This window comes from Bos indicus x Bos taurus, chromosome 28 (genome assembly GCF_003369695.1).
Source record: "Bos indicus x Bos taurus breed Angus x Brahman F1 hybrid chromosome 28, Bos_hybrid_MaternalHap_v2.0, whole genome shotgun sequence".
Classification (NCBI taxonomy): domain Eukaryota; kingdom Metazoa; phylum Chordata; class Mammalia; order Artiodactyla; family Bovidae; genus Bos; species Bos indicus x Bos taurus.
In genome coordinates, this window is record NC_040103.1 from 18,405,890 (window position 1) to 18,477,978 (window position 72,089).

The window sequence follows — 72,089 nt, forward strand, 5'->3', positions numbered from 1 at the left end:
TGGGGTTGCAAAGAGTCGGACAGGACTGAGCAACTGATCTGATCTGATGAAAAGCCTGAGTGAACTTTTTGGCCAACCCAATATTTATAATTCCCCAACACTGGAAACGAAAAAACTCCTTGAGGGAAGCTAAATATTTAAATAAATTTAGAAATAAACATTTCAGAAAGCTTTTAACATTCAGAAATCTCAATATTGTAAAGATGTCAATTTTTCCCAAATAAATCTATAAATTAATACTACTCCAATCAAAATTCTAACAGGATTTTTGGAAAAGCTGACAAAGCTGATTCTAAAATTCATATGGAAATGCAAAGGGCCAAGAATACCTAAGGCAACTGAAGAAGAAGAGCAAAGCTGAAGATTCATTCTACCTGAGAACAAAACCAATCATAAAGCTATAGTTAATGAGGACCTCATGGGATTGACTTATTTTAAAGTTATATAAACTAACCAGTGAACTAGATTAGAGGTCTATACATGAATAGTCATCTGATTCATGATAAAGGTAACAATGTAATGGGTGAAAGAAGAGTATTCTCAATAAATGTTGCTGGATTAACAGGATATGTTAAAAATACAAACACACACACACACACACACACATATATATATATGTACCTCTTCCTATACCATTACTCAAAAATTAATTCCAGATGGATTGCCAATCTAACTGTGAAAATACAACAATAAAGCTTTTAGAGGAGAACACAGGAAGACATCCTTCTGATCTTGGAGTAAGTAGATTTCTTAAACAAGACATAAAGTGCATTAACACAGAGAATAACATCCCTATATATATATATATACACACATATATATACACACACACATATATATCTAACAAAGGAGTAATATCTAGAATGTGTACAAACTTTTATTAATCAGTAAGACAGATGACCCAAGAGAAAACCGAAAAAAAAAAAAAATCTGGACACATCATGAGAGGATATCCAAGTATCCTAAAATCGTGTAAAAAGGTACTTCAATCCCATGAGCCATCAGTTCAGTTCAGTCGCTCAGTCGTGTCTAACTCTTTGTGACCCCATGGACAGCAGCACGCCAGGCCTCCCTGTCCATCACCAGATCCCGGAGTTTACCCAAACTCGTGTCCATTGAGTCAGTGATGCCATCCAACCATCTCATCCTCTGTCATCCTCTTCTCCTCCCGCCTTCAATCTTTCCCAGCATCAGGGTCTTTTCAAATGAGTCAGTTCTTCGCATCAGGTGGCCAAAGTATTGGAGTTTCAGCCTCAGCTTCAGCTTCAGTTTCAGCTTCAGGAATATTCATTCCTTCCAATGAATATTCGGGACGGATTTCCTTTAGGATTGACTGGTTGGATCTCCTTGCTGTCCAAGGGACTCTCAAGAGTCTTCTCCAACACCACAGTTCAAAAGCATCCATTCTTTGGCACTCAGCTTTCTTTACAGTCCAACTCTCACATCCATACATGACTACTGGAAAAACCATTGCTTTGACTAGATGGACCTTTGTTGGCAAAGTAATGCTTTTTAATATGCTGTCTAGTTTAGTCATAACTTTTCTTCCAAGGAAAAAGTGTCTTTTAATGTCATGGCTGCAGTCACCATTTGCAGTGAGTTTGGAGCCCCCCAAAACAAAGTCTGTCATTGTTTCCATGGTTCCCCATCTATTTGCCATGAAATGATGGGACCAGATGCCATGATCTTAGTTTTCTGAATGTTGAGTGTTAAGCCAACTTTTTCACTCTCCTCTTTCACTTTCATCAAGAGGCTCTAGTTCCTCTTCACTTTCTGCCAATAAGTGTGGTATCACCTGCATATCTGAGGTTATTGATACTTCTCCCAGCAATCTTGATTCCAGCTTGTGCATCATCCAGCCCAGCATTTCACATGATGTACTCTGCATATAAGTTAAATAAGCAGGGTGACAATATACAGCCTTGACATACTCCTTTCACGATTTGGCACCATTCTGTTGTTCCACATCCAGTTCTAACTGTTGCTTTTTGACCTGCATAGAGATTTCTCAAGAGGCAGGTCAGGTGGTCTGGTATTCCCATATCTTGAAGAATTTCCAGTTTGTTGTGATCTTCACAGTCAAAGGCTTTGGCATAGTCAATAAAGCAGAAGTAGATGTTTTTCTGAAACTCTCTTGCTTTTTCGATGATCCAACTGCTGCTGCTGCTAAGTCGCTTCAGTCGTGTCCGACTCTGTGCGACCCCATAGACGGCAGCCCACCAGGCTCCCCCGTCCCTGGGATTCTCCAGGCAAGAACACTGGAGCGGGTTGCCATTTCCTTCTCCAATGCATGAAAGTGAAAAGTGAAAGTGAAGTCGCTCAGTCGTGTCTGACTCTCAGCGACCCCATAGACTGCAGCCTTCCAGGCTCCTCCGTCCATGGGATTTTCCAGGCAAGAGTACTGGAGTGGGGTGCCATTGTCTTCTCCAATGCATGAAAGTGAAAAGTGAAAGTGAAGCCGCTCAGTCATATCTGACTCTTAGTGACCCCATGGACTGCAGTCTACCAGGCTCCTCCATCCATGGGATTTTTCAGGCAAGAGTACTGGAGTGGGGTGCCATTGCCTTCTCCGATGATCCAACAGATGTTGGCAATTTGATCTCTGTTTCCTCTCTGCCTTTTCTAAATCCAGTTTGAACATCTGGAAGATCATGTTTCACGTACTGTTGAAGTCTGGCTTGGAGAATTTTGAGCATTACTTTGCTAGCGTGTGAGATGAGTGCAATTGCATGGTAGTTGGAGCATTCTTTAGCATTCTTCAGTATTCTTGTCTTGAGGACCCCATGAACAGTATGGAAAGGCCATCAGGAACTTCTAAATTAAACCACAGCTTGAGATTACTACTACACACTCACCAGAATGGCTAAAGTCAGAAAATGCCAAGAGTTGAAAGGGATGTGTAGGTACCATTTGGAACTCTCATACATTGTTAGGAGGTTTGTAAACTGGTACATTTTTGACTACTATTAGGCAGTATCTACTAAAACCAAAAAGGGTCCATACAATAGGATTTTATTTACATGAAGCACACAGAGGCAAGCCTAAGCCCCTCTGTGATACAAGTCAGGACGATGGTTACACTAATGGAGGAGGGTACAAGTGTTTAATAGGAATACCAAGGAGTGTTGTGAGAAGCAGGAAATCACCCTGTTTCCTGATCTAGATGTTGGTCACAGGAATGTATCTGGTTGTGAAATTCGTTAGGATTTACACTTACCATATGAAAAACTATTATATGTATACTTGTCTCCAATAAAAAGTTCAAAATACACTAACAACTCATTTTTAGAGAGGAATTAAACTAGAAGGTCAAGACTGATGTACATCATTAATTTCACCTTACAATAATAATGTTCCAAAGAAGTTATCTTTTTAATTCACCTTATGATCTTAGTTCTGAGCCACCTGATAAAATACCTCTCTCTTAACCCTAGAAAATCACTCCTGTACTGCCGTGGAAGGCTGAGATGGGGCAGGTGGGGGGAATTCTTCTTCCCAATCAGAAGATTTATTTCTATAGCCTATATGTTATTCTCAAGTTCAGTTCTCCATGCCTATACTTATAAGTGCCCACTTCCCCCCTCTTGCTTTTAGAAACAAATATAACTTTCAACTAAAACAGAAGAAAATGGCCTAGGTGTAGGTCCTAGAAAATAGGCCCTATTTTGACAAAACATCAGTTGCATAATTCATTTTTCACGTAATCCAAACTCATTACCTAACAATACTTGTATTTTAACTGTATCTTTTTCTGTATATTTTATTCCATAGCAATATGTTTTCTACCCGCCCCCAACCATTTTCTTAGGGGAGACGTCTCAAAGGTTTATTTTCATATTATAAACTACTAAGAAAGGAACACCGGGCTTTGAAGTTTTGTGAATAATACTCACTGAGAATCTTCTAACATAGCAGTCATGCATTGCACATTCAACAGTTAGTTTTTGAGGACCCTTGGGGGGTCAGGCAATGATCTGAGCACTAGGGGTACAATGGAATAATGGTCAAGCATAGGTTCTGAATTTAGGTAGTCTGTGTTTAAATTGGAGAAGGCAATGGCACCCCATTCCTGTCCTCTTGCCTGGAAAATCCCATGGGCGGAGGAGCCTGGTGGGCTGCAGTCCATGGGGTTGCTAAGAGTCAGACATGACTGAGCAACTTCACTTTCACTTCTCACTTTCACGCGTTGGAGAAGGCAATGGCAACCTACTCCAGTGTTCTTGCCTGGAGAATCCCAGGGACAGGGGAGCCTGGTGGGCTGCTGTCTTTGGGATCACACGTGACTGAAGAGACTTAGCAGCAGCAGCAGCAGCAGTGTTTAAATTCCAACTAAATAATTTACCACTAGCGGCACCTGGGAAGCCCAAATAATTTACTACTTGTGTAAATATGATCTATTAATTATATTATTTTTATGACTCAGCTTACTCATTTATGGGGCTTCCCTGATGGCTCAAATGGTAAAGAATCCACTTGCAGTGCAGGAGACCCATGTTTGATCCCTGGGTTGGGAAGATCCCCTAGAGAATGGAATGGCAACCCACTCCAGTATTCTTGCCTGGAGAATTCCATGGACAGAGGAGGTCTGTCAGGATGCCAAGAGTTGGACATGACTCAGCAACTAAGCATGTATGCTTGCACACTCACACACTCATACACACACTCTCACTTATGAAATAGGGACACCAGTAATTTCTCTCTTGGCCCAGTTAGGAAGGTTAAATGGCATATTATGTGAAAATCACTTAGAACCTTCCTTAGCATGTGGTAAACATGCCATATGTCAGCTGTTATTACCAGAGATGACCTCATTTTTGCCAAATCGCCTGTTGACAAATGACAAACTGTATCACCACCACACCTGCCTGCCATGCCCTCTTTGCTAGACACCCCATCCATACTAGCAAGGAAATGACAAACACATTAACTGAACTAGCAACTAAGATTGTAGCACTGGAGAGCCCTTGGTCCATTCCAGGCCCTGCCTTTTATAAGTAATGGCACTAAAGCCCAGAGATGTTGCCCCTCTTGGACTGAATCTCACACAGCTAATGAGGGAGTGAAACTGGTGTTAGACCTTGAGTCTGCACATTTCCAGTCCAGGTGTTGGGGTGAAGAAACCTGTAAACTGGAAAATTTGAGCACTCTCTCAATTGGCTCATGTTTGATCCCACCAAAGTGTTAGTTGCTCAGTTGTGTCCGACTCTTTGTGACCCCATGGACTGTAGTCCAAGTTCCTCTGTCCATGGTATTCTTCAGACAAGAATACTGCGTTGCCATTTCCTCCTTCAGGGGATCTTCCGGACACAGGGATCAAACTCAAGTCTTCTGCATTGCAGGTGGATTCTTTACTTCTGAGCCACCAGGGAAGACTTGACTCCACTAAAGGGAGCAAGTAAGTTGCACTCCTCCTAGTGGGGAAGGGGAAACCTCCCTGTAAATTGCCTATTTTTAGCCTCCGTATACTCTGTGCTCTTTCACTCACTCTGGCTAACAGACTGCTGTGGGATTTAAGGCACTTTCCATGGTGTTGCTTGGTGGTTGCCATGCCAACGAAATTTAACAGAAATAGAGTGCTCTAGTAGATTATTCTGGTGAAGGCTAAAAAGCCAGATTACAGCTCTGACTCTGAAGCTTAAATGATGCAAGTGATTAACTGATGCAAGTGATGCAAGTACTGGCACATAGTAGGTACACCATTACACTGGTGGAAAAACAAAACATGAATGCAATTAGTTGCATTAGGGAGATGAAGACCTAGCAGCAGATGCTACTTAAATCAATCCTCAGTCAGCCTGAAACAAGTTCACTCATAATCACCCTGGATTTTCGTAATTACCTGACAGTGTGTGAAATGCTTTGTCTGATTCCAAAGGACTGTCTCTGCTCTTCAGGTCACTTACTTCTGCAACCCAGGGGACTCTGCATACACATGCCTGTTGCAGACATGCAGAAGGAACAGTAATCTGACCTGCATTCCCTTCACAGGAGCTTTATACAAACAGGGGGCCCTGTTCAGTTCTTCTAAGGTCAATTTCTGGTAAATGTAATCACCATATTTACTATAAAACACATTTGAATTCCAGAACTAGGATTTGAATCAAGCCTAACTCCAGAGCCTGGACTCTTAATTACATTGATGTGATAATTCATTTGCACCCCTCCCCCAAATCTGAGATAATTACTGAGATATTTACAGTTAAAATCAAGGTTGAAATGAGTAACAGTACCTTCTGAGAATAGAGACACCCTGTGGAGTTAAGATTCATCAGAGTAACTGCAGATGAACAAAATCTCTTTTTGACAAGAAAACCCAATGGTAACTTTTATTCTGGTTTCATTTCAACAGTTAGACTAGGAATATTCCAAAAGAGGTTAAAAAAAAAAAAAGCTGAGTCATCTGTGTCCTTTAGAAAGGAAGAAACCTCTCTTTAGGATGGGAAATCTTCCCTTCTGCTTGGGGGGACAGGGGGAGGGTGTATCTCAGAGATGGGAGTGCGAATGGTAGGGGTCTCATTTCTTTATTCACAACCCATATACTTTTCTAGACTTAGTTCTGCCAGTTAACTCAGCACCAGCATACTCCGCTAGGAAGTATGGACTATCGAGGCTAGTTATTCTGGGATGACAGAATGAAGAGGTCCTAACATAAACACCCGCATCTTCCTGCCGGCAGATTTTCAAAGAAGATGCCCGGCCGTGCTTCATCCTGACGCACACTCTCCCGCTCCCCGATAACTGTAAAGTCCAAACAAACCCTGCCAGGGCCTGCAGAAAGCGCAGCGCTTCAGAGGCTGGCACGCTTTCCCCCTTCCTCCCCCGGAGCGGGGAGAGATCCCGGCACCTCTGCCGGTGATGTCAGTGGAATCCTGAGCCCCATCCCGCTCCGCGGCTGGGAGAGGGCAGACGGTGCTCTCGGCAGCCGGGAAGAGCTGGGGTGTCCCCCGCGGGACCACGGCGGTCCGGGACCCCCGAGGCGAAAGCTCTCTCCGCGCGCGGGGTCCCGGCAACCGCGCACGCCGCCCCAGCTGGCACGCGCCACGCTCCGCCCTGGAAGCCGCTTTGGTCCCGGCGCGGGGGTGCGCGGGGGGTGAGAGCAGGCCCGCTCAGCCTGATTTACGGCTCTGCTGAAAACCGCTTCGTTCCCGCAGCAGTAGCACCGTCGTGGCAGCAGCAGCAGCTGCAGCAACAAGTCGGGTAAGTGGGCATCTGCGCCCGCGGCCCGGCCCAGGGGGCGCGGCAGAGGGGGCCGTCCGGGCTGGGCAGCAGGTCCCGTCCCGCACCACGGCGGGGAGCTAGGCATCTCGGCCCTCGCCTGCGGGCACTCGTGTGCGCACGTATCCACTCTGGCACCGCCGGGCTGGCACGCAGAGGAGCTGGGGTGGGGAGAGCCGGGACCCCTGAGGCACACTCATTTCCAGCCTGCCCCGCTTAAGGCAGAGGAAATTAGGGCTTGTCTGCCAACCCTGTGAACTGGGGCCCCCGCTGGGCCCTTGAAAGCTGGCGCACTCCCGGGGTGCATCAGCACGGGTTTCCCCATCCGGGGATGCCATTCCTTCCCCATTGCTCCCTGGAATTCTGGTACCCCTTCTTTCACGTCTGGCCTGCGTTTTCGGCCAGAGTTGGCCTCCTGTCCCCAGAACACGCGTGTTTAAACAGCTTGCTGTAGCACAGGAAGAGGTTCCCCTCTTTGGGGGCAGAGGCTTATTAACATGGAAGCTTTGTCTACTGTGCGGGGACCACTGGCACCTCTGTTTTCAAAGAGGTTGAGGGCCCAATAATAGTACTTTTTAGCCAAGACCCTTGGCTCCCTCCCTTTGGGGTCCCGTGCTTATTACTTATATTTAAGAAACCATTCCTGGAGGGACTAGATATGCCCTGCTGGCAGAATTGGGCTGCTAACAGTCATCTGTTGCTAGGGTTAAGAAAATAAATTTCTACGAGGAAATAAGAACTTCCCTTTACTAAGAGTTATGCTGTTACCTACATGGTTCAAACTTGGGCCACCCTAGAGGTCGTCATGTTAAAACAGGATCAGAGTCGAGACAAATCCATCCAGAACACTCTGTTTTAGTAAAACCTTATCTGTGGCCCCACTTAGTATTTTGATACATTGGGTTTCCAGATTTCAGTAAATCTGGAGTATTAGGGGAGCAGCATTATTACGATAACACTTTGATTTAAATCATCACAGCAATAATTTTAAAATTAAGGGCAGAAATCTCAGATTGAAAATTTTTCAGCTGATAGTGTGCTTAATGCCACTGCACTAGTTTGAGTGATACTTTTCCTATATTTGAGAAAGGTTGCTGAGTTTGCTGTCTTAGGACCTGTTTTGACAATTCATATGAGTTTCTCTCTCTCTCTCTCTCTTTTTTTTTTCATGTTTATCAGGGTCCTCAGTAAAATAGTGTGTGTTTTTGCAGTGACTGTACTAAATTCAGGAGGGCAGGAAAGTTGAATTCCGTGTGGGAATCTGACACTTCCTTTTGGCCTTGGATTAATTGCTTTACCTCCTTGCTCCAGTTTCCTCATCTGTGAAAAGGGAGTGATAACCATCTTTTTTATCTTTAAGTAGGGGTTGGCAGACTTTTTCTGTAAAGACCAAGTAGAAAGTATTTTGAATTAGCCTGCTATAGGGCCTCCATCTCAACTATTCACCTCCATCCTTTAGCGCAAAGCAGCAGTAGACAATATGGAAATGAGTGGAATGTTGTTGGATTTGGCCCGTGGATTATACGTTTTAATTTTAATTAGTTATTATATGTAAAAGTAATTTGGAATTTCAAAGCCTCTGTCCCCATGGAGATCAGCTCATTTCAGTAGTATTTTTTTAAACAGACATGCAAACTACTTGTTTTATTCTTCCCTGCCCAGGAACTTTTAGAGTAATGCAACAGAAGGCCTTTGAGGAAAGCAGATACCCCTGGCAGGAGTCCTTTGAGAATGTCGCTGTGTGCCTGCCCTTCCGTTGCCCGAGGTGTGGGGACCATACCAGATTTAGAAGCCTGTCCTCGTTGAGGGCCCATCTGGAATTTAGTCACAGCTACCAGGAGAGAACCCTCTTGACAAAATGCAGCCTCTTTCCATCCCTCAAAGACACAGACCTGGTCACTTCCTCCGAACCCCCAAAACAGGGAAAATTGCAGAGCTGTGGCAACATAGTAAAGCAGAAACCGAGCTATGTTAACTTGTATAGTATTTCGCACGAACACTCCAAGGACAGGAAGCCATTCGAGATGGTGGCAGAGAGGCCTGTGTCGTATGTGCAAACCTACACTACAGTAGACCTACGTGCAGACTCGCCGGATGCCCCGAGGGCCAGTCCAGGCCTTCCTGCCCCAGACACCAAAGCAGCTTTCGAGGCACATGTCAGAGAAAAGTTCAGTCGGATGGTCGAGGCTGTGGACAGGACCATAGAGAAGAGGATTGATAAACTCACCAAAGAACTGGCCCAGAAAACTGCTGAACTGTTGGAAGTTCGGGCGGCATTTGTGCAACTGACGCAGAAGAAGCAGGAAGTTCAGAGACGAGAGCGAGCCCTGAACAGACAGGTGGATGTGGCCGTGGAGATGATCGCAGCCCTGAGGCAACGCCTGACGGAATCCGAAGAGGAGCTTCTCAGGAAAGAAGAGTAAGTGGCGTTGAAAATGGATGCTAACCCCCTTGCTTTAGACACTTCCCACCCACTCCCACGTTACACTCAAGTGTGAAGCATAGTTTGGTTTTAATTGCTTGCAGGTACCTTGCTGCAGTCTCCCATTGATATAGTTGAATGTGGGAGACTCAAGACTTTTAGTACAGTTTACCGTCTCTGCTATGGCCTCCAGCTCAGCAACCTGAAAGTTGAAATATCGTATTCCTTCTCACCTTAGAAACTGTAGACATTACAAATGTCTACTACAAGTGTCCTCTGTCCATGGTGGGATCCATTCCTGGTGTATGTGTGTGTGTGTGTGTGTGTGTGTGAGGGGAGTAGGGGGTGGGGGGATAGGGGTGTTGAGTTGAATGGGAAGGCAGAAAGGGAGTGCTGGGCACCCTGTCTTATTGACAACTCCATGTAATAAAATCAAGAACATGAGATGTTGTCTTATTCAAATATAAAAATATAGTCTGCTGTTGCTGCTAAGTCGCTTCAGTCGTGTCCGACTCTGTGCGACCCCATAGATGGCAGCCTACCAAGCTCCCCCATCCCTGGGATTCTCCAGACAAGAACACTGGAGTGGGTTGCCATTTCCTTCTCCAATATGGTCTAAATATAAATAATTTTTGCTTCTTAGCCATTTTGTATTACCTGTCTGTGTTAATTAAATATTAGTAGCTGAGAATCTATTAATAATAATTTTTATTTCAAAGAAGCAGACATTAGGAAACCCAGAGGAAGCATCTGAGATTGCCATACTTTTATGATTTAAGTTTGAGAATTTTCTTTTTGTAAAATATTAGACTTAGTCATGCCTGCTTGCAGAGTTGACGCTGGTTTTACAAATTACAGGTGATTGGAGAAGCTGTTAGTTTAAAAATTATCATACTTGGAAAAGCATTTCCTTATCAATAAGTATGGATTCATCTCAAACTAGAAAAGTATATGTAACAATGCAGTGTTATATCCCAAATGCAGAATGTTGGGTTTAATTTTAAGTGGAGGCTCAGAATTCATAGAACCAAAGGAAGTAAAAATTGATTGACTGAAACAGCCTAAAAGGAAGGTTTTCAAATAATTTGAGGTGTGCTATACAGATTGACTTAATTTCATGCTTTCTTTGTCCTCTGGCACTCTTCTATCTGGTGTTGTCTCTTAAAATGTAGTAATTAAAGCTTCCTCCACTTGGTAAGAGGCTGAGAAATCCTATGTATTAAAGAGATCATCACTTGCTATTACTAAATGCTTACCGCCTGCCTGGAGAAAAAGCCTGCACTGCTCAACTAGATACTTTTTTTAAATCATGTGGTGAGGACAGATTTGAATCAGCCACTGATTTACTTTACTCCTATGGAAATGATCTCCTTTGAAAAATGTCTCGCTCTTGGCTCTTGGTATTTCCTGGTGGGAAGTTAGTGCCTTGACTTGCTGTAGCACAAGGGTGAGTAACACCGCACCACTGAGGAAACGGCAGATGGCCTTGCTTTACGTGCAGAGAAGAGCGTGGAGCTAAATTTGTGACATTTCTGTTTGGTGGAAGAGCAGTCAGTTTAAAAGGCAACCAAATTAATTGTGTGCATTTATTTATTTGTCATGTTTTATTTATTAAGTACAGAAGTAATAAGGGAGATGGGCTTTGGGGTGGTGGCTGCCTGGAGCATGGGAAACAATACGATGGTAGGGAGGAGCATATGGTTAGATCTGGGTGATTGTCGGAGAAGGCAATGGCACCCCACTCCAGTACTCCTGCCTGGAAAATCCCATGGGCAGAGGAGCCTGGAAGGCTGCAGTCCATGGGGTCGCTGAGGGTTGGACCCGACTGAGCGACTTCACTTTCACTTTTCACTTTCTTTTTTTTTTTTTTTAATTTTATTTTATTTTTAAACTTTACATACTTGTATTAGTTTTGCCAAATATCAAAACACTGGAGAAGGAAATGGCAACCCACTCCAGTGTTCTTGCCTGGAGAATCCCATGGACGGGGGAGCCTGGTGGGCTGCCGTCTATGGGGTCACACAGAGTCGGACACGACTGAAGTGACTTAGCAGCAGCAGGTTATTGTCAAGGATCTAACTTTCATTTTGTGTTCGAGGGTGCTTTATTATTAGAAAAATCACTGGTCAAATAACTTCAATAAAAGTGGGCCACGCATGAATCAGCAGTGATAATATGTTATATATGGTTAATCCAGTGCTGTTACCAGAGGACCAATTAGAAAACTAAATATATTCGTAAAAATAAGATTTAACAGGGCAAAATTGTATGTGTTAAAGTCCTCCCTCCTCTTCAGGTATCCCCCTCCCCATTCTCTGGAGACAGCCACTGTTTAGGTCAGTGGATATCCTTATGGACCTTCCCCGCATGCATACAGTCATAGGTACTTTATGTGCACGTATAGAGTTACTGTGTTTTCCCAGTGGAATCATGACACATACTGTTCTAATCTGTTTGCTACTGAGGAGTACCTGGGTTTTGTTCCATTTTCCTGGTATTAAAAAGTAATGTCTCAGTTAATGTCCGTGTACATATATCTTTGTTCACATTTTGGGGTGTATACCTAAGGATAAATTATGAGTTGAGTTTTAGTATGACATTTTTGGACTACCAGGGGAAAAACAGCAGTGACAAAAACGGAACAAAAACCACTTTAAGTGAAAATGTAGTGAAACTGCCTTAAACTTTTAAACATAAGATAAACAAAGTCTTCATTTTGTTACGCATTCATTTGGCCTGTCCCATTAATTTCTGTATTCATGCCTCAAATAATCACTCTTTCTGTACATAAAATAGGACTGAAAGAGTGTTCTTTCCAGGAAGGACAGTGGAGCCCTTGGTCTGAGAGAGCGACTGTAGCCAGCGGCCTCGGTGGCTAGAGCTAGCCCCACCCCCACCCCAGGGTGGGGAGCAGAGCAGGCCAGCTGTCCATTTGTCATGCCAGGGTGACTGACCAGATGAGCCTGGCTCAGCCACGCTCCTTCCCCCCTCACCACTCCCTCCCAGTGCTGTGGCTTCCACCAGAGAAAAGAGGTGACCTTTCAGGTACGGAAGGCCCTGCCTGCCCAACAAACACATCAGGAGCTGTGCTCTCCTGTTTGTTGTTGTTATTGTTTGTTCACTAAGTCTCCAACTCTCGCAACCTCATGGACTATAGCCTGCCAGGCTCCTCTGTCCATAGGATTTCCCAGCTCAGAATACTGGAGTAGGTTGCCATGTCCTCCTTCAAGGAAATCTTCCCAACCCAGGGATCGAACCCACATCTCCTCAGCTCTCGAGGCTCATTTGTGAGAAAAAGTAGGTTGTTACAGTCCCATTTGAAATTGACTTAAACTCTGGGGACCCTTTAAGATACAGATGGTAGATTTGGTTTAAAAAATAAGCAGACTTCTAGTATTTTGACATTCTCATGAGGTTCTCTTGATTATGGATTTCCCCCTCAACTTTAAAATCCTTTTTGGGACTTACCTGGTAGTCCAGTGGTTAAAACACCGGACTTCCACTGCACAGGGCACAATTCCATCTCTGGTCTGTGTTTGGGAACTAAGATCTCACAAGCCGTGCAGCATGGCTGAAGTAAAAAAAAAAAAAAAATCCTTTTCTTCATACTGAAATAAAAGACTTAAGGGCTGATTCTGCCTTGAGGCCATCTATAGGCTGAACCAGCTTGGATATAGAAGTCATCTATATGCTGTGTAAGAGATTGTTTGAATTGGCAGAGTTTTGTACTTCTGAGCGAGTCTCATTGTACCTCCACAGAGAGGTATCTCTGTTTTTGGAGTGCACATCCAAGAAAGAAACTGCCCACTGTTTTCAGTCTGTGCAATTTTACAAGTCTTATGCAAACAGATACTGTATTTACTTGTCCCAGAATATTTAGAGCTTGTAGGTAGCACTGTCCATGATCAGGTAAATCGACCCTGGCCAGCCTTGCAGTAGGGTATCCCTTAATTAGAAAGATAGACATGGATTGGATTGTAGCTGACTCCTGGCCGATTTGGTTACCTGGGGTTCAGAGGACATCAATGTAGTAGCAGTAATCCTAAATTTACTTGCATACTCAGGTGCTGGCAAGGTTGGAAAGCCCTGCCCGAGCACCTGTGATGTGCCCAGCGCTGTGCTAGGTGTGTGTGTGGTGTGGGGGCGGGGGGAACGCATAACATTCTTGGTCCTTTTCCCTAAGAAGCTTCCACACTACATAGGAAGAATAAGTCATACCCATGTTCAAACTCACTGCTTAAATACAAACCATGGTTTCAAGTTGATGAACATTAGAGAAAGGGTTTTCCCTTGTGTTGAGGCCGCACTGAAGAGTGAGGAGGAAAGGTGGGATTTGCACTGGTAGTCAGAGGACAGTGACATTGAAGGACATCAGAGAGGTGACTATTAGAGATGAACCCCGAGGGCACTGTGTACTTTCCGTTCTGGAAAGAAACCATGTTCATTTTACACATGTCAGAAATAACGCCTGAAACAGTAGAATGACAGGGACAAAAATTTAGTAACAAACCTGAAATGGGAACCCGAATTTCTTGTCTCTTTGCTGAGTGCCTTTTCCATTAATTCACTCAGCCAGACTTTTGAAAATGGGTTATTTGCCCAGAGCATCAAGACTTAGGTAATACCAAATCTGGCCTGTTTTGGAATGGGCTTACTTCTCTGCTGTGTTGAGAGGCCTGGCATGGTGACATCATTTAGCATCAGAAGTGTTGGGAAATGGGGAATGGCGGCATCATCAGTATAGTTATGATATGAAGCTTCTGGAACACCAGCTCAGGACTTCTAGCTTCCAACAAGGGCTGTGAACGTGGCCCTCTAGATGTTCATGCCCAGTCAGGGTGGAGTATGTGCCACTGCCAGCCTTGGATGGCAGTGAGGGGGACTCTTTGTAGTTCCATGTCGTTCCATACTCCTCCCTTGCAAGCTGCCATAGATATGACCTTCACTTTCTTCCTTCATCATTTGTCCTGTTCCCAGGCTGGTGTCAGCCAGAAGACAACTCTTTATTGAGTGCCTACTGAGTGCCAGGTACTGTTCTGGGTTCTGGTCATACAGTGATAACCAAAGGAGTCCAGTTCCTGCTTCTATGACAGGAGTAGATGAGCAGATAAGTCAGACATTAAACATCATGAGGGGTGTGTTAAAAGAGACATCCCAGGGGTGGCTTGAGCTAGGAATGTCCATTTAGGTTTCTATCCAGAGCTGGCTGTCGAATGCTGTCCTTTGAAAGACAAGTTTGACTTGGTAACTTCCTTTGCACAACTGAACCCACTTTCCCATCTTTGATCAACTAAAGCAGTGAGCGGGCAACTTGGTCTCCAGACTGACCCATAGCTAGGAAGCAGGCTTAGAAAATTCACTTTAGATGGAGAGTTCAGTGGAACAGCGAGGTGTCTGCTGCATGTTTTAATGCATTTATTTGAATGGAGTCCTCCCTATGCAGGCTGTGCTCCGTGCAGACTTACAGACTAATGTAGGAAAAAACAGGATGTCAAACATGCCCTCTTAGATCTCTGATAAAATTTGGAGACCCCCCCCCAAAATTTTCAAATTTTGTAAAAGAGATCCCACCTCTATTTCTGTAGTAGGTACCTTTGTTGTAGGTCACTTACTTGTTTTATGCCTCAGTACTTGTCTGGAAAAAGAGACAAAGAAACCTCAGAATCTTTTAGTCAGTTACAGATTTTTGACTAAAGATGGAGTTATTAATAACACATTTCATGCATTCAGCAGAAATTTGTGGAGCCCCTTATGTGTCTCTCTCATGTCCGTCCTCCCTTCCCCTTCCACCCTCTCTGTCTGGACTGAGGGGCTTAGGATGTGGTTTTGATCTATTTAGAGCAAATAAGAATAATTTGATTTTCTTCTTATTTTTTTTTTAAGTCCTTAATTAGAATTGTATTCTTTTTGGTGTGTTCCAGGAGGTCATGAAAGAAAGATGAGGCAAAGGGCTGACCCGAGTGGAAGTGTGATGTGGCTCCTGACGTGTAGCAGGTGTGGATTCCACTTTGTGGGCCCCTCCAGGGACACAGGAGCTGACCCCGAGCTCTGAGTGAGCAGCCAGGCTTCCAGCACTCGGAGGCGGTTGGCTCTAGTTTTAGGATTTGCCTCATGGGTGACATTACAGTCTGTCTGAGGTGCTCTGTGATCAATAGCTAGGCTATTTTTAACCAGGGGTATTTTTACCGTTTCGTATACTCTGAAGAGGTTCATAAATCAGTAATGCAAAATGAAATTTAAATAACGGGGTAGAGCTTTGCCCTTGGGATGGAAGCTGTTAAAGTGTTGTTTAAGAATAGAAAAGAGGCATCAATTTTAGATCCCACCTCTATTTCTGTAGCAGGTACCTTTGTTGTAGGTCACTTACTTGTTTTATGGCCCAATAATTGTCTGGCAAAAGAGACAAACAAACCTCAGAATCTTTTAGTCAGTTCAAGATTTTTGACTAAAGATGGAGTTATTAATAACACATTTCACGCATTCAGCAGAAGTTTGTGGAGACCCTGATGTGTTCTGGTGTCATGCTAGGGGCTGTGGGAGTCGCAGTGAAGAGGCAGGCCAGGACCCCGAAGTCCCTGGTTTTGTGGTTGATGGTGTCGATGGCACACTAGTCCCTGGAGTGTGGTGTGGCAGGCTACCAGGTTCTACAGGAGAACACAGCAGATCGCCTCGCCCACGTCTAGGGGCCGGCCTGTTGGGAGCCTGAGGCTAGAAGGATCATTAAGAGGGGGCTTGTGAAGGGACCCTGGTGGAGGGAACAGCGTGTGCAGAAGTAAGCATCTGGCTTGGAGGCTGAGGGGAGTGAACTAATGCTGGAGCAGAGAGGAGGTGATGTGCCTTGATGAGGCCCGAGGTGAACCGAAGGCTCACAGGATGGCCGTGAAAGCTGGAAGTGGTTTGTTGACAGTAGATTACAGTGGGTGATATGATCAGTGTGCCGTCCCTCAGTAACAATGCACGGTTCACTGCCAGTGTAAAACCGCAGTGAACACCACGGAGCGTTCACATGCATTTCCCTCTGTCTCTCCACCTGCTTCTAGACAGTGTATCTTTGATTTTTCTGAAATTAACCTGTCTGTAACCTACTTCTGACGGAGAAGGCAATGGCACCCCACTCCAGTACTCTTGCCTGGAAAATCCCATGGACGGAGGAGCCTGGAAGGCTGCAGTCTATGGGGTCGCTGAGAGTTGGACACGACTGAGCGACTTCACTTTCACTTTTCATTTTCATGCATTGGAGAAGGCAATGGCAACCCACTCCAGTGTTCTTGCCTGGAGAATCCCAGGGACGGAGGAGCCGGGTGGGCTGCTGTCTATGGGGTCGCACAGAGTTGGACAGGACTAAAGTGACTTAGTAGTAGTAGTAGTAACCTACTTCTGAAGAAGTAACTGAAGGGATTCATTCTGTAATAAAATGAAGTATGACCTATGTTTTAGAGCTTATAGCTATCCTGCAAATGAATGAGTGCATGAGTGAACAGATATTTCTTTCTAAATAAAATTTTGTACTGAAGGGGCTTTTTCCCTTCATGCCTCCTTCTAGACTTTTTCTGTATACCTGTGCATCTCAGGATACTGACAGATTTCTAGGTCTGCAAATCATTCAGCATGATAACGAGCTTCAGGCCAGTTTCTTGTACTGTATACTGGTATCTTTTTCCTTTAGTATCAGATATTGCTTTAAATAAAAGTATTCTCCGCTGAAGCTTAAAACCTTGATTTCAATCATATTTAACCTTTAAAAAAAATAAATAATAAGTCAAAAATAGGGCTGGAAGCAGCTTAGAATCAGTTAATTTTCCCAGAGCTGGTCTGCACCCACACCTGGGTTGAATTTCAGGTTTGCCCTTATCTTCTCATCTGCCTTCCACCTTTGCACTGTATTCTGAGTCAGTATTGAGAACTTAAAACCACACGTCTTTTACTCCGCTTTCTGATAGCATCATGTTGTTACTCTTTTTCTTAGTCACATTCAGCTTTGTAACTTCATGTTTGTTTCTTTTAATGTCTGCGTCCCTACTCTGTGGGGAGTTTGCCTTACCACAGCTGGATCCAGCCCACCACCTGCTTTTGTGGAGCCCCTGTGCTAAGAATAGTTTGGTTTTTTTTTTTTTTGAATGCTTGAAAAAAATTCAAAAGGCAAATAATAATTCATGACATTTGAAAATTATATGAAATTCAAAATTCAGTGTCCATAAATGAAGTTTTATTGTTACACAGCCTCTGTGGCTCTTTTGTGCTAGGCAGACTTGAATACTTGCAACAGAGACCATATGAACTGCAGAGGTTAAAATATTTACTTCCTGGCCCTTTACAGAAAAAGTTGGCTGACCCTTGGGTTAGACAGTAAGCTTCATGAGGACGGCCACTGGTTCATAAGTGCTATTGCACTAATCCCAAACCTGGTAGCATTCAGTAAATGTTTGCTGAGTTACTGAATAGTGGAGTAAATAAATTTAGGGATTCTGGCTGCACTGTACAGGGTTCTAGCCTGTGTTGTCCACCCTCATCTGAGTTCTGAGATTTAGGATCTCTGTGTATATGGTAGGGCTTCCCAGGTGGCTCTAGTAGTAAAGAACCCACCTGCCAATGCAGGAGACGTAAGAGATGCAGGGTCAGTCCCTCGATTGGGAAGGTCTGCTGGAGAAGGAAATGGTAACCCACTCCAGTACTCTTGCCTGGAGAATTCCAGTGGACATAAGAGCCTGGTGGGCTACAGTCCATAGGGTCGCAAAGAGTCGGACACGAGTGAAGTGACTTAGCATGCACTGTACATGGTATTGCCAAATTCAGGCTTAAATTGAAGAAAGCAGGGAAAACCACTAGACCATTCAGGTATGACCTAAAACAAATCCTTAATGATTATACAGTGAAGTGAGAAGTAGATTTAAGGGACTAGATCTGATAGACAGAGTGCCTGATGAACTATGGACAGAGGTTTATGACATTGTACAGGTGACAGGGATCAAGACCATCCCCAAGAAAAAGAAATGCAAAAAGGCAAAATGGTTGTTTGAGGAGGCCTTACAAATAGCTGTGAAAAGAAGAGAAGTGAAAAGCAAAGGAGAAAAGGAAAGATATAAGCATCTGAATGCAGAGTTCCAAAGAATAGCAAGGAGAGATAAGAAACCCTTCCTCAGTGATCAGTGCAGAGAAATAGAAGAAAATGATAGAATGGGAAAGACTAGAGATCTCTTCAAGAAAATTCGAGATAGCAAGAGAATATTTCATGCAAAGATGGGCTCAGTAAAGGACAGAAATGGTATGGACCTAACAGAAGCAGAGGATATTAAGAAGAGGCGGCAAGAACACAGAAGAACTGTACAAAAAAGATCTTCACGACCAAGATAATCACGATGGTGTGATCACTGACCTAGAGCCAGACATCCTGGAATGTGAAGTCAAGTGGGCCTTATGAAGCCTCACTACCAACAAAGCTAGTGGAGGTGATAGAATTCCAGTTGAGCTATTTCAAATCCTAAAAGATAATGCTGTGAAAGTGTTGCACTCAATATGCCAGCAAATTTGGAAAACTCAGCAGTGGCCACAGGACTGGGAAAGGTCAGTTTTCATTCCAATCCCAAAGAAAGGCAATGCCAAAGAATGCTCAAACTACCACACAATTGCACTCATCTCATACACTAGTAAAGTAATGCTCAAAATTCTCCAAGCCAGGCTTCAACAATACGTGAACCATGAACTTCCAGATGTTCAAGCTGGTTTTAGAAAAGGAAGAGAACAGAGATCATATTGCCAACATCTGCTGCATCATGGAAAAAGCAAGAGAGTTCCAGAAAAACATCTATGTCTGCTTTATTGACTATGCCAAAGCCTTTGACTATGTGGATCACAATAAACTGTGGAAAATTCTGAATACCAGACCACCTGACCTGCCTCTTGAGAAATCTGTATGCAGGTCAGGAAGCAACAGTTAGAGCTGGACATGGATCAATGAACTAGTTCCAAATAGGAAAAGGAGTACGTCAAGGCTGTATATTGTCACCCTGCTTATTTAAATTCTATGCAGAGTACATCATGAGAAACGCTGGGCTGGATGAAGCACAAGCTGGAATCAAGATTGCTGGGAGAAATATCAATAACCTCAGATATGCAGATGACACCACCCTTATGGCAGAAAGTGAAGAACTAAAGAGCCTCTTGATGATAGTGAAAGAGGAGGTTGAAAAAGTTGGCTTAAAGCTCAACATTCAGAAAACAAAAATCATGGCATCCAGTCCCATCACTTCATGGCAAATAGATGGATAAACAGTGGAAACAGTGAGACTTTATTTTGGGGGGCTCCAAAATCACTGCAGATGATGACTGCAGCCATGAAATAAAAAGACTGTTACTCCTTGGAAGAAAAGTTATGACCAACCTGGACAGCATATTAAAAAGCAGACACATTACTTTGCCAAGAAAGGTGCATCTAGTCAAAGCAATGGTTTTTCCAGTAGTCATGTATGGATGTGAGAGTTGGGCTATAAAGAAAGCTGAGCACCGAAGAATTGATGCTTTTGAACTGTGGTGTTGGAGAAGACTCTTGAGAGTCCCTTGGACTGCATGGAGATCCAACCAGTCAATCCTAAAGGAAATCCGTCCTGAATATTCATTGGAAGGACTGATGTTGAAGCTGAAACTCCAATACTTTGGCCACATGATGCAAAGAGCTGAGTCTTTTGAAAAGACCCTGATGCTGGGAAAGTTTGAAGGTAGGAGGAGAAGGGGATGACTGAGGATGAGATGGTTGGATGGTATCACTGACTCAATGAACAGGAGTTTGAGTAAACTCCGGGAGTTGGTGACGGACAGGGAGGCCTGGCGTTCTTCAGTCCATGGGGTCGCAAAGAGTCGGATATGACTGAGCGACTGAACTGAACTGAACTGTACATGGTATGGCAGCAGTTCTCAAACTCTTTGGCTTTAGTTCCCCCTACACTCCTAAAAAATCTGAGGACCCCAAGAAACTTTTCTCTGTGGAGGTTTTATCTATCAAGGTTTAGTATATTAAAAATTAAAATTTAGTGAAGTAAAAAGGATAGTTATTAATTCATATAAAAATAACAATATTAAATCCATTACTTGTTTAACACAATGAAAATATTTCAAAAAAGAACAATTTTCCCAAAAACAATTTAGTGAAAAGAATGGTTTTGTTTTCGAAATTTTGGAAATACTTTTAATGTCTGGCTTAACAGGAGGCAGCTGAACTTCCTTAGTTCTGCCTTTAATCTGTTGCAAATTTGTTGTTTTGGTTGAAGTAGCTGAAGGAAATCTAGTCTCACACAGATAGGTAGTAGGAAAGTGGAGAGGTACGTTAATAGCCTTTTAGAGAATGGTGGCTATTCTGCTCTGATACTGTGCCAAAGCTTGACAATTGGTAGTTTCTCAAAGGTTAATTGCAGTGTGGAATCTGAAACCACACCAGTGAACAAACATTTCCTCCTCCCCTCCATTGAAATCCATTGGTCTGCCTTGCACTTTGAATGGATATTTTACTGTTAGGAGTATAATTATTTTAAAAAGCACAAATGCAAAGTAGTTAAAGCTCTTTCTCTTTCATTCAGGAAGTTCACAAGATTCCTTGGGGAAATAGGTGTTTCTGGATATTGTTAATCCAGACTGAACAGGATGTGAAAAGGGGGATGTGAATATGTGCACACATATTATTCCACTGTTAATCACCAGCTTTTATTCCTGTTTTTATCTAATACAGATACCCAAACACAGTCTCAGTATGATGAACTTCTCCAGCCCTTTTCTCGTGTAACTTCTCTTTTAGAATTAAATCATCACTGGTTTTTTTTTTTTTTCTTAGTTGATGTGAAACATCCATAAACTGAAATTAGGTTAGTATTGATGCCAGGTTCTTTGGAAAAAAGGGTATTAATGTCTTAGCTTTAGGGCACAAGATAATTGGATGAGGGAGGTTAGAAAAAGATGCTTCTTTTTTACAACATGACATAACACTACATAATCAACTAGTGGCATTAATGTTTTAAAAACTTTATATGAAATAAAAAAGTTTCATATGGAACCAGTTATAAAACATCACATGATGTAAAAATACAGCCGCAATCATAAGCTGCAGTGCATTCAGATTTGTTTTCTTGCTTTTGAGATGTTGATCCTGTGGGATTAAGCTGTCAAATACTGATGTCTTATACTCTAAACTGTATAGCCTGAGAGCCCAAGAATAGTAAATATGCACAGGAAAAAAAAAAAAAAAAGACTGGAAAAAGTACACCAGAATCTTGACAGTAGTGACCTCTGGGTTATGGGACTATGGGTCACATTTTGTTTCTTCTTTGTCCTTTTTAAACATTGATTACGATAAATATTTATTGAGTATTATGTGTCATGTATTGAATGGTGGAGTTACAGTGAAAAGGTGATTGAGCTTCTGCTCAGTTGGGTCTTCCATAGATCACTTTTTATATTTCTCATAATAAAGTGAAATACTTCTGTAATGAGATAAATATAGTAAATATTTAAACCAAAATAAACTGAAAAAATACACTGGCTCTTTTTTCTACGTTTTTGGTTTTGGTGGGCAAGAGGGTTGTGGGTTTCTGGTTGTTTCTCCTTTAAGTACCAGTGTGGAGATGCTTCAAGAGTCGGTTATCCTGAATATCACTCTCTTTCTAGAGGTCTCTTTATTACGGGCTTGATTCCACATAAATTGAAGCCGTGATTTTGGAAAGAGGAAGGAGTAGCCATTTCCTGGGCTTTGTTTTTGGTGGTGCTTTTGAGCCGTATGAAGATGTTCCATCCAAAGGTTCTCTACTATAACTAAGGACCATGACAGGGCTGCATGTGACACCTGGATGGACCCTCACTGTTTTGCTGCTGGTTATGGGTTTTGTGACTCACCTAGGAGGCAGAGCAAAGGCAAATGACAGCAGAACTTGAAAATTGGCGTCTCTCTGTGGCTTGAACAGCTTTGAAAGTGTACATCTTATATTCAGGGCTCATGGGAAACATCTGGAAATAGAATTGGAACTTAATTACAAAAGAGAACTTTCCAAAAGGACTCTTACTTCTTATATGTGAATACTTCTTAGCTACTGAAAGATAATGGAATTCTTATGGGCTCTGAGTTTATATTTGATCTGGATAGGAAACTAGAACAAGTTTGATGAGCAGTTTTTTGGAGTGAATCATTGTTAGAACCAGTCTCTTTTCTGTTTGTATAAATATATAATTGTGAAAGTTTTGCAGAGATGCTTGACTGTGTAGGAAGTGTCAGAAACTTTTCAGTATGGCAAAATATAATGTAATATATTTGTGAGAGAAAAATCATTACTAATTGTAAAAGTGGCCACCTGACTAGTTGTACAGAATAAAGGAGTTGGAAGTCACCACCAACTTCCTGAGCTGAACATCCATGAAGTTGTACTCTCAAGAAATTATGGAGCTTAGCAGAAAATAAAAATCAAGTAGAGGCCGAGAAGATTCAGAGAAGGAATAGAATTTAATTGACTATCTAGAACAAATGCCTGAGGTTAGATTTAAAAAAAAAATAGGATTTGTTCATCTAAAATGAAAGAGGTTTAGGGGACAATGATCAGATTCTTTAGAATCTTGGTTCTGCGTGAGTAGAACATGGCCAGAAAAATGAGGGACCACTCCTTGAAGGTTGAGAGTTCAAAGACACATAAATATTGTATCCAACAGGTAATGAAATTATTGAAGTCATTTGCTCCAATGGGTGTGACAAAACATACAAAGAGGATGGCCAGAAAGATCATGATTTGTTATTGCGTGAGGCAAATCAAATAAGAGAATTGTGATACTGTGTACCTACTGTTGGTGCTGACTAGTGTGTGTGTGTATTTGTAGAGATGTTTGTGAGGACGATTACCAAATGTAAATGGTGATGGTCTTGGGATAATGGGATTTTAGGTGATATTTTCCTTATATATTTAATGTGTTCGAATTTTTAATAAACAACTTATTTAGTTGTAACTCAGGGAAGTATTATTTTCATACTTGCATTAGAAATAAGATATAAAGTAGTAATACAGTTATTAAAATTTTTCTGGATTTGTGAATCACAATGAATTATGTAGATGAAGGTATTTTGCTCAACTGTTTAGGGAGGGGCAGCCTGCAGGTTGCTTCTCCTATGTCAGCTATAGTAGCTTCCTCAACATACCTTGGATCTACTCAAGATGGCAGTTCTTGGACTGTTTTATTCTTAGCTCAAAATATACTATCAGACATAGACTATTTTATATGTTCTGGTGCTCAGTGTGGCACCTTGCTTCCATACTTCCCTACCTGTAGTCTTTTCTTCCCTAATAGCCAGACTTTTAAAATACAGGACAGAACTTTTCTCAGAAGCGGCCAGTGGTTTCCCGTCTCATAATAAAATCTGGAGTCCTCATGCTGACCTGGGAGACCCTACCTGGTCCCGGCCTCAGCTGATCCGCCCTTCCCCGCTCTGCTCTGTACCTGAGACCATTCTGCATGTTCCCGCCAAGGACCCGGCTTGCTCTTCCCAGCTGTCTTCACGGCTGTGCTTGCTTCCTGGTGTCCATTCAAATGCTGCCCCATCCAAAAGGTGGATGTCTTTGCTGTCTACAGTATCACTTACTCCTTTCCTTCCTCTGTCAGTCTTTGTCCCCTTACACCCAGTTTCCATTTCCTCCTTAGCACTAATCACCAACTGACACATATGTTTATTTTATAGTGACTATCTTCTACTAAAATGTAACCTCTCAATGCAATCACTAAAATGTAATTTTATGTCTTTTATCATGGCTATGGCCATACCATGTAGGGCAGTGCCTGACACATAGTAGGCTCTCAGTAAATATGAGTTGAATGAATGAATTCACAACCCACTCCAGTATTCTTGCTGAAAAAATCCCATAGACAGGGGGGCCTGACGGGCTGTGGTCCATGGGGTCGCAAAGAGTCAGACACAGCTGAAGTGACTGAGCACAACACACACGGCCATACTACATAGGGCGGTGCCTGACAGGGTAGGCTCTCGGTAAATATTCACTGAATGAATGAATTCCTGTCTCAGTTCTCCATTTTGTGTTCTGACATTTTTGCCTTGCAGAGAGGTGGTTACGTTCAACCATTTCCTGGAAACAGCAGCTGAGAAGGAGGTTCAAGGAAAAGCTCGGCTGCAGGACTTCATAGAGAATCTGCTGCACCGGGTCGAGCTAGCGGAAAAGCAGCTGGAGTACTACCACAGCCGGCAGGGGGCCGGCCCCTGCGGGGACCCCCGAGAGCACGCGGTGAGTCCTGCAGGCCCGGCGTGAGGGTTGTGATGCGACAGGTGGGGTCAAGGACAGAAGAAAAGGGTGCTGAGGAATGACTTGCAGGAATTTCCTAGGCATCATTTGAAAGCATGGCCCCAGCCACACCTGTGTCGCGGAAGTGAACAGGTGAGTCTAGGACACTTGGGAGTAAGTGAGACCCTGGATGCCTGGTCTCCAGTTCTTCACCTCCAACTCCACACCAGGCTGAGGTGGTAGAAATACGTTTATGTTGCAGCGTAACAGTTTGAAGTATCCAAAGAAATCATCTGTCCCAATCATGTGTCAGGTGGATAGGAAGTTATTAGTATTATCCTGTTTTTGAGCTCGTCAAGGAATCGTCTGAAAACTTTCATGCTTCTTAGTTAGCGAAAGATTTAATCACTTTTTCCCCCCTTAATAGGAAGGAAAACACTTGTTGGTATTCTCTCTAGGTGAAAGATTCTTTAAATAGATTTTTAAAAAGACTAAGCAAAATTCCCAAATGGTATTCTATAATAGGATTTTGCATATGATTTTATATATGGTTGCAGGGACTTAAACCCCCAGAGCCCAAATGAGAACCCTGAGTATAGATGAAGGTCCAACTCTCATAAGTGGCTTGATCAAGGTTGCCTGGACTCTTTGGAGGGTGGGTGGGAGGTGGGTGGTTTACAAATAAGCACACTTCAGATGAGGGATGTGGGTGGTCACATTTACCGCCCATACAGTTTCCTTGATGGTATAAACAACAAAGCCAAAGAATGGATTTTTGAAAACCTAAAGTGGTTTATTTATAACATTTTCATTATCAATTGAATTCTATTTATGCTTACCATCTTCTCAGAAGATTTAAAAAGATTCTTTTACTAACCCTGAAATGAGGAAAAGATTAGTAAGGTGTCTGTTGGTTGATTGAAAAATTTAGGCTGAGCAGTCTGGAAGCCAAGATTTAACAGGAAACATGATTAAATAAACAAAGAAGGAATGAAATGAAAGGCAGGTGGATAAAGAAGGAAGACCAGAGGGAGAGACACAGATAGCAGGAAAGTACAGAGACAAGGAGGAAGGGAAGAAATGAAGACTTACACAGTGCTTACTGTAGTAACATTTACTCAGCCTTACAGCTGTGCAGTTGTGCAAGCCCCTGTGCAAGCAACTGTGCAAGCGGTTGAGAACAAAGTAGATTGGAAGGAAGTCAGTGTGTTATGCCTATGAGCTTTCCGTAACTGTCATCAAAACAGTTTTAGCTACCTGACGTATTTGTTATTTTCTGGGTGGGTGTCTGTGGTCTCCTGAGAAGGAAGCTTTATTCCCCTCCTTGGCTCCCTAGTCACCTCCTTGGGAAACTACAAGTCCAGTCATAGACAGAGGGACACTCTGAGCTCTTCCCTGCCTCTTCCTTCCACTTTGCCCTCTCTCAGGAGTGAGGTGTGGCATGAGATCATGGAGACCAGATGTGAGGTGAGCCCGCCTGGCTTCTAGATCATTCCCACCCTGCTTCTGACTGGGTGAGACAGTCTTCCTGGGCCCATCATTCTTCTATAAAATGAAGTAGTTGGACTAGATGCTCTATAAGGCTTTAAACTTCTCAGATTCTCTGATCATCACCTGACTTTGGTGGTTAGGAGTTCTAAAATTAAAATGTAGCCATAATATTTTCAGTACTTAGGCTTATAAGTAACGCAGAGCTACGAAATGTATAAATTTTTATTGTACAAAATTAAGAAGTTCTTAAAGAAAGAGAAAAATAATAGAAGGCAAGGAGAGAGAAAGGAAGCCCATTAGTTCTTGCCTTTATTTGTATTTCTGTGTTCACTTCCTCTGCTCACTTTACTTTTCCAGCTTGGAAACTGAACACCTTTTAAAAGACATAGCCAATCATTAGTTCTTACCTGCTTTATCATATAATCAAAAGTCAAACAGCTCCCAGCTCTTGTAGTCAAATGTATAGATATAAAATTATATGTGTGTGTGCTGCTGCTAAGTCACTTCAGTCGTGTCCAACTCTGTGTGACCCCATAGACGGCAGCCCACCAGGCTCCCCTGTCCCTGGGATTCTCCAGGCAAGAACACTGGAGTGGGTTGCCAGTTCCCTCTCCAATGCATGAAAGTGAAAAGTGAAAGTGAAGTCGCTTAGTCGTGTCCAACTCTTAGCGACCCCATGGACTGCAGCCTACCAGGCTCCTCCGTCCATGGGATTTTCCAGGCAAGAATACTGGAGTGGTGTGCCATTGCCTTCTCCTATACGTGTGTGTAGGTACACATAATGTATATATGCACACATGTACACATAAATATATGTATATATGTATACATGTACATACAAATATGGTAGGACATGTAATAGTAAATATTTATGTTTTTGTTCTTTATGTCCCAAACATGACACCATCTGCCTTTTTCAGATTTAATCCACATAGGAAAGAATTTAATTCAAGTCAAATAAAATACAGTTGAGACTGAGTGGGAATTTAGAAATGAGAGATGTCTGTAAGCAGGGCATGATCAGGCTGTAGCGAGGTAAGCTGACTTTTGGAGGGAGGACACATCGCCCTGAGAGGTGTCAAGGATGAGATGTTTGATTTCTGAAAGAATGGGCAGATGTGGTTTTCCCTGTTTTCACGTATAGTCCTCTCAACTCTACTTTGGGCCATAATGTGCCATGTTATGAGACAGTCTACGAATCCTAAAATCATTTTTCCTTTTAACTTAGTCTATTTTACATAATAAAATACATTTACCATGTCTTTGATGTAATCTAACTACTCAGTCTGGCCATGGAAGAACTTGGACGCTTTTAGCAGGATAAGCCATGGGTCATATCTGTAGTAACCTGTTTGGTTCAGCTTAGAGAAGGTGCAGGCCTCTGGAGCCTCAGCTGTGCCTGGGAGAGCTTCTTGCCCGGGTGCACCCCAGGATGGAGCAGAAATTTCAACTCCCGGCACCTAAACTCCCTCCTCCAGAACCGTGGGTAATGCCATCCCCAGCCTGGCCGGCTCTCCCCATTTCCACCAAGGCTGCTCTGCAGAAACAACACTGCCTCTTCATCTCCCTTCTTCCCTGCCTCCCTCCCTCCCTCTCTCCTCCTCCCTCTTTTTCTCATTACCCCTCCAGAGAGTAATGACATCTTTAGATTGATGTGTACCTCTATTCTTTCTAGCTTTAAGATTCTTTTGTGCACTAGAAAAATTTCCTTCCCCCTCACAATTAGCGCCTTTTCTGAAATAATGTTTCGGCATTAATCCCCTTGAGCATTTATGTTCTTTTTCACCTGGCTGATTTCTAAAAATGCAATGTGCTTACTCAGATAATTTGTCTGTATGCTCTGAAACATGCTGTCGAATTAGACACAAAGTGACCTAATATACCATCTGCCAGAATTACTCACAGACCTGCTCAAATAGAAGGTCATGAAATAGCTTGGATAATCTTATTTTAAGCATTGCATTTATTTCCTGCAGGTTGCTAAATTAGTGCTAGCAGTAATTCATTTACCGTATTTATTGGGGACGCAGAGCTTACTGGGTGCTGATGAAACTGCTGTGAACGAGATCGATGAGGTCCCTGGTCTCAGGGAGGAGGGACACACAATAAGCAAACACATAAGGAAGATAATTCCGTATAGTGAATAACTACTATGAAGAAAAAAGTAAGATGACACGTTTGAGATGGTCACTTTAGCTTTAGCAAAAAGCTTTCGAGAAAAGCCCCGCTGAGAAGGCAGCATTTGCACTGTGACCTAAATGGCAAGGAGGCAGTTCTGGAAAATTTGGAAGTGGAGCATTCTAGGCAGAGAAATAGAAAGTGCAGCTGCCTCAGGAGGGAATAAGCTTGGCACATTTGAGTGGCGGGAGATAAGTTGGAAAGGCAGGAGGGGTCCAGATCAGGCAGGAGCTTCTTGGTCGTATAAGGAGTGTGGATCTGTTCCATCACACGTAGGGAAAAACCATTGGAAGGTTTTAAGTAGGAGATGATCTATGTTTTAGCAGAACCACTGTGCCGCTCTGGAGGAACTGATGGAGGGATGCAAGAATAAGACATGGGTTATGTTGTGGCTGGTGAGAGGGGACAGCAGCTCAGATAGAGCCAAAGTAGAAATAAAAGGTATAGGGTATGTTCTTGGAGGAGAATTAACAGGACCAGTTGGCCTGGATGAAGGATTAGATTTAGCTGGTGAGGGAAACTGAGGAGTCAAGAACAAATTCATGGTTTTGGCCTAAAAAGTTGGGTATATACAGAGAGGAAAGTTGGAGGAGGGCTAGGTTTCCAGTTTCCCAAAAGCTGTCATATCCTGAGACACCATGTTTGTGCTTTAGAAGTACTTAGATTGGCTCTCAGTACAAGGTTATTTATATTTTTTTCAACCAGAAATGTTGACCAGGGCCTCTCTTGATACCTATTGTCATACCCTTCTCTCCCTAAAGAAAAAGACAGAGTAGTTGGACCAGGAAAAAATGGAGGTAGGTGGATTGACTGAGTGGGAAGAGCGTTTCCATCTGCCTACAGCTGTGGATCCAGAAGGAACACTGGCCTCTTGTGTTCACAGGGAGGAGAGCAGAGGAAATTCGTTATCACAGGCACCACCTCTACCCACAAACCTCATAATCCGTCAGATCACTGTTGGCCTTTTCCCCAGTAAGGGAACATGTGTGTGTGTGTATGTGCGGGCATGCGCAAACGCATGTGCATGCACGCACACACACACACACACACACACACACACACACACACTTTTGAATAAAATTCCAAAGGGAATTATGTACCCATATGCAGCAAATCATCACATTATGTGTTTACATACACACATAAAGTTGAAAACATTTTGTTATATCTCTATAACAATGATTTTTTTAAGTGGGGAAGTATTTAAAGGAAGAAAAACCCTGTAAGTTTTTACAGTTTATAGAGACACTGAATCCATTCAAGGAGCCCAACTGATTGGAGCAGGGAGTATGGGCGGACTGGAGGAAAGAGAGTAGAAATGCTGATGCCTCCAGAGTTCCCAGAAGCTGCCAGTCTGGTGTTTGCTGGGGCCTTCTTTGTATATTACAAGACCTCAGGACCCTCATGCAAGGAAGGTGCCTTTTGCTGTTCAAATTTACTAATCCCATGCCAAACCCAGCCAGCGTGGACAGGGTTGGCAATAATGTGACATTCAATTGTGTCCCAAGGCAGAAGGCAGGAATTCTATCTCACCTTCTTGGCCACCAAGAAGTCTGTTTAAGAACCCTTTCTGATTTGCTGCTGTCTACGGCTTAAGCTGCATACAGAAAACTTGGAGGAAGATCCTGTTCTGTCAGGCTTGGCTTTTTGGGTGACTTGAGTATAGCAGGGGTGGATGTTGGCCATCCTGAGCCAGGATGGCCCTTTCTCCACATTCTCTTTGTCACCTTCTTCTTCTGTCAATCTGCCTATTAATGTGACAGCACTTCTTTTAGTTGAAGGCTGCATGCGGGAGGTTGGGAACTGAAGCTTGGGAATACACTGAAAATACACTTGCCTATAAAGTGTTTGGTGACATCTGGAACACAAAATGATAATTATCAATTTATTCTGCAAATGGTATTCTGAGCCCAGCCACAAAAGTGCATGCAGATATTTCAATGAGAGTGGAAAATTATCTCAATGATAGATGGCCTCAGGACAGTTGTGGAGTTGGGTTTTTGTGTGCTCTCATTTTAGAAATGATGTATTTTAGGCAATAAATAAATCTGTGCCAATTTTCCCTTTAGTTGATACACTGTGACCAGTCATAGCTGTGTAAATTAGCTGCAAATACAGCTTGAATCAATCAAGAAATAATGGCACATCATTCCAGTTTTTAAAAACATGTTTCTTCAAATGTTGTTCTCTTGAGGGGCTGTTTAACTTTTTGAAATTTTTGAGATCTGCTGATACTGGCTTCTTGGAATTCTCAGAACAGGGAGCCACAGAGGCTTCCTGAGTAAGCAGAGCTGAGCACGAACTGTTCTTGTTCACTGCAGTGATGGATGGTGCCATGGGCTGTGCTCCTGATAACAGTCACTGGCTTCCTTAATGGGAATACAGTTTCTCAAAAACATAAGGAGGATTTTTATAAAACCAAACCCAACCTTTAAGTGAAAGTAATATTTTGTCTTGTTTTCCTTCAGCTTACAGATATCTCCTCAAATAGGAAGCCCAAATGCCTGTATGTATATCTTTTTATACTTAGACCATTTGATTAATGTTTGCATGACATGCCTTCCTGTTACACTTTTTATGGTATCTATAATATAAATGTATTTGAGAGCTTCAGGTGAAAATTTACCTGCTTATTTACCTTTCTAAAAATGTGGATGTGACTTTTATGCTAATGGTCTATGAGTATATGGCAGTATGATAGTACTACAGGAGTCTTTTTAAAGTATTGTGTAATAGAACTTTCTCGTATTGTGCTATCGTGTAGTCATAGTAACCCTATAGTGCTATTAATGTAGTGTGCACACTGATATATATATATATATTTTATACATAAATTTATACTGTGAATCATATACTTTATGATAGCTGTACTACAGATTTGTTTGAATCCCCTAGAAGTCACTTAAATAGTCAAAAGGTTTAGGTTCTGGTCTCATCTTCTCCATAGACCGCTGTTTGTTACCCTCAATAGTCATTTAGGTTTTCTATGCCTCAGGTTCTATCACTGGTAAATAAGACTAGTAATATCTCCCTGGGAATTTAGTATCATGAGATCATTTTCATGAAGGCCATCGTATCAATGTGGAAGGAAAAGTATCAGTATACAATATATTACTTGTTTTACTGGAGCATTACTGCCACCTTAGCACGTAGAAGTGATTGTGCCATGAGTAGTTTTTATTCTATTAAAGACTTAATCTTTCTGCTTATCTACCTCCTCCCACAATCATCTGTAGAAGCCGAGGGCACCTGCATTCTGTGTATAACCACCCTGATCTCAAGACCCATTTCCATCCAAAGGGAAGGATGAAAAAAGCCAAGGATGACAGAGCCAGCATGCAGCCCGCTAAGTCCCTGCATGAGCAGACCGAGTCGCCAAGAGAACTCTGCAGACCAGCAAAGAAAGGGGAGCCTCTGGGGTTTGGCCGGAAAGGCAACATCAGACCCAAAATGGCCAAAAAAAAGCCGACAGCCATTGTGAACATCATCTAAAACGGTGGGTGGTTCTGGACCACAGCACTGGGCTTTGGGAATTGTGTTCTAGGGGCATCAGTAGTGTCCTTTTGGACATACTGCATTATAAAACATATTTCATGTCAATGTGGGCATTGACCTGGATTAACCAGAATTTAACAAATGGGAATCTTGGTGAACCAGGCTTTTTTACAAGTCCCTTTTGGAAGCAGGAGGCAGATTACAGAATTGTTTTTAAAATAATGAAATCAGTCTTATTCCAAAGTTTTAGTAAAATGAAGCTAGCTCCAGCTCTTAAAATAATTGGCCCAGTAAAATTCTATGAAATAAAAATATTTTTGTTTTTAACCTCACTGTCAGTTAATTTGGGAGCCTCCAAAATAAAGCTTCTTGTTTCCCTGAAAATTCTGGTTAATCGAGATTCCAGTTTTTGGGTTGCTTCAAGAACTCATCCCATTAGACTTCAGTTGTCATCTCGACAGACTGTTTTCCAGTTTGTTCGATTCAGGTTTTTTGTTTCTCTGGATGCATGTTCATTCTTATTTTGGTGCCTCTCTGCTTTCTTCCTTGGCTGAGTATTCTGCACTCTAAGACTGTGCTGCCAGCCTCTATCTTAATAGCTGCTTATACTGCTGAGGTTGGGGAGGACAGTAAAACCCTTATGCTCAGCACCCGTCGGCAGTTCAGGGTCAGAAAGGTTAGATACCAGTGGACTACCCAGTTAGTGCATTGAGACCCACCCAGGAGACACCACAGATGTTACTCAGCTCTTTCCTAAGACCTGCTCCCCCGGGTGGTGGGGGGGAGAGGTGGTTTATTAGCAGCCTCTCTGTCAGCTATAGGCATGACTTTCTCCTTGCTGGCCTGACTTTTCCATCTCTTGCTGCTTCTGTGCCATTTTATGACTAAAACACACGTTCTTACCTTTCAGCCGAGTACCTGATGTATTTGTTGTATATGGCTTTCTAAAGTGATTTCCGAAATAAACAGTGCATGTGGGATCCAGAATCTGAAATCATCCTCCCCTCTCTGCCTCCCTAAAATGGCCTTTGTTTCCATAAAGAACCATCTGTCATGAACCTCCTGCTTTATAGTTTTCTTCAAGAATAAATTTCTGTGTTAGTTTTTAAAATTTAGCAATATCATCAGGTCTCCCGCAGAGTTTATAAGTGCTGACATTCCTTTGGAAACAAGAACAGTTATGTCCACAACTATATACATATAATATATATATAACAAATACAAAATGTATATGTCAAGTATATTAATAATTTATTTTTAAATACTCATGAAAAAGGTGTATGTTTGTGGTGGGTGATTTTTAAACTATATATGTTCATGTAAATTGAATTCTCTGATTTTAGAAATTAAAGCTTAACCTAATTAACATTAGTAGGATTATGATTGTTACTGCAATAAGCATCAGATTAGCAGTGCATTAAAAATAGGTAACAAAACAATTACGTAAAATGCCAGTAAATTGAAAAGTGTAATTTATACAAATACTTTGAGCCTATCATAGTGAAAATGTTGATTTTTGAATCTTCACTTGACTTTCAACTCATGGGGATAGGCCCTTCACGTGGTGTATAGGCAGCTATCAAGTGGTAAAAAACATTGCTGTGAATATCACTGTTAGGATGACACGGTAAAAACTGTAATGTTAAAATAACTGTTTATTTGGAGAATTAACCTCTTCCAAGGTTATTTATTATTGATGTTTATACCATGATTGCACTTACCTTTTACATACTAAAAATTTGACTGGTTTGTTGTATTGCATGCTCTTTGTCCCATAATGTGTGTGTGTAATGACAGTAGTTTGCTTTTAAAGGTAGTATAAGCCAGATTTTTTTCCCATTTTATTTAATGTAACTTACGTTTTCAGTTTTCATTTAATATGCCTTGAGGGCATGACAGCTCTCTCTGACAGTGGTACCCAGTGATCTTCAGAAAGCACCGTAATGCCCTATCTACTCTGTGTACATTATACAAGACAAATGATTTTAAGGTTTATTATATTAAACTTTTTTTAAGTTGCAACTAAATTCTGATCCTTATATAAGGAAATGCATTATGTATATTGTGCTTCCTTAGAGACATAAATTTGGTTTTGAAACATGCGAGCCCCCTCATTCTAAGGGATATCCCATTTACCTGCCATGGGCTGAGCCTTGTGCCATGTCCCACTTGAGTGTTATTTTTAAATGCATTCTTTGTGCTCATGGGTAGTCAACCTCAGAGTTGGTCTTTTTCAGAAATCACCAAAGTTTTCTAGGAAAACATGTTAGAGTTTAAACTGAAGAATGGATCTAATTTTATTATTTGTTTTGTAAGGAGGAAGTCTTTGTTTCAACCTGCTTTCATTCTCTTTTCCCAAAACTAGGTTACAGATTCTTAACTGAAAAGTTCAGACTACTTAGACACTGTTTTCCGGTATTCTGCAGGGTCATTTTGTTGTATGGAAGTTGGAATATTTGTTCCTGGATTTTAAATAAAGGTTTTTAGATTATAAAATATTATAATAATAAAACTATATTTATGACTAATGTGTTGGTATGTTTTGTCTAGCTGAAATGTTTCTGGGGAGCCAAGCTGGTTCTTCATGAATAAGCTGTTCATTGTACATATACACACCATGATCTTGTACCTGTAAGTTTTCTTAAGAGCTTAGCTGGATCATTTTTGTTTATCACAATGCCTCTATCCAAAGGTTCTTTTTACATATGTTCACACTGAGAAGTCCTCATTAAAAGCTCATTTGGCACTTTTCTCCCATCTTCCTCCACAACCATGAGTAATTTTCCTACAATGTATTTTTAAACTTGTCAGCTCTTAGCAAAAACCATGAACAGATTTCACAGTGTGTATCTCAGATGGTATGTGCTATACATCCTAGTCATTATAAGGCTCAGAAAGTGATCAGGATAGTTAACCGAGTTGTGTCACAAGTAGAATTACTCAGCCATGGTCTTTTAAGAACCATGGAATTAGGAAAATGCAGGGGATTCCGTTTGTTCAGGAGCTGTTAGAGCCGTTAGGGAGATGACTCGGTCTGTTCTTATGCTTACTTGTGTTGAAGTTAATGGGTTCACCAGGTTATAATGCTCCTGAGAAATAACTGTGACATTCTTGATTATCTGTGGCCATTAGAAAACATAAATAAATCCCCGTATCTCAATTCTGTTCAGTCTGGGTCCTTGAAAACTGAATTCCAGAGATGGCATGCATGCAGGAACCAAACACAATCCCTGGAAACATTTCAAATATTTAAAAGGGTGGGAGACTTCAGAAATTGTTTTTCTTATGGTGAATTTTTTTCTTTTCTTTTTTCTTTTTTGTCCGTGTTTTCTCTGAGTAAAAAATGCACACATCTGAATTTTTTATTTAAAAAAAGGATCTTCAACCTGTAGCCCAATGATATGTTTACTCCGGGTTTGCAGCCATTATTCCATACCAGAAATGAATTTTTTCCATTCAAGGAAGCTCACGCAGAGGCAAGATTGGCGATCCTGCCCACCCTATAATGGCTATGCTATGCTACGTTGCTTTAGTCATGTCTGACTATGACCTTGTGGACTGTAGCCGACTAGGCTCCTTTGTCCATGGAATTCTCCAGGCAAGATTACTAGTGTGCGTTGCAATGCCCTTCTCCAGGGGATCTTCCCAACCCAGGGATCGAATCCACATCTCATTATGTCTCCTGCAATGACAGGTGGGTTCTTCACCGCTAGCTGTACCTGGAAAGCCCCGCCCTGGGACAGGGATGCTGGTAAATAAATTTTGTGTATGTGCAGGCAGGTGTCTGGGCTGGTGAATGAGAGCTTTGGTACCCATGTGCTATGAGGCGAGGAGACACAGCTGCTGCCCTTGAATATCTGAAGTGTTGCCATAAGCAAGAATACTAATTTTTTGTGGTTGCAAAAGACATTACTAAGACAGTGAGTGGAAGTCCTGAAGGAGCAGGTATTAAGTCATTAATGGAAAAATGTCTGAGTGCAACATGGAGTGGGTCACCTTGTTGAAAAGTGAGGATTCTTCTAAGACCACTTGCAGCCCTAGGATTCTGTCATATGTGATACTGCATTATTGTAAATATTGGCTGCGTAAAACTCAGTGTTGACATGACATTGATCTTGGAGATTTTCCCCACTGGCTTGGACTTTGTAAAGGTTTCTGTAAGGCGTATCCACAGTTATCCTCATAGAATGCTTTTGAGGCAGGCAGGGATGAGGTGGTATCAGTTGCTTCTCTTAGCAGATGCAGGAACAGCAGTTGGGGAAATGAGAGAGACACATGTGGTGGCGTTACCTCAGTCAGAATCAGGTGCTTCCCAGGAAGCATCTCACCTTGCTAAAACGTCGTTTCAGTGTTTAAAGAGAAGGTACATTCCTTGCTTACAACATGGCTTCTGAATGCAGGCCAACCACTTCATCTGGCGTTCAGTTGAGTCAACAGCAGTTCTGTCCGACGCTGGGAGAGAAATTGGCAGCATTGGACTTGGTAGGAGATGGTGCAGTGTGTCAAGCTCCAGCAATGTGCCCTCCTCGGGCATCTTTTTCCTCAGCCATCTTTCAGATAGTGTTGGTGATATTTAACTTTAGCCTTTCTTCTTAAGGCAAATTTAAGTCACATACTTAAGAAGGTGATTTTATCATATTTAACAATGAAGGTGAGGCTTATAGTGGTTTGAAAGAGTTGTCTAGGGGCCAAAATCTCCTTCATGCTGGAGCCAGAGTGAGAACCAGAATACTGTCTTCATGAGCCTCAGCTAGTGCTCTTCACAACTTTGTGCCACTCCTTGATGAGAGTCCCAGAACATGGTCCTTAATATCTGCATTCACTGATTATACAGTGGCTCTCAATGTCCTAAAAGTCAACTTAGTATTTATTATCAGTTATTGCACCTACTTAATGCAAGCCACTGTGGAGGATATAAATATCACCAATCTGTACATTCTACACAATCTGTACGTTCCCTGCCTTATAACAGAGCCACCCCAACTTGCCAAGGAATTCCAAAGTTTCAGATTCTAAATCTGTTAAGAGTTCAATGCACACATGTTTGGATCCTTCAGATTGGTAGTTTACTGATTGATGAGAGGGGTACTGCGTTTTCCTTGGTCAGATATATCGTAGAGAAATAGCTGATTATATATCTCAATCCTTTTTGTTCAAGGTCATTCTCAAGAACCACCACTTTATTTTTATCCTTATTTAAGTCTGCTTGTAACTTGACACCATAGCTGAATTCTTTATACTATAATCCTAAACACAGAGGGCTGGTGGAAGAAACTGTGGTTCTTATTAGGTGAGGGACACCCTAGCATAAACCCAAGAGAGCTTACAGGGAGTAAGGGCAAATGAGAGAACACACAGCCAGCTACTAGGATTCAGAACAAAGCCCTGAGCTTGCCTGCAGACTCTGGACTGGCCTGCCTCTCCCACCCCGCCTCGCCCCATAATTCCGATTTGCCTCTGTCCAGACCAGCTTCCTTCCAGAGGCTCGCCTGGACCTGCTGTTCCCCCTGCATCACAGGTATGCTGGGTTATGCCTTCTGCCTGAAATGCCCTTCTCTTTCTTACCCTGATTAATTTCTACTCAACCTTCAGATTTCCAATAAGTTATCACTTTCCCAAGGCAGCCTCATAAGGCTTAGACCACCATGTACCTTCAGAGTCAGATGCAGTGAATCTCACCATTTGCCTTATCATGTAGAAGAAGCTATTCATCAAAGTGAATTCCCAGTTTGGCCCAAGTGAAAGTGAAGTCGCTCAGGCGTGTCTGACTCTTTGCGACCCCGTGGACTGCAGCCCACCAGGCTCCTCCATCCATGGGATTCTCCAGGCAAGAATACTGGAGTGGGTTGCCATTTCCTTCTCCAGGGGATCTTCCTGACCCGGGGATCAAACCCAGGTCTCCCGCATTGCAGGCAGACGCTTTAACCTCTGAGCCACCAGGGAAGCCTGTTTGGCCCAATGGCTTAAACAAATCCTGCTTTAAGTTCTCACCAGAGAAATTTTGTCAGAATTACTGAAACTAACTATACATCCAACAATCCACTCATCCATCCATCCATGCATGCATCAAACCAACCGTTCACCAACATTCACCAGGAGTCCTGTAGGAACTAGTCACTAAGGGATACAGGCTGCCTCCTGACCAGATATATTTGGAATAGCTAAGGAAGTTTTCTCAACCTTTAAGGCCAATCCCAACACTATTGGCCTTTCTGGAATGGTGTCTACATTACCCTGGCTGGCCCTAGGGCTTTTGCTGTCTTTCAGGACCACATCTAAACAGAGTACCTGACTCAGTCATGCTCCATCTCATGATATGTGGCTGAACCACTCTGCCACCACTTTGTTAGCTCCAGCTTAGGCCCACAGTCCTACCCCTTCCCTTTTTCTGAGTGACTGAGCTTTAGCCTCACTCACAAGGAATGCACCAAATCAGATGAGTCCCCATTTAGCTTTTTTTCAGGAAAATTTAAAGACTGCCTTTTGCTGACACAGATGGTTGATGGTCATGAGATGCCCTCAGGGAGTGGGGGAAAAAGCCCTCATTCCAATTGGTGTGGACTTGGTTCCAATTGCTCTTCACTTGGTCAGTCAGTTTAGTAGCTTGTTTGTGTCTGACTGTTTTCGACCACATGGACTGCAGCACATCAGGCCTCCCTGTCCATCACCAACTCCTGGAGCTTGCTCAAACTCATGTCCATCGAGTTGGTGATGCCATCCAACCATCTCATCCTCTGTCATCCCCTTCTCCCCCTGTCTTCAATCTTCCCTGGAATCAGGGTCTTTTCCAGTGAGTCAGCTCTTCGCATCAGGTGGCCAAAGTATTGGAGCTTCAGTATCAGTCCTTCCAATGAATATTCAGGGTTGATTTCCTTTAGGATGGACTGGTTGGATCTCCTTGCTGTCCAAGAGACTCTCAAGAGTCTTCTCCAACACCACAGTTCAAAGGCATCAATTCTTTGACACTCAGCTTTCTTTATGGACCAACTCTCCCATCCATACATGACTACTGGAAAAACCATAGCTTTGACTAGACAGACCTTTGTTGGTAAAGTAATGTGTCTGCTTTTTAATATGCTGTCTAGGTTGGTCATAGCTTTCCTTCCAAGGAGAAAGCATCTTTTAATTTCATGGCTGCAGTCACCATCCACAGTGATTTTGGAGCACAAGAAAATAAAATCTGTCACTGTTTCCATTGTTTACCCATCTATTTGCCATGAAGTGATGGGACTGGATGGCATGATCTTAGTTTTTTGAATGCTGAGTTTTAAGCCAGCTTTTTCATTCTCCTCTTTCACTTTCATTAAGAGGCTCTTTAGCTCTTCTTTGCTTTCTGCCATAAAGGTGGTGTCATCTGCATATCTGTGATTATTGATATTTCTCCTAGCAGTCTTGATTCCAGCTTGTGCTTCATCCAGTCTGGCATTTAGCATGAGGTACTCTGAATGTAAGTTAAATAAGCAGGGTGACAATATAAGCCTTGACATACTCCTTTCCCAATTTGGAACCAGTCTGTTCTATGTCCAGTTCTAACTGTTGCTTCTTGACCTGTATACAGATTTCTCAGGAGGCAGATAAGGTGGTCTGGTATTCCCATCACTTTAAGAATTTTCCACAGTTTTCTTGACTACAAATTGGCACTTACCAGGAGCATTGCCAATGGCTGAAAACAGAGGCATTTGCCGTCTGCTATGGAGATTGAATCCCTTGCTGCTATAGCTGTTGACCTTCAACAACCCCTGAGGGAGTTCGGGATGGAGTGAGGCACTCTGGGCTCCAGGGAATCTGGTGGGACATGTCTTTAGATAGTTGGATGTTTTTAGGAACAGATTTTATGATCTCAATCCTTGCATCTCCTCATATCTAGAGAAGCACTAAATCCCTTCATGGTGACATCAGATCCTCATAACTAACAAACCTTCTGTAAAATGCATGCTTCATGGAATTGAACTCCCTCTTCACCAAAACCTTATATATTGACTTTCCCCCACGGCCGCTTTAGAGAAGTCTCTCAGACCTATCTGAGATGCTGCCTCCTGGGCTGCAATCTCCATTTTGCTCCAAATAAAACTCAACTCGCCGCTCTCAAGTTGTACATCTTTTTTAGTTGACAGTTTGCCGTGATCCACACAGTCAAAGCCCTTAGAGTAGTCAGTGTAGCAGAAGTAGATGTTTTTCTGGAATTCTCTTGGTTTTTCTATGATCCAATGGATGTTGGCAATTTGATCTGGTTCCTCTACCTTTTCTAAATCCAGCTTGAACATCTGGAAGTTCTCAGTTCATGTACTGTTGAAGCCTAGCTTGGAGAATTTTGAGCATTATTTTGCTAGCATATAAGGTGAGTGCGATTAGTCCCTTTGCCAGATCCCCAGGTTTGGAAATCTGTTGTGGGCCCAGAACTTTAACAGAGTGTGAGAACTTCTTTGATACAACTGCTCTCCAGTTTGTGGGTTTCTGCTTGATGGCTCTATGGTGGGGCTCACGTGCTGTACCTCCCAGGTCTGCCGCAGCCAGAGCCCAGGCCCCTGGGGCAGGCCACTGCTGACCTGTGCCTCTGCAGGAGGCAGGTCTGACTCAGTCTCTTGTGGGGTCCCTGGGTTCTGGTGTGCACAAGGTTTTGTTTGAGCCTTCCGAGCATCTCTGGTGAGTATGGGGTTTTGCCCCTCCTACCTTCTTTCTGGGGCTTCTCCTTTGCCCTTGGACATGGGGTATCTTTTTTGGTGGGATCAAACATTCTCCTGCTAATGGTTGTTCAGCACTTAGTTGCAATTTTGGAGTTCTCCCAGGAGAAGATGAGCACATGTGCTTCTACTCTGCCATCTTGGTCCCTCCTTCACTTGGTCGTCAGATTCTGTTTTTAGCCTTAGCCCCTCTAAATTACTCTGTGCCCCTTTGGCAGTATGGGGTGAAGCTGCAAATGCTTCTGGATCCTCTGTATGCCTCAACCTGTCTATCTGAATGTAAGGCACCCACAATAAATTGCACTTTATGGAGCTGCCTGCTTTGTTTTCAGCCACAAGATCATTCTCAGTTCAAGTGATGATATGATCCAATAACCCTGCTTCCCAACCTGTAACACTTTATTTGCTTCACAGCATTGATTACTATCTGAAGTTATTTACTCATTTATTCCCTACCCCACCTTGTGGAAGTGCCATATTGTTTATTGAGTACTGCCCCAATACTGATTGATGAAAATGTGTTCAGTGAATTAGTGAATTGGTTCTAGACAGAAAGTCCTTCTCCTGAGCTCTGATTTGGAGCAAGGCTAATAAATAGCCATTGATGACTGGGAGGTTATAGTGAAAAGACTTGGAGGAATCCCTGTGGCATGTAGGATACATGGAGGAATCTTTGGGGTACCCCATCTGGTCTGAATGTTCTTCCTTAGATGAAGGCAGTTTGTAACCAATGTTTGTCCTCCCAGGGATAACATAGGCTTCTGCAAAAGGGAAGCGGGCTAACAGGCAACCCTCCCTCTCCAGATGGTAACAGAAGTGTATATTCCTCAGGGAATGTATATAACAGTGTAATGCATATCTTTGAGTTGTGCAGAAACTAACAGCCCTGCCCAGGTGGAGGATGGTGACTACATGTTGACTGCAAGCACACAGACCCCAGACTGGTCAGAACCAGAAGGTTGATGATTAAGACTCTTAAAACACCATCCTGTTTCTTCACTGTGAACCAATCAGAAGGAATTCATGTACCCTGCAACCCTCACCCACAATGTTGCCTTAAAAAACCCTTCCCTGAAAGCCATCAGGGAGTTTGGGTCTTCTGAGCATGAGCTGCCTGTTCTCCTTGTTTGGTGCTAGCAATAAATGCTGTACTGTCTTTCATTACACCCCAGAGTCAATAAGTTAGCTTTGCTGCATGGTGAGTGAGCAGACTCAAGTTCCGCTCAGTAACAGTATCTGTGTTCTCTATTAACTCTCTAGCTAATTCTGATACACACCAAAGTTTGACAGCCACTGCACTGTATGGCTGCATTTCCCAATGTTTGTTCCATGGAACACTAGATCTCAGAGTGTTAACAGTTAATTAAATAAATTATCAGATGAAATAAGTTATCCTACTGCAGATGGTTCAGAATCATTAAATGGGAATGTGCATCACGAATCTCTTCAGAGGGGGAAAAGTGTCTGATGCTTCCGAAACTTATTTAGCCATGGAACTATTTCTTCTTGAGAACGTGCATCTTCTGCAACTGCTACAGTTAGTGTTCAGAATATACATTGGTAAATATTTGAAAATTACAATCACTCCCCACTACCCCCACTTCATGAGAGAACTTCAGATCTTTTATCTAAAGGCAGTACACATTTAACAGCCCAAGTGGCCAATTTTAGGTGATTTGGGGGTCACCTGAAACCTTGCTTCTCCAAGTGGTCTGTGGAACAACTTCCTGCCTCCCTTGGGAGTTTGTTAGAAAAACAGAATCCCAGGTCCCACCCCAGAGCTACAGAGCTGGAATCTGCATTTTAATAGGATCCTTGAGTGATTCATTAGCATAAGTATAGAGAAGTGGCTCTTAATGGGGCCAGGGGTAGGGATAGGGGAGGCAGAAATACAAGGGGAGCTATTCAATATGCAATGAGGCCTTTTGCTGAGGCCCCACCAAGGTGGCACAGTCTTAAAGAATCCACCTGCAATACAGGAGACACGGGTTCAATTCCTGGGTGGAGAAGATCCCCAGGAGAAGGAAATAGTAACCCATTCCAGTATTCTTGCCTGGGAAATTTCATGGACAGAGGAGCCTGGTGGGCTACAGTCCATGGGATCACAAAAGAGTCAGATTCAACTTAGCAAGTAAACAAAACAACAATCAAGAAGCAGACTCTTCCTGATACTTAAAGCATTTATCAAACAATAAACTATATAAAAAAACATGCATTGCAGGTGGATTCTTTATCGTCAGAGTCACCAGGGAAGCCCTATAAATTAATATATTTGTATATAACAGAGAAAATACTTGATGGTGACTCTACTAAGTGTACAAATTGCTTGAGATTTCATTGTTGTTCTTAGGCTTCTTAGCACTAGTGAACTAAAAGTGAAACTCAAAAGTTCCTTTGTCTCTTTATTCTTAAGAGCTTTCATCTCCACCTCTGAAATACTTTGCCAAGTGTACCACCCTGTGGATCATCCAGGTAATCCAGCTTCCTTTTCTCTTCATATGGCCTCTCTTGTGTCTGGATTTTTGTGGTATATCTAGATTCTCTCTTTGCCTTGACTTCTGGTTTTTAGCAGCATTAACATGATGTTCCCAAGTGTGGTTTTCTTTGTATTTATTTTGCTTATGGCTGCTTCTTGAATCTGTGGCAGAGTTTCATGAATTTGTGTATTGCTATCACTCTTCATTAGGAAAATTCTTGGCCATTTTATCTTCAAACATTGCTTTTGCTTCATTCTCTCCTGTCCTTCTAGAGTTTATATGTATTACATATTTTCATTCTGTCCTACATGTCTTTTGTGCTTTTTTCTATGTTTTTCATTCCTACTTTCATTGTGCTTCAGTTTGGACATTTTCTTTTTTCTTTTCTTTCTTCCTTTTTTTTTGGCCTCGTGGTGTGGTTTGCAGATTCTTAATTCCTGGCCAGGGATAGAACCCGTGCCCCCTGCAGTGGAACCATGGAGTCCTAACCACTGGACCACTGGGGAATTTCCTATTGGTCATTTTTGCTGTTCATTAGTCCTGTCTTCTGTTTCTAATCTCTATTAAATCCATAATATCACATATTTTTAAATTCTTAAATTTCCATTTGATTCCATTTAGAGATTATAATTCTCTGAAAATTTCCCATGTTAAAATTGATATTGTCTGTTTTCTTAAACATACTACACAGATATTTGAAAGTTCTATTTTCTTGAACATATTAATCGTAGTTAAAGTCCTTCTCTGCTAACTACAATATCTATGTCATCTGTGGTTCTATTCCTACTGAATGGTTTTTCTTGTGGTTTTAGTAATATAGTCCTGAGTCATAGCATGTATACAATTTTTTTTTGTTAAATGTTGGTCATGTGTCTAAAAATTATATCACTCCAAGTGGCTTTTTTTTCTTGAGTGGGTTTATCCTTTCCTCTGCTAGGTAGGTGAAATTTCTTAAACCACTCAGGGAATGAACTGAGTTGAGGCTAACTGACAGTTCTGGCAAGGTTCAGTCTGCCTCTGAACCTTGTCTTTTACTAAGATATTGCCCTTCAGGATTTTCTCAACTAAATGTCTCGTGTGTTCACTGTTGCCCCTCCTCCTGGCAGGATCTTTTTTTTTTTTTTTTCTCTTTTGCATTATGAAACAGTGGGAAATTCCTTTTTGATTTTCAGACATTTCTGATACGACTTGCAAGTCCTAAAGTCTTCTCTTTGTTTGGCCAGTACCATACATGCTTGCTAAGTTGCTTCAGTCTTGTCTGACTCTTTGCAACCCTCTGGACCATAGCCTGCCAGGCTCCTCTGTCCATGGGATTCTCCAGGCAAGAATACTGGAGTGGGTTGCCCTGTCCTCCTCCGGGGAATCTTCCGGACCCAGGGATCGAACCCGTGTCTCCTGCATTGGCAGCCAGGTGCTCTATCATTAGTGCCGCCTGGGAAGCCCCCAGTACCATCAGTCTATGAAAACATGTTAGTGTTTTAGACGTTTTCTGCTAGGCTTTTCAATTACCTGCCCTGCCACTTCAGAAACTGGCAAATGTCAAATGTCTTGAGGGTTTTGCATTTGAGGTCCCTTGAAGTGAAGTGAAGTGAAGTGAAATGAAGTCACTCAGTCATGTCCAACTCTTTTCGACCCCATGGACTATAGTCTACCGGGCTCCTCCATCCGTGGGATTTTCCAGGCAAGAGTACTGGAGTGGGTTGCCATTTCCTTCTCCAGGGGATCTTCCCAACCCAGGAATTGAACCCAGGTCTCCTGCATTGCAGGCAGATGCTTTACTGCCTGAGCCACCGGGGAAGCCTGAAGTCCCTTAAGCCTTTAATTATGTCTCTATAGCACCACTGCTGCTGCTACTGCTGCTAAGTCGCTTCAGTCGTGTCCGACTCTGTGCGACCCCATAGACGGCAGCCCACCAGGCTCCTCTGTCCATGGGATTCTCCAGGCAAGAACACTGGAGTGGGTTGCCATTTCCTCCTTCAATGCATGAAAGTGAAAAGTCAAAGTGAAGTTGTTCAGTCGGGTCCGACTCTTAGCGACCCCATGGACTGCAGCCTACCAGGCTCCTCCGTCCATGGGATTTTCCAGGCAAGAGTACTGGAGTGGGGTGCCATAGCATCACAAGACCATACAAATCTCTGCTAGTTTTTCTTCCTCCTGGCACTCTGGAAAAATCTCAGACTGACAATCTCTTACAATCTGCATATATCCCAAGGAAAAAAGTGATTGTACATGCCAGAGGGCTGAGGTTCTTTCCTCTTGAGAAATTTATATTTTTACCCTCTTTGATTCAGCAGTTGTCTATCTTTAAACAAGTGACCTTGTCTTACCAAGAATTTCTGGTTGTTTTTGAAGGAAGTACTGGTCAACCACAAATTATACCATCCTACCCAGAACTAAACTATGGAAAATTCTGAAAGAGATAGGAATACCAGACCACCTGACCTGCCTCTTGAGAAACCTATATACAGGTCAGGAAGCAACAGTTAGAACTGGACATGGAACAACAGACTGGTTCCAAATAGGAAAAGGAGTACATCAAGGCTGTATATTGTCACTCTGCTTATTTAACTGTTATGCAGAGTACATCATGAGAAACGCTGGGCTGGAAGAAGCATAAGCTGGAATCAGGATTGCCAGGAGAATATCAATAACCTCAGATATGCAGATGACACCACCCTTATGGCAGAAAGTGAAGAGGAACTAAAAAGCCTCTTGCTGAAAGTGAAAGAGGAGAGTTAAAAAGTTGGCTTAAAGCTCAACATTCAGAAAATGAAGATCATGGCATCTGGTCCCATCACTTCATGGGAAATAGATGGGGAAACAGTGGAAACAATGTCAGACTTTATTTTTTTGGGCTCCAAAATCACTGCAGATGGTGACTGCAGCCATGAAATTAAAAGACGGTTACTCCTTGGAAGGAAAGTTATGACCAACCTAGATAGCATATTGAAAAGCAGAGACATTACTTTGCCAACAAAGGTCCATCTAGTCAAGGCTATGGTTTTTCCAGTGGTCATGTATGGATGTGAGAGTTGGACTGTGAAGAAGGCTGAATGCCGAAGAATTGATGCTTTTGAACTGTGGTGTTGGAGAAGACTCTTGAGAGTCCCTTGGACTGCAAGGAGATCCAACCAGTCCATTCTGAAGGAGATCAGCCCTAGAATTTCTTTGGAAGGAATGATGGTAAAGCTGAAACTCCAGTACTTTGGCCGCCTCATGTGAAGAGTTGACTCATTGGAAAAGACTCTGATGCTGGGAGGGATTGGGGGCAGGAGGAGAAGGGGACGGCAGAGGATGAGATGGCTGGATGGCATCACCAACTTCATGGACGTGAGTTTGAGTGAACTCTGGGTGTTGGTGATGGACAGGGAGGCCTGGCATGCTGCGATTCATGGGGTCGCAAAAAGTCGGACATGACTGAGCAACTGAACTGAATTGAACTGAACCCAGAACTGAATATTCTTATCTCGCCTTCTGAATTGACACTTTGGTTTTTTTTTCTCCCTAGTCAGTTTTTTTTTTTTTTTTTACCTTTTTATTTTTTACTGGAGTACAGACAACTAACAATGTTGTGCTAGTTTCAGGTATACAGCAAAGGGACTCAGCCATACATATGCATATTGGTTTTGACATTTTGATCACATAATTTCTCTGACTTTTCATTTTGACTTCACCCATGGATGCTATTTCTTGGATCACCCTCAGCTCTGAGGCATGCAGATCTCGCAATCCCTTCCCCAGTAGGGTTCCTAACACAGATTAAGTGTCTTAGGCTTCTACTTGATCAGATGGAAGATCACCAGGAAAAAACTATGAAATTAAAATAGTATGAGCTGAACACAGAGTGAGCCAAATGCAAGAAATCGCTTTTGGTGGAAGAATGAGTATTTGCATCCATAATTAATGTTCACCTAACAAAAGAAAAGGAAGTGTTTTCTCTAGATATTTTATTATTTGAAGAATGGTTTACATCTGAAACATTCCCATGCTTTCCTAATACTGAATCCAAAAGCACATGTCTGATATCTTGAAGGCAGAGCCTATTACTTCCAATCTCTTGATGACAGAAAATAGAAAAAATAATAGATTGAAGATTTTTGAGTGGCCACGGATCCTGAAATATTAGGTGGCAATTTAGAATTCACAATAAACTTTTCCTATTCACCTTGACATCTTATGAGAAAAAGAAGGAGATAGAGAGAGAAAAGGAAGTTGAAGAGACATGTAACCATACAGCATGAACTATTACTGTAATCTGATGTGCTTCCTCAAACCAATTATAAGAACCTTTGAAGGCAAGGTCCCTCTGGAACTCAGTAATGCAGACAATTTCAGATGATTTGAGATCTAATAGACCTATTTTGTTAGCAGAAGAACTATTGGAAATAATATTAAAAGATGTATTTCTATTTGAGAGAATCAACCTCAATAAATGTACTTACTTTGTTTACCAAATGACCATTTATATTGTTCCTAAAAATTTCTAACATTGGTCATCAACTCCTTGAGTCTATTTGAGGTAAACATACTATTCTTTCTCCTTATTTTGTGTCATTTTTATTAATACATTAGCCCAATGCTGATTATTACTGTGCATCCTGTCTAAAGTGCTTAGAGTAGTTTATTTTAGTACTTTGTACCATGGCAGTCATTTAAAAAAAATACCAGTAATGATTACAGCAGATAAAACATTCAGTAGTCTTTCATAAATAGAAACTGCTCTAAACATGAACAAAATGTCAGTTTCATTTCTTTGCTAATATCATGCTTTATTCAACTAAAGTTATTTCCTCCAGCCTTTACCTCTAAAGAGTTGGCATAGAAAGTAAGAGATGATGAAAATAAGCTCATCTTAATCAAAACCTTGGAAATTTTGCTAATTTTCCTCAGAGCCATCATACAGGAGGAAAAATAATTTTCCCTCTACCCTTGTATGTTCTGGGCTGAGACTCCCTTATAATAAAAGACAGATTAACAAGAGGAAAAACAACTTAAAATACATATGCAGTTTTGTAAAGATATGAGAGTCCACAAAGATAGGAGACTCAGAAGGGACCAAAGCACACAAAGGCACAGTAAATGCGTGAAGAACTGACAAGACAATGCAGCTTTAGGATAGGACTCTGTGGATCACAACAAACTGTGGAATATTCTTAAGGAGATGGGAATACCAGACCGCCTTACCTGTCTCCTGAGAAACCTGTATGCAGAACAAGAAGCAATGATTAGAACTGGACATGGAACAACAGACTCGTTCCAAATTGGGAAAGGAGTACTTCAAGGCTGTATATTGTCACCCTGCTTATTTAACTTATATGCAGAGTACATCATGAGAAATGCTGGGCTGGATGACTCACAAGCTGGAATCAAGATTGCCAGGAGAAATAACAACAACCTCAGATATGCAGATGATACCACTCTAATGACAAAAAGTGAAGAGGAACTAAAGAGCCTCTTGATGAAAGTGAAAGAGCAGGGTGGAAAAGTTGGTTGAAAACTCAACACTCCAAAAACAAAGATCATGGCAACTGGTCCCATCACTTCATGGCAAATAGATGGGGAAAAAGCGGAAACTTTTTTTTTCCCCTTGGGCTCCAAAATCACTGTGGATGCTGCCTGCAGCCATGAAATCAAAAGATGCTTGCTCCATGGGAAAAAAAGCTATGACAAACCTAGACAGTGTATTAAAAAGCAGAAACATCACTTCGCTGACAAAGGAGTGTATAGTCAAAGCTATGGATTTTCCTGTAATCATGGTACAGATGTGAGAGTTGGACCATAAAGAAGGTGGATCACCGAAGAGTTGACGCTTTCAAATTGTGGTGACTCTCAAGAGTCCCTTAGACAGCAAGGAGACCAATCCAGTCAATCCTCAACGAAATCAACCCTGAATATTCATTGGAAGGACTGATGCTGAAGCTGAAACTCCAATACTTTGGCCACCTGATGCAAAGAGCTGACTCACTGGAAAAGGCTCTGATGCAGAAAAAGACTGAGGGCAGGAGGAGAAGGGGATGACAGAGGATGGTTGGATGGCATCACTGACTCAATGGGCATGAGTTTGCGCAAACTCTGGGGGACAGTGAAGGACAGGAAAGCCTGGCTGCAATTCATGGGGTCGCAAAGAGTCAGACACGACTTAGCAACTGAACAACAACTAAAATGATGAAATAATGAGGTTTGTTTAATACAACCTTGTTGGCCCTAAACACCCTGAGTCTGGTGACAAGAATGCCTTTTACCCTCCTAATATAGGGGAAGGTACCTTTTACATGGAAGATTTATCTCCAGCTTTAAGGGGGATAAAAGGGTCAGAAGATCCTTTTTGCACCAGCTGTTTCTCAAATACCTTTATTCAAAATAATCAATATGTCTAAGTGGCATGTAAGGGACATTCTGAACCCCTACACTATTTGTCTAACTTAAGGTAGATGTGCTTCATCATCCACAGCCCAGACACGGTTGTGATATTTGCCTGAAAGATGGACAGGACTTCAGAGATCTTTAGTCTCCTTCCTGTTTTATACGTGGGGAAACTGAGATGTGGACTGACAGCGTGATTTTCCAAGGATCACCTAGACAGTTAGTAGCAGAGAAAGAAGGACAATCTGAATCTCTCAATTTTCTTAAACTGGAAGCTCCTTGAGAGTAAGTATCAGATTTACTTTTCTCAGAAACTTACTTTTTTCTTACATTGCATCTCTCTATTTTAAAAATACCTAAATCAAAAAAAAAAAAAAAAAACCTAAATCAGATTCAGTATGTATATTGTGCATTGTATGCTACCTTTGTGCAAAAAAGGAAAAGGAAAGAATAGGAAATATATATTTGTAAAAAAAAAAACAATGGAAAGATAAACTAAAAACTACAATATATTAGTTCCCTTTCTTAGGGGAGGAAGAGAATAGGAAGGAGAGAGATACAATGAAGACTTCTCCGAATTACTGTGTTTCATGATTTTGATTTTGAACCACCTGTTTTACATAACAAAAAAACAACTTAAACATGTAAAAATCGAAAATAATGAGAAAAATACACAAATAGCTAAAGGAATGAAAAATAGAAGCCAACATGATTACAGTCAGGAATAATTTTTAGTGGTCTACCCTCCAGTGGTGATTTTCAAACAGAATGATGAACTCAACACTGCTGAATATTTCTCACGAAAGGAAAGTCAGCAGCAAATGTCTGTATTCTGCTTTGGTGTGGTCTATTCATTCTCAAAGATTGTGTAACATGTTTCATGGCCAATCTCAGACTATGTCATTCTTAAAGATGGTATCTACTAGTTCTGCTTTGGGCTGTGTAGTCAGATTAAATTCAAATCCACTATTTACTACTCTTGTCACTTTGAGCAAAATACTTAACGTCTCTGGGCTTTCATTTGCATATATATAAAGTGCAAGCAATAATGATCCTTACCTCAAGGACTTGCTCTGAGCATTAATATAGATAATCCACATAAAGAGTTTAGCATGGTCTCAGATGCATACTGAGAGCTCAATAAATTTTAGCAGTTATTTAAAGAAATACTGCTTCAACAAGGAGAAATAACTAAGAAATAAAAGTCAATAGATCTATTTTTATATTAAAAAATGTAAACTACCATATACATACAAAAGAGTATATATAATATATAGGTATAATTTTTAAAATAATTAAGTAAATTCTCAGGAGCTCCTGCCTAGCTTAATGTATAGACCTCAATGAATTTTTAAGTCCTTGCAGATAATGTTCTCTTTAGTTTTGCTTACTTTAGAAATCTTTAAAAATAGGTTTTACTGTATCTTTTGTGATTAAACTTTCTCAACATTTCTTTATTTGGGATTCATGCTAGTTGCATTTCACTTTGTTTCATGGTTGCATTGATGCTTTCAAATTGTGGTGTTGGAGAAGACTCTTGAGAGTCCCTTTGAGAGTAAAGAGATCAAACCAGTCAATCCTTAAAGAAATCAACCCTGAATATTCATTGGAAGGACTGACGCTGAAGCTGAAACTCCAGTCCTTTGGTCACCTGATGCAAGGAGCCGACTCACTGGAAAAAACCTTGATGATGGGAAAGATTGAGGACAGGAGGAGAAGGAGACAACAGAGGATGAGATGGTGGGTGGTATCACCAACTCAGTGGACATGAGTTTGAGCAAACTCTGGGAGATCGTGAAGGACAGGGAAGCCTGGTGTGCTGCAGTCTATAGTGTTGCAAAGAGTCGGACATGACTGAGTGACTGAACAACAGCAACAGGGTTGCAAGGTGCTGCGTTATATGAACACACCACAACTATTTTAAAAATCTACTCTACCACCGACAAGTATTTGGGTTGACTTTTTTGCTATTAATAGTGTCAAATGACAAAAATAATGCAGTTTAGTAATGAGTGGGATGACTTAATTTCCAGAGACAAAGTAGGTGTGGTTACAGTAGTGGGTGGTAGAGCCAGAGTAATAATCAGATTGTTTTACCATGGACATCTTTGGTGGTGCCTTATTGATGTCCCTTGGACTGTAATAGATAGGCAGCCATTTTGTTAGGTAACAGAGACCTCAGTCATCGACAACTGTGTTCTCATCCCCAATTTCCAACCTGAGTGAGTTCACAGGACCCTGTGAATGGAGGGGAATCTAGTCAACCTGAAGAAGGATCCTACAACACTGGCACAGTTACTGTAAATCTGGTGATAGCCTTGCCCTCAAAAATCTGTGGCTATTTACCAGAGTTAACCCACAGCCGGTAAAGTAAATACCCAGATTTTTCAGGACTTACTTCTCACTGGCTCTGACCTGATACATATCACAAGGACCCAAAGGTCCTTGAGTTTTATTTATCAATAAGAGCAGAGACTTTGGAGTTCAGGTGAACAATGGAATTTTAACCTAAATCCATATCACAGTTGGCCCAGGGGGTCTGCAAAGCCAAACTGCGCTAATCTTTGAAAGCATGATTGAAATTGATTTAATCAGCTACTGGAAACATCCCCACATTGGCATCCTCGCCTTTGGAGTAAAGCTTTTGTGACAGAAAAGGCCCAGTAGAAGTCCTTAGATTTGCTTCTCCCAAATAGTAAACAACAATTAATACTACCTCCCTGAGGTAACTGCAGAGATCAGTGCCACGATCAAATCTTGAAAGCTGTAGGGCCATTGATTCATTTCACATCCGCATTAATTCATCTGTGTGGTCCATGCAGAATATAGATGAATCTGGAATAATGACAATGGATTATTGCAATTACTACTGCAGATGTTACAGGTGTGGGCTGCTTGCTGAAACAATAGCTGGTATTAGCAATAGATCTGGAAAATGTTCTTCCCACTCTATTCTGAATAGCAAAAGAAATCAGAGGCAGTTTGCTTTCATCTATCAGGGATAGCACTATACTTTCATCATTTTTATTCAGAGCCCATGTCAACATTCTGGGTTTTGGCAAGAAATTAGTCCACAGAAACCAAAGTTGTCTCATCACCCTATAGTATCGTTTTAGTGTGTTAGTCCATTACATGGATGACTCATACTTCTTGAACAAGTAAGTAGGAAGTAACAGGTACTTTAGATGCTGTGGTAAAATACTTGCATGCTGGAGGTGGGAAAAACACCTAATGAAAATTTAAGGTATGTCATCTTGGTGAAACTTCTAGTTGAGTGACTTGGGAAATGAGATATCTCCTAAAAAATAGAAGACAAATTGCTATATCTTATACGCTTATCACTAGGAAGGTTCAATGGATTTCTTTGGATTTTAAAGGCAACATACACCACATTTGAGTGCACTGTTCTGACACAATACCAGGTGATGACCTGTGAGTTCACCAGCTTTGAATGCTCCCAGAATAAAAGAAGCTCTGTAGCTGGTCTAGACTTCTGCGCAAGCTGTTCTGCTGTTAGTCTTATGACCCAGCAAACCAGAGGCTAGAGAGGCTGTAGTGAGCTTTGAGATATGCTCTAGAAGAATCAGCACGCAGATCCTCAAGATTTGAGAGGCAAGCCATGCCCTCTTCTGAATATAGTCATTCTCCATTTATGAAATAATTCTTAGCTTTCTACTAGGAAGAAGAGACTAGGGTTTCCCAGGTGGCGCTAGTAGTAAAGAACCTGCCTGCCAAAGCAAGAGATGTGAGAGACGCAGGTTCAATCCCTGGGTCAGGAAGATCCCCTAGAGAAGGGAATGGCAACCCACTCCAGTATTCTTGCCTGGAGAATCTCATGGACAGAAGAGCCTGGTGGGCTATAGTTCATAGAGTCACAAAGAGTCAGACATTATTGAAGCGATTTAGCACACATAGAAGAGATTGAAGGCTGAAACAAACCACCATGTAAGCATGCAACCTTATGACTTTGTTATAAGTAGTCCCTTATGACTTTGTTAATACCTTATCCACCAAACCATAAAACTGGATGTTCATAGAACACTTCATGATCCCAGAAAAGAGAAAGCACTATCTCAGAGACTGAAGGTCAGCAGATGTTGAGGACTGAACTGAGTTATGGGAGCAGCTGGCTCAAGTGCCCAGGGCACCTGTTCCTGCTCTTACCATCTCTGGTTCAGCTTACACCTTTGGTCTTTTAAAGAGTTCCCCATGACTAGCTGTCTGAAGAAGGAGTTCCCTGTGACTAGTTATCTAGGCCTGGCTCTTGGGTGGTCTCATATAATGTATTAGCTAGGAAGAGACTTATTATAATGTTAAATGTCCTTATTGTGAGAACTCATATATATAGTAGGGCTTCCCTCATAGCTCAGTCGGTAAAGAATTTGCCTGCAGTGCACGAGACCTGGGTTGAATTCCTGGGTTGGGAAGATCCTCTGGAGAAGGAAATGGCAACCCACTCCAGTATTCTCGCTTGGAGAATCCCATGGACAGAGGAGCCTGGCGGGCTACAGTCCATGGGATCACAAGAGTCAGACACGACTTAGCAACTAAACCACCACCAACATATATAGTAGATGTTACATAAATGTTAGTCCAGCTCAGCAATTTCCAAACTATGTTCTGTAGGATGTCCCTAAATAAGATACTCTAAAAGAATTTCTGGTCTACCAAGTTTGAAGATTTTTGAATAGAAATTAAAAAAAAAAAAATGCAGGCATGCTCAAGGAGATAAGATACCAAGATATACTTTACATTTCAGCATTTCCTAAACTTACTTGCCCCTAAAACCCCTTCTTTGCAAAGTATTTCACAGGAATAGTGCTTTCCAAAATCTACCTTGAGTTTTAATAATTTAGACTTTGACAGAATATTAGTTTTGATAGCCAGGAATGAAAGTGTTACATTTTAATACTAGCTCACTAGAATGTAAGATATGCTTATCCTGATTATTCTACAGGACTAGAATTCATAGTTCAGAAAGAAATTTTAATTGAATATCTTTGCCATGAGGGTAATATAGGTGACATTACCCAAAAGGAGCGTATAAATCAAATTTAGTGATGATTTTTCCATTTTGTAATAGGGACTAGGGTTATAAGGAGATCACAGCTCTGTGAATTCAATTAGGATATAATGAAATGCACTCTTTGAGCTTTTTCATGCCAATTGATTTAGAAAGAGAAAAAATATGATAATAAGCATGATATTTGGCATTATGATTACACATCAGGTTATTCGGATTATTAAAATAATTCTTAATGTAAAAACTAAATGTACCTAATTTTGCATTGAAGTTCATGGAGTCAGCAGTTTATTATACTTTCTTTTGAGACACTGGTGGGAGGAAAGAATTGTAAACAAGATAAGGATATGGTACGATAAAGAAAAAATGAGATCTACTTACAGAAGACTTTTCTTTATTAATGAGGTTTTATAACAGGCCATATCAACATTATTATGTATAGATTAAAAGGCAGAGACAACAGTTTGCTGACAAAAGTCCATAGAGTCAAAGCTATGGTTTTTCTACTAGTCATGTATGGATGTGAGAGTTGGACCATAAAGAAGAATGCTGCTGCTGCAGCTAAGTTGCTTCAGCCTAAAGAATTGATGCTTTCAGCGAGAAAAACAGCGCGCGGTAACCAAAAGCACAGTGCCTACGCCTGTCTCAATTAGGGTTAGATGAGAAATGGCTGCCACCAACCCGGGGTACATATACACAATGGAGTATTACTCAGCCATTAAAAAGAATACATTTGAATCAGTTCTAACGAGGTGGATGAAACTGGAGCCTATTATGCAGAGTGAAGTAAGCCAGAAGGACAAACACCAATACAGTATACTAACGCATATATATGGAATTTAGAAAGATGGTAACGATAACCCTGTATACGAGACAGCAAAAGAGACACTGATGTATAGAACAGGCTTATGGACTCTGTGGGAGAGGGAGAGGGTGGGAAGATTTGGGAGAATGGCAATGAAACATGTGAAATGTCATGTATGAAACGAGATGCCAGTCCAGGTTCAATGCACGATGCTGGATGCTTGGGGCTGGTGCACTGGGACGACCCAGAGGGATGGTATGGGGAGGGAGGAGGGAGGAGGGTTCAGGATGGGGAACACATGTATAATTTTTTTTAATTAAAATTGAAAAAAAAATAAAATAAAAAAAAATAAAAATGATTCACATACCTAAAAAAAAAAAAAAAAGAATTGATGCTTTCAAACTGTGGTGCTAGAGAAGATTCTTGAGAGTCTTTGGACAGCAAGGAGATCAAACCTGTCCATCCTAAAGGAAACTTTTTTGATCAGGGCTGCTCTGGACATCTGATTCTAGAAATTAAAAAAAGAACTTTTAATTAATTAACTTTCTTTTTGGCTGTGCTGGGCCTTCGTTGCTGCATGGGCTTTTTCTAGTTTCAGTGAGTGGGGTCTGCTCCCCAGTTGCAGTGCACGGGCTTCTCATCGCAGTGGCTTCTCTTGTTGCAGAGCACGAGCTCAAAGGCACAGGGGCCTCAGTAGTTGTGGCACCTGGGATCTGCCCGAACCAGGGGTCGAACCTGTGTCTCCTGCATTGGCGGGCAGATTCTTTACCACCGAGCCACCAGGGGAGCCCCGGACTACTGATTCTAAAACACCAGACAATGACAGCTTAAAAAGTTCCTACATATTCTGATTCAGTCGATCAGGAATGAGATTCAATAGTATGTGTTATAAATATTTCTCTAGGTATTTCTAATGTAACCAAGTCTGGGAACCACTGCTGCAGATACAAATATTGGTTACCAAGATTCTTTATGAAACAAGGATTCTATACCCAAAGTGATCCTGTTCATAGTTAAAAAATTATTCCTAGTTTATCACACTTATTTTAATATGGAAAGATTTTTTGCTGGATTTTATGGTCATCTTGTGGAACTAGAGTACCACAAAAACACTTTGGGAAGTGAGATGCTAGAGAATGACTGGAGACATCTGGGAAGGCTGACTTTAGTAGGATCTTTTCCAATTAATTTCAACCCAAACTGCTTGCTGTAGTACATTTAGAAATTCATCTTTGGGTCTTGGAAGTTGTCCAATTTCAAGTCCTTTGTTTTTTAAACAGTAAGCCTCGCCTTACTTATTAAAGGTTTCAGACATATCAAAGTTCTAAATGTTTTTTAATTCATATAATTAAATGAAGAAAAAAAAGAATAATTTAAAAAATTTGGGGGATGGAGACAGCCTTTCTAAATAAGACACAAAACCTATAAGCAATAAAGGGTTGATAAATTTATTACATAAAATTGAATACTTCTGTGCAGCAATTGTGTCTAAATATGACACACTCATATATGTATATATATGGCTATATACTCATAACATAAATGAAGAAAATATTTGTAATATATATGTTGTATATGCTCAGTCATGTTCTACCCTTCGAGGCCCCATGCATTGTAGCCGACCAGGTTTCTTTGCCAATGGAATTTTCTAGGCAAGAATACTGGAGTAGGGTGCCATTTCCTACTCCAGGGGATCTTCTTGACCCAGGGATCAAACACTCAGAGACTTTTGTGTCTCCTGCATTGGCACGTGGATTCTTGACCACTAGCCCCACCTGAGAAGCTAATATATATGCTAGGCAAGGGCTAATTTCTTTAACATGCAAAAAGCCTCTGACAATTCAGTAAGAAAAAGACGGCAACCCAAAAGAAAATATGCATATGAACAGTTCAGAGTACTAACTACAAATTCTTTATATTTGAAAACGGGTGAGCTAAATATGGTCCAGCCAAAGGTCTTTATTGTTCCATCTACCTAAATGGTTCTTTCCCCAGGTGTCCTTTACGCTCGCACCCTCACCTATGAAACTTTTGCTCAAATATCACTTTTTTATGAGGCAACCCCTACTCAAAATCGCATCTGACTGCCAGCATTTCCTATTCCTCTTCCCCACCTTACTTTTCTTCTGGCACTTATCACTATTGGATATACTATATTTATCTCATTTATTGAGTTATTATTCCCTTCTAATGTAGGTCAAAACAGCCAGATTTTCATTTTGACTCTATAATAGTAAGCTGTCAACAAACAGTCAAAATATACGAATCCTTCCTTTGATGCTAAAGCCTATATAGAGGTTTTATTCTTATAATTCAAGAAGCAAACTCTTCATATTTGTCTCCAACCCTGATTATGTAGTTCACTCTCTTTACTAATGATGTCACGGGTGTCTAGCTCCTGACGTCTCCTTCTCTCTCTCAGTGCCTTGAGGCATGCTCATCTGGGTGACTCCGGCTATTTTTGGTTTCCCATCTCCAGCCTCATCCAGTGTCACACTAACCACACAGCTCTGCACTTGCTGCTTCCTTGTTCAGATGCCTCAGTGGTCTGTTACTCATTACAGAAATCCGGGTCTTCCATGAGCTAGTCAGTTGCCCTTCAGCCTCCCCTCCTAAACATGCATAGACCAAGTCCCAGCCTCCTGAACATACCTAGAACTTCCTTCCCTTGTGATTGTTCAGGGCTCTTTTATGAGCCCTGGTCATAAGGTCAGGTATGGCCACAGAGGGGCACGGGAGACGCTCAGGAAAAGAAAGTGTGTTATAACGACTGAGCCTAGAGACAGAAGGCATGCCATGCCAGGTAGAGCCATCTGAGGAACACCAGGTTTTGGTCAACTGGCAGAAGACAGGAGCCAGAAGAAAGTCAGAACTAGAGGCTTTGAGGGGTTTCCGTGGGAAAGGCCGGGCAGGGCAGGAGAAGTAGTTTAGGACTGGCTAATTTGAATAATTTTGGCAAGCTCTAGGTCTTCATGGTCCCTAGTTGCCTGGCATCTGGCCCTGGGATGATTAAGGCAGAAGAAGGCTGTCTTCTGGGGTGTAGGGGCCAGAAAAGGGAGGCAGTGCTCTGGACAGGTAAATTTGCATGTCAAAGGCCTGCTCCCAGCTGGGTATTTTTGCTATCTCCACAGGTTAGCCCAAGAGGGGCAGATCTCTACACAGCCAAAAAGATGTTTATAAGATGTCAAACCATAATATACATAAAATGAATAATAGAAACAATACAATACTTCTGCCTATGTTGTTTTCATGATCTACAATACCTTTTGCCAAACCTTCCCTTTTCTCTATATTTCTTACTGAATATCTATTTAGCCTTTAAGCTCCAGTTCAAATATTAGTTTCCCTGGGAAGTCTTCTGATTCCCTCAGCAGGAAGCACTACTTCCCCCTGTGCTCCCATAACACTTTGTAATTTTTCTTTTACATCCCGCCTTGGTAATGTGTGTACTTGAGTTATCTCACTTGACAGTGTTACCCCAGTAGGAATGCTGACTCCCGTTAATCGCCCTGCATTTACTTGTGTTCGGTCTATGAGATGAGGAGGAAATGGCCCCTGTACCACACTGTTAATGAACATTCTATAGATGCTAGAAGGCAGCTCCTCAGTTCCGTTGCTGTGGTAGGTTCCAGGGCTATAGATCAGAGCCTCCTTGTTGCAGAACAGTCTTCAGAGTTGCTGAAAAATCAATCATGGAAGACTTAAACTTACGAAAAATTTCTGCATTTACTTTATTTGAGTATCACAGAGGTCAGGATGATGGAAGAGCAAGGGTGGTACAGGAACTCTGTAGCTTCAACCACAGGTTAAGGCAGGAACCAGTTTTTATACCGTCCATCACCTGGATAGGCTTCCCTGGTTGCTCAGATGGTAAGGCGGCTGCCTGCAGTGCGGGAGACCCAGGTTCGATCCCTGGATTGGGAAGATCCCCTGGAGAAGGAAATGGCAACCCACTCTTGCCTGGAAAATTCCATGGACTGAGGAGCCTGGTGGGCTACAGTCCATGGGGCCTCAAAGAGCCGGACACGACTGAGCGACTTCACTTTCACTTTCACCTGGATTGCTCTGTGATTGATCCTATGTGATTAATTCCCTTGGTCCTTCTGGAGACAGGACCTAGCAGGAGACATTTCAGGACCTGGATACAATGATATTCACCTTATGTGGCCTCTTCTGCCCCACCTCTTTAGTGAGAACGCTGATAGTGCTATTGTGAGACTGGAAATACGAGATTTTTAAAAGATCCGTGGGATGAAGACATAGACTCAAAGATACACGCTGGGTGTCATGCCCTTCCCTTCCAGCCCAACGTTAGAGGGTAGGGGTGAGGAAGGCCCTCATTTATAGCAATTGCCATTTTCCATGGTGTAAATGCTCACACCATGGCAAATTTCATGACTAAGAATCTGTCTGCAATGTGGGAGACCTGGATTTGATATCTGAGTTAGGAAGATCCCCTGGAGAAAAGAATGGCAACCCACTCCAGTATTCCTGCCTGGAGAATTCCATCAGAGGAGGCTGGCAGTCTACTGTTCATGGGGTTGCAAAGCGACAAACACTTTTATTCTCACTTTCACAATGTGCAGTCCCTGAATGAGGAGTTGGGAAGAGAGGCCCACACTGGGCTCTCTTTAACTGACAGGAACTGGCTGCAGCACGTTTCTGCATTCTCTGTCTCTCTGTGCAACTGGTTCTGTCTCCAACCAGAAACGCCTCTGTGTGCCAGCTCTGGTTATGGACACTGAGCTCTCTCAGGATGCTCCCCAGTGGATGCACAGAGCGAGAAGCAGGAGGACTTGTCTTCACTGTTGCCTGTCATGCACATCCCAGTGTATGCCCCAATCTCAGCCTCCACCCACTGGAGAAATACTGTTTCACACATTGCTAGTGTTGATAAACACTGATTGCTATTAAATATTGATCTTCAAACATTTAACCTTGAGAATCGCAAAGTGGCTTTTGTTAGAAACCAAGTTATTATAGGCATATTTGCCATTTAAAGAAATTGTTTAAAATAAACTTCCTTATGGGTTTCTGAGTCCTTCTGATGTCATTTTACAAAATGCTTAAATGAGAATCTACTCTAAACGAGGAGAAGTAGCTTTGACCTTTTTAATAAACTAGAAGATGAAAAAAATTATCTAACTGTAGGTAACAAGATAGGAATCAACTTTTTATTCAAACTGTCTGTGTGTGACTCCCTGAATATCCATATCTTGGTTTTCCACAGCTCAGTTTATTGGGGACATTGTAACAACAAACATGCCATTCTTCTAACCACTCTGGAAGTTTCAATATCTGGCTTATAACATCAGAGGGAGAAATAAGCTTCCTCTCTATTGATAGGTTTGGGGTTATTGTCTCTCTTGCCTGTCAGAAACTAAGACTGTTTGAAGCTGGATGTTTTGCCTACCACCAGGAGTCATAATTGGAGGCTTATTCATATCTTAGTTTAGAATGAGGTGATGCGAAGGTTATGGTGCTGCTGCTGCTGCTGCTAAGTCGCTTCAGTCGTGTCCGACTCTGTGCGACCCCATAGACGGCAGCCCACCAGGCTCCCCCATCCCTGGGATTCTCCAGGCAAGAACACTGGAGTGGGTTGCCATTTCCTTCTCCAGCGCATGAAAGTGAAAAGTGAAAGGGAAGTCACTCAGTCGTGTCCGACTCCCAGCAACCGGTGGGCCAACTCCTAGGTGAGGGCTGACTGGAGTCGATCACCAATTCTCAAAAGGCAGGTAGTAATCACTAGGCAAACTCTCATGAATAGCAGTGACATATTTACATTTATTTTTTTCTGATGTGAAAGCAATAGTCATTGTAGGAAACTTACAATTATAGGAAAGCATGGAATCATCCCAAATTTCAGAAAGAGCAACAGTTAACATTATAAATAATAAAATTAGACTGATATTGTATGTGCATAGTTTCTATAAATCTTGTTAATATTATTAATGATACTACATCATTCTACCATATGAATTAGTATCAGTTCAGTTCAGTTCAGTTGCTCAGTCATGTCGGACTCTTTGCGACCCCATGGACCACAGCACGCCAGGCCTCCCTGTCTATCACCAGCTCCTGGAGTTTATCCAACTCATGTCCGTTGAGTCAGTGATGCCATCCAACCATCTCATCCTCTGTCATCCCCTTCTCCTCCTGCCTTCAATCTTTCCCAGCATCAGGGTCTTTACAAATGAGTCAGCTCTTCGTATGAGGTGGCCAAAGTATTGGAGTTTCAGCTTTAGCATCAGTCCTTCCAATGAACACCCAGGATTGATCTCCTTTAGGATGGACTGGTTGGATCTCCTTGCTGTCCAAGTGACTCTCAAGAGTCTTCTCCAACACCACAGTTCAAAAGTATCAATTCTTCAATGTTCAGCTTTCTTTATAGTCCAACTCTCACATCCATACAGGACTACTGGAAAAACCATAACTTTGACTAGACCAACCTTTTTTCTTAAACTAATGTCCCTGCTTTTTAATATGCTGTCTAGGTTGGCCGCAGCTTTTCTTCCAAGGAGCAAACATCTTTTAATTTCATGGCTGAAGCCACCATCTGCAGTGATTTTGATTTTGGAGCTCAAAAAGATAAAGTCTTTCATTGTTTCCCCATCTATTTGCCATAAAGTGATAAGACTGGATGCCATGATCTTAGTTTTCGGAATGTTGAGTTTTAAGCCAACTTTTTCACTCTCCTCTTTCACTTTCATCAAGAGGGTCTTTAGTTCTTCTTCGCTTTCTGCCATAAGGGTGGTATCATCTGCATATCTGAGGTTATTGATATTTCTTCCAGCAATCTTGATTCCTGCTGTGCTTTATCCAGTCTGGCATTTCTCATGATGTATTCTGCATATAAATTAAATAAGCAGGGTGACCACATGCAGCCTTCATGTACTCCTTTCCCAATTTGGAACTAGTCTGTTGTTCTATGTCCAGTTCTAACTGTTGCTTCTTGACCTGCATACAGATTTCTCAGGAGGCATGTCAGGTGGTCTGTTATGCCCATCTCTTTAAGAATTTTCCACACAGTCAAAGACTTTGGCATAGTTAGTAAAGCAGAAGTAGATGTTTTTCTGGAACTCTCTTTTTTTCCAATGACTGGGCAGATGTTGGCAATTCGACCTCTGGTTCCTCTGCCTTTTCCTCCACTGGAACATGGCCTGGCATGGAGAAGTTTGAGCATTACTTTGCTAGCGTGTGAGACAAGTGCAATTATGCGGTAGTTTGAGCATTCTTTGACATTGCCTTTATTTGGGATTGGAATGAAAACTGACCTTTTCCAGTCTTGTGGCCACCGCTGAGTTTTCCCAATTTGCTGGCATATTGAGTGCAACACTTTCACAGCATCATCTTTTAGGATTTGAAAGAGCTCAACTGGAATCCCATCACCTCCACTAGCTTTGTTTGTAGTGATGCTTCCTAAGGCCCACTTGACTTTGCATTGCAGGATATCTGGCTCTAGGTGAGTGATCACACCATCATGATTATCTGGGTCATGAAAATCTTTTTTCTATAGTTCTTCTGTGTATTCTTGCCACCTCTTCTTAATATCTTCTGAAGCTTCTGTTAGGTCCATACCATTTCTGTTATTTGTTGTGTCCATATTTGCATAAATATTCCCTTGGTATCTCTAATTTTCTTGAAGAGATCTCTAGTCTTTCCCATTCTATTGTTTTCCTCTATTTCTTTGTGAGGAAGGTTTTCTTATCTCTCCTTGCTATTCTTTGGAACTCTGCATTCAAATGGGTGTATCTTTCCTTTTCTCCTTGCCTTTCACTTCTCTCCTTTTCATACCTATTTGTAAGGCCTCCTCAGACAGCCATTTTTTCTTTTTGCATTTCTTTTTCTTGGAGATAGTCTTGATCCCTGTCTCCTGTACAATGTCACAAACCTCCGTCCATAGTTCTTCAAGCACTCTGTCTATCGGATCTAATCCCTTGAACCTATTTGTCACTTCCACTGTATAATCGTAAGGGATTTAATTTAGGTCATACCTGAATGGTCTAGTGGTTTCCCCTACTTTCTTCAATTTAAGTTTGAATTTGGCAATAAGGAGTTCATGATCGGAGCCACAGTCAGCTCCAAGTCTTGTTTTTGTTGACTGTATAGAGCTTCTCCATCTTTGGCTGCAAAGACTATAATCAATCTGATTTTGTGTTTACCATCTGGTGATGTCCATATGTAGACTCTTGTCGTGTGTTGTTGGAAGAGGGTGTTTGCTATGATCAGTGTGTTCTCTTAGCAAAACTCTGTTAGTCTTTGACCTGCTTCATTCTGTAGGTCAAGGCCAAATTTGCCTGTTACTCCAGGTATTTCTTGACTTCCTACTTTTGCATTCCAGTCCCCTATAATGAAAAGGACACCTTTATTGGGTATTAGTTCTAGAAGTTCTTGTAGGTCTTCATAGAACCATTTAACTTCAGCTTCTTCAGCATCACTGGTTGGGGCATAGAGGGGCATAGACTTGGATTACTATGATATCAAATGGTTTGCCCTAGAAACGAACAGAGATTATTCTGTGATTTTTGAGATTGCATCCAAGTATTGCATTTTGGACTCTTTTGTTGACTGTGATGGCTACTTCATTTCCTTAAGGGATTCTTGCCCACAGTAGTAGATACAATGGTCATCTGAGTTAAATTCCCCCATTCCAGTCCATTTTAGTTTGCTGATTCCTAGATGTCGATGTTCAACCTTGCCATCTCTTGTTTGACGACTTCCAATTTGCCTTGATTCATGGACCTAACATGCCAGGTTCCTATGCAATCTCGCTGTTTAGAGTATATGACTTTACTTCCATCATGAGTCACATCCACAACTGGGTGTTGTTTTTGCTTTGGCTCCGTCTCTTCATTCTTTCTGGAGTTATTTCTCCACTGATCTCCAATAGCATATTGGGTACCTGCCAACCTGGGGAGTTCATCTTTCAGTGTCCTATCTTTTTGCCTTTTCATACTGTTCATGGCGTTCTCAAGGCAAGAATACTGAAGTGGTTTGCTATACTCTCCAGTGGACAAAGTTTCTGGGGCTATGCAAATGCTCAGCTAACCTGGATATCTTGTTGGATGTAATTTCTTTGGATATTTTTCTGTCTGTTGTAACATCAAGCATAAGGTATCTGACAAACAAGATGTAATATGACAAATAAGGTGTGGCCTCAGGTGTATGGCTGTCACACCCATCTTCTAAGAAAGTGGTAATAAGGATTAAGAGTCTAATCCTATCATTCTGCCACTGTTTCTATTATCATGTAGGCTGTAATTATAGTGTTTCCTTTTTCAATGGCTCTTAATGTGTTTGGCCAAAGGGGAAAGCCAAAGCAGTTGGTAAAAGTCAAATGTTTCACCATCTGTCTCTATCAAGTTCCCTGATTACAGTTTCAGCCAGGGAGGACTAACTGTTTACAAATAGGTCAACAAATCTATTGATTTAAACCAGCATCTCCAGATTTTGGAAAACACAATGGCCTTCCCCCACCTGCTCTTTCCTACCACTTATGACATTATTATCAAGTAATAATGCTAATGGTATTATTAATAGAAAATACTACCGCTCTTAGGCATCCTCCGAGAATACTTTATGCAAAAACAAAGATATATGTATTTATATGAAGAACAAAGCCACATGGAGCCAGACCTACATGACTGCATATTGTTTTTAGTTCACTTTATAATATGTACTGAACCTCTGTTTTTCTTTACTTTTCTTTTTAATAGCAACATAGTCTATGCATATCTCTAATGTGATTTTTTAAACCAATCCCCTATTGATGGATATATCCTGTTTTTGATGGTTTCAATCAATGCTACATTGTAGATCCCGGGAAGTCTTTGGAGTATACATTTATGATGAAGAGTATATGTCACAAAATAATCTGTCAATGATAAAGACAAAGTATAAAAGAGCTTCTAGATATAAAAATAAAGAATGAGTAATATTTTAAGGAGGGTTTTACAAAAAGAACCATCTGATAAACTTTCCATTCTGCCATTATAGCTGGTGAGGCTTAAGTACATTTGTTCTTTTTTTGTTGTTGCTTTTTTTTTCTTAGTATCCTATGCAAACAGAGACTCCAGAAATGGCATTGAGATCTAAAAATTACACTTAAAAAAGATTTGATGTAGAGGAAAGAAGAGGAGACCCAAGGTCTTGTTATAGCTGGTCACAAACTATTATATATCATGATCTTGGATAAATCACCTTTTGAGAGCTCAGCTTTTCTGTCTGTAAAAACAAAGTCTTGGGACATCTTTAAACTGTCTTTTAGAATGGTTACATGTCATTTGGTGCCCCAGTAGTATTGTTCATGAGCAGATGCTGGTCAAATCTTGAAGTCAGGCCCTTTGAAAATGGGCTCTGTTGGCAAGGAGGTGATTCTTTGCCCAAATTAGCATTGCTGGATGCTGAGAGGCAAATATAAGATATTTTAGGAGAACATTTTTCATATTTTCCATATTGCCTTTGTGATTTGGCCCCAGACATACGTTCATCAGCTCTGGGAGGAATTTGAGTCAATAATCTAATTGACTTAATCCTCGGAATCTTCCATAGTAAGAAGCAATCTTAGGAATGATAGAATGTCAGTGTTGTTCCTGTATCTTGAACAGCTTTGGTCTTTCCACCTTGGAATCTGATTTAGAAAGTGTCTCACTGGATGGGTGCCTTGGTATTTGCAAATCTAGCATAGAAGGACTGACCATTGACATTTTCTGGATTCTCTTTCTAAATCCCTCACTTAAACATATAAGTAATAGTTTAAAATTCCTTAAAAGACCACTGACTTTTTAGACCAGTGAGAGTAAATTAGTACTTCCGTATTTTCAATTTACTGCAATGCTGGATAAAAAGTAATGTTCAAGAAACAATAGTAACTGCTGCTGCTGCTGCTGCTGCTGCTGCTGCTGCTGCTAAGTTGCTTCAGTCGTGTCCAACTCTGTGCGACCCCATAGTTGGCAGCCCACCAGGCTCCCCTGTCCCTGGGATGCTCCAGGCAAGAACACTGGAGTGGGTTGCCATTTCCTTCTCCAATACGTGAAAGTGAAAAGTGAAAGTCAAGTCGCTCAGTCGTGTCCGACGCTTAGTGACCCCATGGACTGCAGCCTACCAGGCTCCTCCGTCCATGGGATTTTCCAGGCAAGAGTACTGGAGTGGGGTACCATTGCCTTCTCTGACAATAGTAACTATTACTATTATAATGACAGAAGCTGAGCAACTTTGCAATAGCAAATCAGGATAAGGTTCAAGGTCTGAAAGATTTTTCAAATGTATCAGTAAGACCAAAGAGAATCTAAATAGAAAATATAACTCCTTTGTCTCAAAAGGTATTAAAAAAAAAATCTGTTCCCAGAATATTTTACAAGTTCTAAAATGTATATCAAGCCCTCTCTCAGTATGCCTAAACTAGGCATTTATTTCTACTTACTCTTCATTCACCATGAGCTTTAGCAAATCTAAGGATCTGTCCCCAGCAAAACCACTCCACACTTTGGGTTTCCCCTGACCACCCCAGATCACTGGGGGAATCAAACCAAATGGAAGTACAAGTTACCCTAGATGTGGGATGTTCCTTACAGGACCTAGTATTTGGCATCATTAAATTCAGCTTGGATTTTTCTGAGGAGGGATAAAAACTGAGGGTGAAGGAAAAGGCTAGGATTATTCACACAGAACCAATGAGTTACTAATGAGTTTAATTACCTTTTAGAGTTTCCTGGAATTAGAGTTCCTGAAATGAATTCCCTCAGATAGTAGACAGATGACTCACCAACTTTGGCCATGGAAGCAGGCTGAGTCATGTAAAGTCGGCTGAACCACCTGCTTTCAACTTTCTTTTATAAGAACTAGGACTGGTTGGATATTTCTCTCTCTTTGATTGTGAATATTAAGCATCTAAATGTATGGAGAATATGATGTCCTTCTTAGGAAAAAGCACATAAGCTTCTCATGCACAGATGGACTGCATTAGTAAAAGCAGATTAGTAGTTGTTTTTAGTTCCTATTCAGAACACCTACCTTGCTAGATTCTTTACTCACAAGATAAACCAAGTGATAGTTGATTCGAAACCAGATAAGGATTTAAGAGACTGATGAGTGACTTCACAGAGCCATAAAACCTGTCCAGAGAACATCTTAAGATGTCATTTGCAGGATTCGCTTTTAAAGTATGAATGTTAATCTGGACCCCATATACAGTATGAGTGGAGCATTTTAGGGGGAAAAAAAAAGATGCTTCACAATGGGGGAATGTTGAAGGAAGTCAGCTAGTATTCTCATTGGAAACGCTAAGGAAGCATTTTCAAGTGCTCAGTTCTCCTGCTGCACATGTTTTAAGAGTTGTTGTTTCCCACCCCCCCCCACCTCCCCCCTCGCCCCGCCACCCCAAGGAGCATGTGGTTTAGTGGAGGCAGGTTTGGCATAAAAGAGAGAATCCAGGTCAAAGAACATGAAGACTCTTGAGTCCTGTGACCCAGATGAACATTCGGGCCTTTCTAAGCTGCACTTTCTTTCTGATGAATGAAAAGGGTATTTTAGATTGGTATTTCCCAAACTTGCTTGAACAGAAGAATCCCCTGGGGCACTTTTTAAAACTACAGATATTCCCTCACCCCATCCAAGACTATTGAATCCAGATCAGCTGGGTGAGGCCTGTGAACTAGCATTTTAACCTGCCCCTTGGGTGATTCTTAAATTTAGACAAGTTGGGAAACAGTGTATTAGATGATCGGTATGATATCTTTCAGCTCTGAGATTGCTCGAAGGATCTTTTGAAATACCAAAACTTTTCTTTTTCTCCTTCCTCAAATTGGGAAGGTAAGAATCAAATGTAAAACAAATCAAGGTAGGTAATAGGTAGAGAGGTATTGGTGAGGTTGGTCTGCCCCTAAACTATAAGGCATAGATAGGAAGATGCTTTGGGTATACTCAACATTAGATACTCATGGATTGTGTGTTGTTCCTGATCTAAATGTCTTCTCTCAAGAAGAGCCTGATCAATTCATTCGCCCTGGAGTTTTAAAGAGCTCAAGTGCTTCCTTGAATTTTCAGATATATTAATAAGACCCGAAGCCAGCAGAATGAAGGCATTAAGAATATCAGGAAGCAGGGCAAGCACTAAGATCATGCACTGACCCCACCTGCTCAGAAAACCTTACTGAACTGTTTCCACATGAAGCAGGAGAGTCTGCATCAGTTCAAGCATGGTAGAATGGGACAGTAGTGACCCAAGCTAGGAAATATACTAGAAATCAGAACAAAATTAGTGTTTCTGTCACAGAGCACAAACTCTGGAGAGCCTCTTTGAGCAGTTTTAACCTTTTCATAAACCCATCTGCTAATAAGAGACATTGGAACAAACTTGTTTAGAAGAGCAAAAGGTCATAAATCATACATTCATCCCTTCATGTACTCAACATTATTTATTGAGGAAATTCATTTATTCATGTATTCCACATTACTTACTGAGTCTTCTCATGCACCAGGCGCTGTTCTAGGTCTCCCAATATAGCAGAGAACAAGATGGGTTCCTGAGTAATCTGGATGTTCCAAGACTTGTATTCTAGAAGGTGAAAGGGATCAGAATATGCTATCCCAAAATATGCCACTTTAGCATAAAGATGATTTTGTGCTGATTTAAGAAAGCAGATGCAGGTAAAAGCTCTTTATCCTTCCCCATCTGTCTAAAGGCAAAGTATAAATGCCCTTTGTGAAGATGATCCCTACCCCTTCTCTTGTACCAGGAGAAGAAAAACAGCCTTAATCGCCTGACTTGGACAGTGCCAAGATGAACCTGCACAAACTAACCTCACTGAAATAGTTCTTGTCTTCCGTTAGCTTCTCCCATATATCTCACAATTTGCTTCTCCTAAACACCTAAACCCCTTTCCTTTGTTTTATCACTGTTTTACAAATGCACTGTTCTGTTAAAATGGTATTTAAGCCTCTGGATCTAACTGCTTCTTTGGGATTTTTACTTCATTTCTTGAGGCCCTCCCATATGCATATGAAATAAACCTTTTTCTCTTGTTAATCATTTCATCAGTTTAATTTCCAGGACCCAAGCATGAACCTAAGAGGGTAGAGGAAGAATTTTTTCCCCCTCCTGAAAAGAAGACAGAGACAATAAGTAAGTGAACAAATAAATAAGACCATTTCAGAGGATAAGATGGTTGGATGGCATCAGTGATTCGATGGACATGAACTTGGGCAAACCCTGGGAGATTGTGGGGGACAAGAAGGTTTGGTGTGCGCAGTCCATGGATTTGCAGAGTCAGACACAACTTAGTGATTGAACAACAGCAAGAGGATGATAGGTGTTATGATGGAAACACAGATAAATGGTCTTAAAGAGAGATTATAGGGGTAAAGTATGGAGTCTACCCAATAGGCCTTGCTAAGGAGATTTGGGAAGGACTATCAGACATGACTTTAACCCACTCCCAGATGAGCTCATGTCTCTGTGTCTCCAGAGAGGACAGAGGACCTACTCATGGAATGGTGAGACTAGAGCCCAGGTTTCCTAGTATTTGGAGGCAACTTTATTCTAACAAACTTAATTTTCTGAATGATACCCAATGAAGAGGTTTTACTTTTGCCTCACAAGTGTCTTAGATGTATTTCTCTGAGTCCCTTTATTTTTATTGTTTGCTGTGGCTTAAGTACTGAAATAGGTTTGGAGATCTGGAGCAGTGTAAGGCTCTCCATCCTAAGTGCTGAGCAGTCTCAGCCCATTTTTAAAAGTTTAAGGGACAACAGCAAGTCAATAATACTGAGGCATTGTAGATTTTTAACCTCACCTGACAAAGACTTGGAAAATGGCTTGTTTCCAATCAAAGAAGATCTGGAATAGTTTAATCACCAGAAATGAAAGCAATCCTAATTCTCATCCATTAAGTTAACTAACATGAATGTTATTATTATTATTTATTTTCTTTATTTATTTTATTATATTTTATTATAATTTATTTTATTATAAAGATATATATTCATATATCTTTACAGTCACATTTCTATCCAGACTCCTGACAATGCTTGAATCCTTCCACAAGGAAACAAAGAAACTCATTTCTTTTCAAACATATTGACTCAGTCTACTCTATCCTGTTTCCCATAAGCCAAGTGGGTGAATGATATGCTCAAATATGATGCTGTTTCTGAAATATTTATCAGAATCACTGAAAGTAAAAGTCACTCAGTCATGTCCAACTCTTTGCTACCCCATGGTCTATACAGTCTATGGAATTCTCCAGGCCAGAATACTGGAGTGGGTAGCCTTTCCCTTCTCCAGGGAATCATTCCAACTAGAATGATTAGTTGTATTAAAAGTGATTTGGTGGGGTGGAGGGGGGGCGCTTCCCTGGTGGCTCAGAGGTAAAGAATTCGCCTTGCAATGCAAGGGGCCGGTTGGATCCCTGATCCAGCAAGATCCTGCATGCTACTGAGCACCTAAGCCTGTCACCACAACTGCCAAGCCTGTGCTTCAGAGCCAGGGGCTGCAGCTATGCAAGCCTGTGCGCACGAGAGCCCCTGCTCCACGACAAGAGAAGCCACCGCAGGGAGATGCCCACGCACCGCGTCTAGAGAGTAGCCCCCGCTGTCTGCAACTAGAGAAAAGCCCTCATAGCAACAAAGACCCAGCACAGCCAAAAATAAACACTTTTTTAAAAAGGTATTTTTCGGACTTAGTACAAGACAAGCTACCCAATCTTAACAGTCCAGTGGCATCTTGTGCTCCTTTTTCCTTGATGCTTAGAAGGTGAGATTTTATATCTGAGGCTCATGGAGACTATTATTTCTTTGTTGTTTGGTTTTGTATAGTGTAATAATTTAAGACTAACTTTCCTTTCCTTACCAGCCTAACTAGAGCACTAGTCTGAATATCTCTGAGGTTCACTTACACACATGTAAAGGAGCCATCGCCATCTTGTGTATCAGAGAAGATGCTACAATTAGCATGTTCCCGTCAGTTCTACCAGGCAAGCAGCCAATTTTTCAGACCTTGGAAATTTTCTTCTAGATAGATGGGAAAGTCCCAATGGCTACAAGAATTCAGTAGAGAGGTGGATGAAACTGGAGCCTATTATAAAGAGTGAAGTAAGCCAGAAAGAAAAACACCAATACAGTATACTAACGCATATATATGGAATTTAGAAAGATGGTAACAATAACCCTGTGTACGAGACAGCAAAAGAGATGCTGATGTATAGAACAGTCTTAGGGACTCTGTGGGAGAGGGAGAGGGTGGGAAGATTTGGGAGAATGGCATTGAAACATGTATAATATCATATATGAAATGAGTTGCCAGTCCAGGTTCGATGCACGATACTGGATGCTTGGGGCTAGTGCACTGGGATGACCCAGAGGGGTGGTACAGGGAGGGAGGAGGGAGGAGGGTTCAGGATGGGGAACACATGTATACCTGTGGCAGATTCATTTCGATATTTGGCAAAACTAATACAATTTTGTAAAGTTTAAAAATAAAATAAAATAAAATAAAAAGAATTCAGTAGAATAAAATCCTGTTAATCGATACTAAAGTAACTAAAATATGTTAAAAAATTATCATTATTCTGGTGATTGAAAAGAAGCCACAGGGTGCAATACTTTGTATTGGAGCGGGGGAGGGGGGGGAAGCAAATGGCAACAAAGTAACTAATAACTGAGATTTGGTTAAATGAGAAAATTCTAGAACA

General features: G+C 41.6%; 1 protein-coding gene across 1 annotated transcript; it reads left to right on the top strand.

Annotated features, from left to right (window-relative positions):
* The first annotated feature begins 6,679 nt into the window (after window positions 1-6,679).
* ZNF365 (zinc finger protein 365) lies at window positions 6,680-34,580 on the top strand. Its single transcript, XM_027530624.1, has 5 exons — window positions 6,680-7,197; window positions 8,878-9,634; window positions 24,711-24,891; window positions 31,026-31,063; window positions 31,794-34,580. The coding sequence occupies exons 2-5, from the start codon at window positions 8,892-8,894 to the stop codon at window positions 32,047-32,049; spliced, it is 1,218 nt and encodes a 405-aa protein (XP_027386425.1). The 5' UTR covers window positions 6,680-7,197; window positions 8,878-8,891; the 3' UTR covers window positions 32,050-34,580.
* Window positions 34,581-72,089: the final 37,509 nt, after the last annotated feature.

What these genes read in the sequence shown, in the direction of transcription:
- ZNF365 (XM_027530624.1), top strand. Translation starts at nt 8,892, where the DNA reads ATGCAACAGAAGGCCTTTGAGGAAAGCAGATACCCCTGGCAGGAGTCC. An exon ending in GAGCTTCTCAGGAAAGAAGA is followed by an intron (nt 9,635 to 24,710) that starts GTAAGTGGCGTT and finishes TTTGCCTTGCAG; the next exon opens with AGAGGTGGTTACGTTCAACC. An exon ending in GGGACCCCCGAGAGCACGCG is followed by an intron (nt 24,892 to 31,025) that starts GTGAGTCCTGCA and finishes GTTTTCCTTCAG; the next exon opens with CTTACAGATATCTCCTCAAA.